We start from the raw sequence: 62,187 nt of genomic DNA on the forward strand, positions 1-62,187 counted from the left end.
TTTTCTCTCTCAGTACCATTTGAGGCTAAGCCACAATACTACTAATGAAAAAGAATGTGTGTAACTTGTGACAGAAAGTACTATACTGTGCTTCGACAACATTTTGTCTGTGCTTTTATAAATTTAAATTTTGAGTAATTTATACTGTTGTTCATGATGGTGAATATATCCTTGAATTTTTCTTAATTAGCATAAATTTAAAACTTCACACATTTTGGAATTTCTCCTTTGATTTTCTCAGGAAGGACTATTTTCAAATTCAACATTGGATTCCTAAAATTCTAGGTTTATAAATGTCTTCTGGATTTCATAATTCTGTGCATGTATGTGCATATGCTCACACACGTCATTAAATAAATGTCATAGTTTCCACTGCTGATGGCTAAGATTCTTGACTTGTATAAGAGTTATTACTAACAGAATACCAATTGTACAGGAAATATTATTTAAAAATCAACAAATGGGATCATATCAATAAGCTTCTTCACAGCAACACAATCAACAGTGAAAAAGAAACCAACAGAATGAGAAGAAAAATGTTTGCCAGCTATACCTCAGATGACTTATATCTAGAATATATAAAGAACCCCCAAATTAGATCATCAATATAAAAGCCCAATAAAAAATGGGCAAGTGAAATGAATAGACACATCACAGAATTAAAATGGCCAATAAATGCATTAAGAAATTTCTGGCCGTGATAGAGACATAGGTTAAAACAACACTGAGATTTCTTCTCACTCTACAAAAAGTGTTCATCATCAAGAAATCAAATATTAAATATGTCAGTGAGGCTGTGGGGGGAAAAGCAACCCTTCTATAATGTTGATGCGAACATAGACTAGTACAACCATTTGGGAAACAGTAACAAGATTCCTCAGAAAATTGAAACTAGAAATTCCATTGATCCACTATTCTCCTTCTGGGTATCTTCCTGAAATCATACTACATGATTGTTAATAAGATCATATTACAGTGATATATACATGAAATGTTTATAGCAGTACAATTTATAATAACTAAATCTTGGAGACAGCCTATATGCCCATCAACAGATGAATAGACAAATAATAAAATGTGATATTTACCCATAACAGAGCATTACTCTGACATAAAAAAAAAAAACAAAAAACAAATTTGGGAGCAGGGATTTAGCTCAGTGGCTCTGCTGCCTGCCTTGCAGTACAAGGACTAGAGTTCAATCCCAGTACCAAAAAAGAAAAAAAAAGAAAGAAAAACAAATTTGAGTCATTTATAAGAAAATGGTGAAATGACGGTATCTGTGGGTGTGTTTTGCAAATTTAAAATATAGTTTGGTAATTTTTTTCCAGTTGATTTTTAAAAAGAACTGCTGTACAGAGCTTGTACTTTGTCCAATTTATAGATGGAAACCATCCTTGAAATTGTTTAACTTAAATAAAGTGAAGATGTTTTATAGATTAAAAAAAGAAAGAAAATAAATGCTCCTCGAGACCATAATGTTGTTTAATAAGTCAGACAAACAAGACTAAACATTGCATAATTTATCTTATATGTGAGAGCCAAATTTAAATAAAGTGCAAAATAAAAGATAGATAGGAAGTAGGGATATAGATCTTTTCCAAATGGGAAAGAGATGAAGGGAGGGGTAAAAGGGGAAGAGAAAGGGGATGAAAAAAAGGAATTGATATGTGTTATGTATATGACCAACTCCACACCAGGAATATAAACATTATGTACTTTAAACATGTACAAAACAGGAAGGTGATTAAGAGATCAACAGAGAAGGAAGGAAGGGAAAGAGAATTAAAAGCAGAAATTAAAATATGTACATGTATCATTTTTCCACAAAGAATGCAAGCATTATTATTACAAACATGTAATAATAAAACACAAAAAATATTTTGCCATAATGCAAAATTTTTATAACACGGTATACACACTCACACATACACACACACAAACAAAACTCACATGAAAGATTTAACATGACTAATGAGACACTATTTTTAAACTAATGAGCATGCATCCCCAAATAGAATGAGAAATGATTTCCCCTTTTTTAAGTGTTACAAAAGACTATGATCCTGATATACAAAGACCATTTTAATAATTCCTTTATGACTGCAACAGGAAAAAATACATAATAATTTGTCTATGTAAGAAATCTATGCAGATTTTTCAGGTTTAAAAATAAGTTAAAATGGAAAACTGGAATACTTGAAATAAAATAGTATTTATTAAATTATTAGACTTGATGGCTGCTTTTCATTTTTGTCCACTGGGATAACATATTCATGTAGAAATTTCCTAGAACCAAAACAAAAATAGCTGCATAGTTTTAGATTTGGATATTAAGCATATGGAAAATATTATAAATGATATATTAGTAGGTCTTTGTATGTAATAAAATATAAAAAATAAGTTTGCTTTTACTCTTTTGAAATAATAGGGTCACATATAAGACATTGAGATGAATTTATAACTTCAATGATTGAGTCATCTGGGGCTTTTATTTCAAATTTACTTAAAACTCAAGAATGGAACCAAAAATTGTTTCTAAAAAATATCTTAGTATTGCAATTCACTGTAATTATGTTCAACATAAAGATTTGAGTGTTGTAGAAGGTGACAAGCTCAAGTAGAAGAATAAGGATGAGAAAGCTCCCAAAGGAAGATTTTTTAAGTTGAAGAAATTTTAATCTTATAAAATTTTGCCACTTTTTATTTGCTGTTTGTACTGTATATTATATGTGTTATATATGTTATACATATATACATATATCTTGATAAAGTATGTAAAATATGTTATCACAGTATTAACCGTATTTTGCACTGAAAAGTGTACTTTAAATGTGGCAATGTTAAATATAGGTGGTACTTGGAAAGAGAACTTGCATATGGAGGTTTTCATATATTTTGAGTGAAGTCATTAAAATATTAGAAAACACGTATTTCACTTCTTAGATTGCAGATTTAATATTAATCTTGTAGCACTTCTCTATTATCTTTTAAATCTATGTATACTTACAACTTGTCATTTGTTATATAGTCTTGCAATTTGTGGAAGGGTTATTTTCCTTGCTGTTCTTTCTGTTAATCGTTCTTGTTCTTCTCAGTAATTTTTTTCCTTCAGCATATGATGAAACACATTCATTCTGGAGGCATGATACATATATATTGTCTTAGTTACTTCTCTTCTGGCTGAGACAAAAAAACCAAACACCCAAAGTTAAAAGAGAAACATTTGCTTCAGCTCACAGTTTGTAGAGGTTTCAATTCAGTCAGCCGATTCCAAAGCAGGGCAGCATGGGAGAGAGACCTCACAGAGGAGAAATAGTCCATGGAACAGCAGGGTAGGCAGAAGGCAACAAGCAGCAGCAGCAGGAAGCCTTCTTTCCTTCTCTTCCTTTTTATTTCTATACAGGCTGTGAGCCTATTGATTGGTGCCACCAACATCTAGGTGGAGCTTTCATTGTCCACACTCTTGATTATAGTATCACACTCTTGGTACACATTCATATGCCCTAATCCAGCCTCCCTCAAGCCTTCTCACCCATGACAGCGCAAGTCTTTAGGGGAACATCTAGATAAAAGCCACAACATATGCTTTACTTTTACATTGCATTGCCAAAACATCAACTGATATAGCTTTTTAAAAAATATTTATTGCTTCATTTTGATTAAACTGGTACTAAGCACAAGTGCTTCATTTTTAATATGAAAATATATCTGAATTTGAGCCCTTGCCTGTTACTTACTCATTTACTTGACCAGAATCAAAAAACACTCAACATTTTAAGAATTTTTCCATAATATCATTTAGAAAAAGTATCATATAAAGAATTACAAAGAGGCGAGGAGACATGTGCCTCCCATCCCTGACACCACAGAATATGCGCCCCCTGTGCCCACCAGGGTGAGTTGGTGAGGGCATCTTGTAACCTCACATGGGGATCTGGATCCATGTGGCAGAGGTACCTGGGGCCAGAGAGGCCATTGCTATGAGCTCAGGAAGATGGCGCAGTGGTGATCAGCAGAGAGGGCTTCCCTGAAGCTTGTTGTTGAAAACTGATGATCTCTGTGAGCCCAAAGACAAGAGCAAACTACAGAAGCTGGTGAGTTGTTGGGAGCTGCACCTCCAACACAACAAAACTGGAACTTGCTACAGAAGAAGGGCAGCTCAAACCTGCACTAGAACTGTGTAGAATTCATACCTGCAGAAGGTCAGGGAGCTCAATTCTGGCCAGAAACCAGAAACCAGCCTGAATCACAATGAATTACAGCTGGCTCTGAAACTAATCAACTCAGTTCTGCAAGCTGCTGCCCACATTGCATACCAGCCATAAAGACGTGCCTCAAAGGGGACTCTTTTTCTTTGTCCTTTTTATTTATTTTATTTTATTTGCCTTTTATTCTTCATTTCTGTCCTTTCTTATTTCTGTTTTTGTCCTATTCAGTGTTTTTTTCTCGATTGTTCTTGTTATAGGAGTGTGAATACAGTTTTTAATTTTTTCTGATGCTGTTAGTTTGTTCCTTGTTTTTGTTCCTTCCTTCTTTATTTGTTCTCCTGTCTTCACCAGTTTCTCAAAGTTTGTGTAACCCTCCTGTATCCTCCAGCCCTATTTATTGTAAACTGAGTGCCTTGGGATGGCTCCTGCCATTCTGATAAGTAACTTCCTTCTTCACCTTAAAGTTTCCATTTCCTACATCACTGGTCATAAATAAAACTGCAGCGCGAACAAGGCTTGTCCAAAGAAGGAATGAATTCCAAGAGTGGCCCCTGAGTGGTTGCCTGTGCAGCCAACACGATCCTCGCCCTGCCTGCACCAGTCACCCACTATATAACCAAGGCCCTTCCCCAGCTCCCTCCTCCTCTCCTTTGTTCCCTCTCTGCAGAGCCTTGCTGCAGCAGCTCTACAGTAAAATCTCTCATAGGAGCTCCGTTGGTATGCAGAGTGATCTTCGGCAGGCACCAGTTTCTTTCATTTCTGATCTCTCCTTCTTCTATCTCTCTACCCCCCAGCTCCTTCTAAATCTTCTTCCCAGAGGGTAAAGCCACTATATTGAAGGGCTTATTTGCAGTAAACATATTTCTGGTTGGTTCTTGATTTTGATATATAGCCACAAGTCTCGGTCATGTAGTTAAAGGTGTCAGAACAATAGCTACCACAATTTGTCATTTTCTAAGCTGTGTTTTTTGCTGTTGTTGATGCTGATTGTATTACTTTGGCCCAGGTAACATGATTATTCTAATCAGCTTTCCTCCTCTGGTATACAAAACTGAGTTTGCTCAAGGACCACTACAGACTCAAAATCCAAAGGCCAAATATACCTGGAAGACAATTCAAGTAGACATTCCCTAGGGGCTCTACATACTAGCAATAACGATACTTACAATAAGCAATTTACAAGCAGCAACACAGGAATTAAACCAAAAACTTCAACAATAAAAACAACAACAACAAAAAAAAACATAGAAATGAGAAGACACCCAAATAAGATGCCAACCCATATTTCCAGATCTCTAAAGGGAAATCCGGGAGGTAAGATGGACCAACCTGAAACTCAACCACTTTCACTCCCTCAGTTGGCAATGAAAGAGGATCTGGAAACAATGAAATCAGAAATAATTTCTCAGATAACATCAGAGGTGGTGACCATAGTACAAGACATATTCATAACACAGATAAAGAATTAAAAAGAATCTATTGGAGACCAATTTCCTCCAACTGCCTTGAAAGGGGGCTGGTGAGGATTAAAGAAAAAAAAAAAGACAATAGAGACTTAATTTCAAAGTATATGGGGGGCCAAGAGGTCAGTGCCTCAGGGTGGATGAAGACAAAGACTCTCTGAGCTAGCCACTATTTATTGGGTACACAGAATGATTGAAGGGATTATCAGGTGATTTAGGCGGTTGTGGTCAAAGTACCTGAGGAGTTGATGACGATTTTAAATCATAAGGTTCTGTTAAGCTGGATATGGAGAACTCTTTTACAATAGTGGGTGAGATAAGTTTGAAAAGGAATTAGTTTCTCCCAGGTGAAACCTTTCTCTTTTGTATTACTACTCAGTTCTCAAAGAACCAGGATGTCTTCAGCTGATGCAATCTTGCCTTGAGTGCCAGTGGCACATGACCCTTGAGAACTCAGCTGTGCTGTGAGGCAAATGGAGTTACATTTCTGCATGCTATAGCCCTCTAGCAGGCAAGGTGACATTGAGCCTTAGACAGCTATAGTTGTACATTAATTATGAAATCATTTTCCCCCAAAATTTATGTAGAATTGCTCTCAAGACTCCATCCAAGAAACAGTTAATGAAGATTTAATTTGCTAATTAGAATTGGACTGGCTCTATCCAGATCACTTCAAATTCATAAGTTTGCTCAAGGGAGAAGCCATCTTCTGAACAAATTTGAGTGTGAAATATGAAAATCTGAGTTTTCTTTGCATTTTCATTGTGTTCTTGTCAGAACATATGCGCTTCTTATGCATAATAAAATAACTACAAATATTGAGGTTTCCCAGAGCATGTGGGATAATAATGCTGCTAGCAGCTAGACTTGCTCTCTTCAGACAAGGCACACTCAGTCTCTGTGAGCATGAAGAAAGTCAAATGATCCTTCTAAAAGAATCCCTGGAATTATAGTTTCAACTATGTTCACATAGGTTATTTTGTTCTGGATTTAATATATCTCCCATAATCTCATGTCTTGAAGCTGTAGTCCACAAGGTAGCAGTGTTCAGAAGCAAGGCCTTTGGGAAGTGATGGGATTGTGAAAGTTCTAGGGTCATCACTGTAGCAAACCACTGATGGTTACATGAAGAGGTTACTGGAGATGAGAGAAAATGAGTAATGGGGGATAGTTGGAAGAAGTCAGTCTTTGGGGGCTTGTCTTTTAAAGGTCTACCCTTGCTCCTTCTTTCGTCTTCTCTCTCTATCTCTCTACTTCTCTCCCTCCCTTTTTCCCATCTTCCTCCCTCCCTCCCTCTTCCCCTTCCCTTCCTGGTTGCTAAGGGGTGAGCAGTTTTCCTCTCTTATGAGCTGCTTCCCAGCTGCACTGTCTTAGCACAAGGCTAAGACTACTGTTTTAAGACAGTGTGGCCTGAGCTTTTTGAAATAATGAACTGAAATAAATTCTTTAAGACAATTTTCTCAGGTATTTTGTCACAGTGATAAAGAGCTAACTAATGTAAGGTTTACTTAAAAACAATTGCAGACTCAGTTTTGAGATCACAATGAACAGTAAATAACACTAATACACGTGCACCTCCTTACACTTTTGTTCTTAGACTCTCTACTTTCTGTCCTCCCAGAAGTCCCCATCCTTCAGCTTCCAGGATTCTGACAGGCATGAATTTACAAAATTAAAACTTTTCTACAAACAATTTTAAGAGGTGCAGTGGTTTACACCTCAAGTATCCCCCCAGATCCTCATGTGTTCACAGGTGGAGCTTTTGGATCATGGGATCCCTATGATCATCAGTGGGTTAAGCCACTGATGAATTCATACATGAATGTGCTGCTAGGAATATGCTAATTAAAGAATTGGGCCCCTGTAAGCAGGACTCAGAAGGGTATCTATGTCTTCCTTCCCAATTCCTTTCTCCTCTCTCTGCTTCCTGGTCACCGTGGCTTGACCACTTTTGCTCTACTATGCACCTCTGCTATGTTTTTTTTTGCCTTGGAGAGATAGCCAACCATGGATTAAAACTCTGAACCAAAATAACTCTCCTTCTTTAAGTTGTGGATGTTGAGTCTTTTGTCCCAGAAAGAAGAAAGTAACTAAGATGAGGTAGGGCTTTTAGAGTAAAAGTAAAGAGAGGGAAACATTTTTGAAGAAATCAGTTTTACAGTTAAATCTATATTCCTTCAAATTTATTTGAAAAGATCATTTAGTTGCCTATATGACATTTCCAAAAATTCAGAAAAATATAAGTTCTGGTCCCTTTGGTTGCAGACCAAAAAGATTTATCACTCTGTAGAAATAACTGAGACTATAAAGAGAAGATTAAATATGAGTATATGATTAGCATGCAAGTTTCAGAGAGATTGCAAAGAGAATTAACATTTCAATATTTTCAAATATTTTGAAATATACTCCTTGGCTACTTTCCCAAGCATCTTAAAGCATGCTTAATATGCTGTATTAGAATAAGTGATTATTTAGGTACAGTTATCATGGAGCTCAATTATATATTTACATATTTATGGAATTCATTTCCAAGAAATCTCTAAGTAGCAATTTTTTCTTAGAATTGTGTAAGATCTTTGATTTTCTGAAAGTTTTAAATCTTAGGTTTTTGTCAAAATTATTTAGTAAATATTGTGGCAGCAAATTATTTTATTAATATTAATAGTAATAGTAACTCTGATGTAAATACTAGCACTGTTAAAGAACTTTGTAGTTTACAAAGCAGTTAACAAATGCCTTGTGCAAAATGTAAAAACCCATATCATTGACATTTAACTTTTAGTTTCACATAATTTATTTCATTTGAAAAATTTTACATAAATGGAAAATAATTATAGAAAAAAAATTTTTTGATGTTTTGAGACAGGATCTCACTATGTAGTTGAGACTGATCTGGAACTCACTATGTAGCCCAGGTTGGTCTCGAACTCACAGCGATCCTCCTGCCTCAGCCTCCCGAGTGCTGGGATTACAGGCGGGCGCCATCATGCCTGGCTATAGAAAATTTAATATAGAGATATTTAAGAAAAAATAAAATGCAATTCTGTTTGTTTCTAGTATTCCTCTAAGACTAGTTGTTTTTACATAATTGCAATCATATGACATATTTTTAATTTTTCCTTTTGATTTATCATTATATAAAAATACTGTTCAAAATTCTACAGCAGACAGAAAGGAAGGGTGTCATGATTAGTAATTATATTAAAATAATTTCAATCAATCAATAGAGAAAAATGATAGATCAATATATGATTTAGAAATATTACTTGCTTATCAATGTAGAAAATAATTTTAATGATAATTCCTTACTGTGGAAAAATTCAGAGAAACAAGCTTTCTAACAAATCAATACATAGAAGAAAAATAAATGGTCACAACAGTATTGGAAAGCACTGTGGAAATATTCTACAATGGTATAAACACTCATATATTTTGGCCAAATATACTGTGATAGCATTTCTGGGATCCAATTTCAACTAAAGATCAAAAGAAAAAACATATTAGAATGTTTTCATAAGTAGTATAAATGCAAATAACAGAAGTAATTAAAAGACTAGATTGTGGGAAGCCAGCCATAGCCCACTGGCTTTTTGAAAGACAATATTTGTTCCTTTTTAAGGACTGCACATGTTAAACTTGTTTTGACCCTGCACGGGAGAAACACGGACAGCCAAAGATCTGTAGGAGTCAGGTGTTGTTAACTCCATTTTGTTATGTTAAAGATCTGATGTTATCTATAGGAGCAGGTATTGAGGTTACTATGGTAATCCTAGCCTATAATAGTTCGGTCTTTTCCTTTAAAAGGCTGATGCCTGCCTGCAATAAACGTCGCCTTGATCAGACTCTTGTCTTGGCGTCCTTCCTTTCTCTCTGCCCCATCTCCACCCCGCTGCTCTTTCAGGTTTGAGGCACTGCGGGACAGTGCTCTGCGTCGCCGTTTCGCGACACTAGATCACAATTGCATCAAATAAATCCTTTAAAGAGATTACCAATAATATTTTCTTCCTCTCATTGAGTTTATTGGTACATTTTAGGTATACAGTAAAGTTACATTCATTATTGGGATCCTGTACCTTTGCATGACAGGTCTTGATTCTCATTTTTTCCCCTTGTCCCTGCCCTCCCTTCACCCTCTCCTCCCCTCCCCATTTACACTTTATTTCCATTTTTTCATTTTCTCATATATTTTTCCCTTGCCTTCCCCCATAGTTTTGTTTTAAATTCATGTTGATTTGGTTCATGTTAACAGTATCAAGAAGTACAGAAACATTCTAATCCTCTAGTTGTTAAATAAAAACTTAGGGCTTTGATTAGAGAACTCAACTTATTTCTCCCTGATCCAGTCTCATGTCAAAGAGGAGTAAGGTAGGAATTCCAGGAGTTCATGCCAGTTCCATATGCCTACATTTCAGGCCCTCTATATAATGAGGACAGAGTGTAATGTATTTTGGAGAGGCAAGAAACTATGATTTTAGATGAAAACTTGTGTAATATAGAAGGTTAATCTTCACTTAAAAGATATGAAACAAAGACAGGAAAAAAATACAATGACACTATTTAAACTTTTAAAACAAATCGATTTCTCATTGTATCAGCAATTTAGCAAAACTTATATTATTACCAACATTGCAAACAGGAATACTGAGGCTTTGGGGCTGAATTAATTTTTTGAAACTGTAGTCATTAGTATTTCAAACCAATTTTAACTATAAATCTTATGCTCATTCTGTGGCTCCTGTTACTTCCTCTCTAGTGGCAGCAAGAAATCGTGATGAGGTGTGATTTTTCTGTGACACATTTCTTGAATAAATTCTCCAGTTTTTAAAATCATGACATTTTTCTCAATTTTAGAAATTTGGGAAGATATACAAAATACATGATTTTAATAAAATCAGAATTTCCATGATAACAAAGGGTCTTGAGATGACTGATGCAGGGGGGTTAAAGACAGGGGAATACATGATGAAATGACTTACAGAGCAGTCATGGGTCCCTGACTGCCTGTGGGAGCCCATCGTGGCCCTCTGGCATTTGACACTTGAAAGGAAACTTCTTCCTTTACAATGAAGTCATTGATAAAGGCTATATAACATTTGTTACCTTTCAAGGACTCTGTTTGTTAAGCTTATCTGTTACCCTGAGGCGGGAGGAACTCAAAGAGATAGCCAAAGGTTTGGTATCTGTAGAAATCAGGAATTCCTGTTTTTGCATAAGAAATGATGGAGATGATCGCTTGATGCTTCTTCTTAATGTGCCTTTAAGAAAAGCTCTTTCTGTAGAAATAAACTAGACTTCTCTTGGTCTCCACTCAGGTGTGAGTGTTCTTTCCTTTCTCAATCCTCACTCCCCAACTCAGGTATATTCGTGTTGTGATGGCTGGGCCACCACAGTTGGTGCCCGAATGTGGGGCCTGTGTATCGAGGGATCCAGTGAAGGACACCAGAGAGAACGAGGCCTCCAAAAAGGCAATCAGTGAGTTTTCTTGTAAATATTAAAAATGGGAGCTAGCATTAGTTACATGTTTTTTTGTACATATTTTAAAAAAATTATTGAGTGTAGAGGAACCTGAATCTTATGATGATTATATAACTGAAAGTGAAACTATTGTTCCCATGGCTCCGCCGGAGCCCCTAGACTCTGAGGAAGAAGCTTCTCAATATTATGAAAATGTAAGGCCACCTTCAATGGCAGCAGCCCATACTAAGGATTCACAAAACATTCAGTTAGAAGACAGGATGGAAAAAATAGAAAAAGCGATGGAAAAAATAGTGTCTCAACAAATGGAAGCTCAGTGGACTAGTCATAAACCTCCAAAAAACATGCCTAGCCCAGTGGCAGATCTTAATCCTTCCCCTTGTGACAATCGGTTAGAAAAGGAACCTTCTTTGATTGCTTTGGCTTCAGGACCTTGTGAAGGCTGGAAGCCTGTGAGAGTAAACTCCCAGCTTCTTAAGTCTCCAGTTCAACAGTGTTTACAACAAGCCCTTAAAGAGGGTGAGGATGTATCTGCATTTTCTCTGGCCTGCCCAGTTTTTGAGGCTCAGGATGCTCAGGGAAATCTTGTTCATCAACATGCTCCAATTCCTTTTAAGCAATTAAAAGAATTAAAAATGGCATGTGCTCAGTATGGCCCTATTGCTTCTTTCACTCGTCTTGCTAGATTCTTTGTCCACTGATGCTCTCCCTCCATTTGACTGGAAACAAATTGCTAAAGCTTGTCTTTCTGGAGGTGATTACTTGTTATGGAAATCGGAATATACAGAACAATGCCAGAGAATAGCAGATCTTAATAGACAGCAAGGAGAACTTAATGCAACTTATGAGATGCTAGCAGAAGAGGGACCTTATGCTGAGGTTACTCAGCAATTAGGTTTTCCCCCAGGTGTGTATGTTCAGATTAATATTGCTGCTAAAAATGCTTGGAAAAAACTTCCTTCATCTGGACAAGTCTCAGAAGATCTTTCTAAAATTAGACAGGGACCTGATGAGCCTTTTCAAGATTTTGTGGATCGCTTGTTACAAACGGCCAGCAGAGTCATAGGAGAATCTGAAGCTGGTATAGTTTTAGTAAAACAATTGGCCTATGAGAATGCTAATTCTGCTTGTCAGGCTGCCCTTCATCCTTTTAGAAAGAAGGCTGATTTATCTGATTATGTTCGCTTGTGTGCAGACATAGGTCCTTCTTACACTCAAGGCCTTGCCATATCTGCAGCTTTACAAGGAAAAACTGTAAAAGAGGTTTTATATCAACAACATAGAAGGGGCCCTCCAAAAAAGAGAAATAATGGAAATTGCTTTGGCTGTGGTCAGGCAGGACATTTAATACGAGACTGCCCACAATGTAAAGAAAATGGATCTTTTTCAAAACCTCCTAAAGAACCTGGTTTATGTCCTAAATGTAAAAGAGGAAATCATTGGGCCAATGAATGCAGATCTAAAAAAGATATTACGGATAATCCTATCCAGTTGGGAAACAGATGGAGGGGCCAGCCTCTGGCCCCGTATCAAATTTTGGGGGCATTTCAGAATCTGAAACCTCAGATCATCCCTCAAAATCAGTCAAAAAACTCCATTCAGGACTTATTCCGAGCCACCTCAGGCAGTGCAGGATTGGACCTCAGTTCCTCCTCCTATGCAGTATTAACCCCTGAAATGGGAATGCAAGCCCTACCCACTGGAGTTTTTGGACCACTACCTAAAGATACTTTGGGTCTCTTGTTGGGTAGGAGTTCCTCTACTATGAAAGGGCTTATGATTTCCCCAGGAGTTATTGATGAGGACTATACTGGAGAAATTAAAATTATGGTTTGTTCACCTTCTCAAATTTCTGTTATTTAGCCTGGACAGCGTATAGCTCAATTGATTGTTTTACCTACCATAGCCACCTCAGGAAAATATAAAAAAGCCATTAGAGGGGATAAAGGTTTTGGGCCCTCAGATGTTTATTGGGTGCAGTCTATTGGAGCCAATAGGCCAGAGATAAAATTGTTAATTCAAGGAAAATCTTTTATTGGGTTATTAGATACTGGTGCTGATGTCTCTGTTATAACTGCTGACCAGTTGCCTTCCACATGGCCTTTACAGGAGACTGTCTCTCAATTACAAGGCATTGGTCAAAGTAAAAATCCTAATCAAAGTACTGATATGTTAAATTGGAATGATTCTGAAGGACATTGTGGGACTTTTCAACCATATGTTATCCCTGGCCTCCCGGTTAATTTATGGGGAAGAGATGTCATGCAACAAATGGGAGTTTATTTATATAGCCCTAATCAAAAAGTTTCTAATCAAATGTTTGATCAAGGATTCTTGCCTAATGTTGATTTAGGAAATGAAGGTCAAGGAATTCAATTTCCTGTGACTCCGACAGCCCATCCTCCTAGACAAGGCCTGGGATATTTTCCCTAGGGGTCATTGACATGCCTGCACCCCATGCAGATCCAATTGTATGGAAAGATGAAAAACCTGTTTGGGTTGATCAATGGCCCTTAACTAGTAAGAAGTTAACAGCCACCCGACAATTAGTGCAGGAACAATTAGATAAAGGCCACATTGAGCCATCTGTCTCTCCTTAGAATTCCCCAATTTTTATTATAAAGAAAAAGTCTGGTAAATGGAGATTATTACAAGATTTAAGAAAGATTAATAAAACTATGGAAATCATGGGAACATTACAACCTGGTCTCCCCCTTGCCTCTGCAATACCTAGAAATACTTTTAAAATAATTATTGATTTAAAGGATTGTTTTTATACTATACCTCTAGCTCCTACAGATTGCAAACAATTTGCTGTTAGTGTTCCTTCTACTAATTTCCAGGAGCCTATGCAAAAATATCAATTGAGAGTTTTGCCTCAAGGTATGGCAAATAGCCCTACCTTGTGTCAAAAGTTTGTAGCACAGGCACTTTCCTGTGTTAGACAAAGTTATCCTTCTGTTTATATGATACATTATATGGATGATATTCTTTTAGCAAATGAAGATGAATCATTATTGCTTACTGTATTTGTTTATTTACAAAAGGTTTTAAATGATTATGGATTAGTTATTGCTCCTGAAAAAATTCAACGGACATCTCCTTTTTCATATTTGGGATATCAACTTTATCCTCGAAAAATACTTACCCAAAAGTTACAAATTCGAAAAGATAATTTGAAAACTTTAAATGATTTTCAAAAATTTTTAGGAGATATTAATTGGATAAGGCCTTATTTAAAATTAACTACTGGAGATTTAAAACCGTTATTTGACATCTTGCAAGGGGATCCTGATCCTTCTTCCCTCAGGACCCTCACATACGAAGGATGATTGGCTCTTCAAAAGGTGAAAATAGCCATTTCTAATCAACAGATATTTTATTTTGACTATCAGAAAACCTTAGAAGCTTTTATTTTTCTAACCAAACATTCCCATACAGCTGTTTTGTGGTATGATGCACCTTTGTTATGGCTTCATTTATCTGTTTCACCTGCTAAAAATTTACAACCTTATTATGAAGCTGTTGCACAACTTGTTCAGTCAACCCGATGTAATGCTCGGAAATATTTTGGTTTGGAACCTTCCAATATTGTAATTCCCTTTACAGGAAAACAACTAGATTGGCTGTTTCAGAATTGTGATTCTTGGGCTATTGCATTTGCACATTTTTCAGGTCAAATTAAATTTCATTATCCACCTAATAAATTGTTACAATTTGCAAATCTTCAATCTTTTATTTTTCCAAAAATTATTTCATTTAAGCCTATACCTGATGCCATTGTTATTTTCACTGATGGGTCTTCTAATGGAAAAGCAGTTTATGTTATTGATGGTCATGAAAAGATTTTTTCCACACTTGCTGCTTCGGCACAAGTAGTTGAATTGCATGCCATTCTTTTTGTTTTTCAGGAATTTGCTCATATTTCTTTTAATCTATATACTTATAGTCAATATCTGGCTAAAGCCCTTCCTTTTTTAGAAACTGTGGCCTATATTAATACCAGTAATTTAGAAGTTCAACAACTTTTCATTCAAGTACAAAACTGTATTCATGCTCATTCTCTTCCTTGTTTTATTGGACATATTTGAGCTCATACTGTTTTACCTGGTCCATTGTCTTTGGGAAATCATCTTGTTGATGTTTCCACAAAATTTATTGCATTTTCAAAAATTGATTTAGCTCTCCAATCTCATCAACTCCATCACCAGAATAGTCGTATTCTTAGATATCAATTTCAGATTCCTCGAGAAGCTGCCCAACAAATTGTTAAACAGTGCTCCACTTGCCCTCAATTTTCTTCTGTTCCTCATTATGGTGTTAATCCTCGAGGTTTGCTTCCTAATCAACTATGGCAAATGGATGTTACTCATGTAATGGAGTTTGGAAAACAAAGGTATGTACATGTTGTTGTTGATACTTTTTCAGGATTTATTCTTGCTTCAGCTCAAACAGGAGAAGCTACTAAACATGCTATTGCTCACTGTATACATTGTTTCTCCATTTTAGGGATACCTCCAAAAATAACAGATAATGGTTCTGGATATATTAGTAAGACCTTCAAACAATTTTGCCAACAAATGCATATTGTGCATATTACAGGCATTCCCTATAATCCTCAAGGACAAGGAATAGTTGAACGTGCTCATGGCACACTGAAACTGCAGCTCCAAAAAATAAAAAAGGGGGAGTTATATCCCTCCTCACCTAGAAATTACTTAAATCATGCTACTTACATTCTAAATTTTTTACAAATTGATAAGAATGGACATTCAGCAGCAGAAAGATTTTGGCATCCACAAGGTTCTCCATATGCCTTGGTAAAATGGAGAGATCCCTTAACTAGCCAATGGTATGGATCTGACCCTGTTTTAATATGGGGCAGAGGGCATGTTTGTGTTTTCTCACAGAAACATGATGGGGCTTGATGGCTACCGGAAAGGCTGATTCATCATGTGGATACTCCTGCTGATGTCAGTTCCTGCAAGATGTGATGCCAATCCTCAAGGACATTGGACTTATATGCCAGATCCTCTCCTTGCACATCCTGTCTCATCTGTTTCAGGTGAAGTGCCAGTACTGAATAATACAAATATACTTGGTCATTTATAAAGTAGTGTTTCTATGTTATAAAGAAAATGAGACTGCTATATTGAGAAGCTTTTCTGGGACAAAAAGGAAATCCCTCAATTGGTCTTTAACCAAGACTACCTCAAAGAAGAGTTAATTTGCTAGTCTTAGTCTTTCTGCTGGACTTTGGTGGACAGATTCACATTTTCCTCAAATCAACATTTGAAAACTTGCTGGTGCACTGGGAGAAATGTGTTTATGGTGAGATGTCAAAGTTACTAGCCTTAGTTTCAATATTGTTGGCATTGCTTCTAATATAATGTCTTGTATTAATGCTCCTTATGTGTTATTAGTAAAAAGTATAGAGATTGTAATTGAAACTGATAATGAATATAACAGCTATTTTAATTATAAGTTAACCAATTGTATATCTTTCAGAAATGATGACTTCCTTTCAGTATGTGATGGTTTTGAGTCAACCTCCCTTCATAACAATGTCTGTAAAAACTTAATGAGTCCTGGTATGAAGATCAAGGTTTACAAATGTTGATAGAAATAGAGAAAGCTACATGTCAAGCCTTCACAACCCATGGTATAACCCCTTCAGAGGCTGGTAGTCAAAGATGGGTAAGAGAATTGTGGAGAAATATCTAACCTAAGACAGAGCATGAGTATTAAACTTCTCATGGCTTGATGACGGGTAAGGGATTTCTCTGGACATTTCTCACCTAAGACAGGCGCAGTCTTTCTGCTGAGCTGGGAAGCTCCCTGCTCTAAAAATAATAAAAAAGGGGGAATTGTGGGAGCCCATCGTGGCCCTCTGGCATTTGACACTTGAAAGGAAACTTCTTCCTTTACAATGAAGGCATTGATAAAGTCTATATAACATTTGTTAGCTTTCAAGGACTCTGTTTGTTAAGCTTATCTGTTACCCTGAGGCGGGAGGAACTCAAAGAGATAGCCAAAGGTAGAAATCAGGAATTCCTGTTTTTGCATAAGAAATGATGGAGATGATCGCTTGATGCTTCCTGTTAATGTGCCTTTAAGAAAAGCTGTTTCTGTAGAAATAAACTAGACTTCTCTTGGTCTCCACTCAGGTGTGAGTGTTCTTTCCTTTCTCAATCGTCACTCCCCAACTCAGGTATATTCGTGTTGTGATGGCTGGGCTGCCACACTGCGCATGTGGCATCTTATTTACAAGTGCATAGAATGTGTGCAGCTGCAAAAAGCTTCCCATCCTCCGGAACATGAACAATCAACAGGAAAAGTTCTCGAAGATATTTCTTGTATAAAAATATTTTAAATTTATATAGAGAAAATCTAGCATTTTAAATACCATATATTACATTTAGAGTTACAGTAAAATATAGTTTATTAAAATAGAAGAAAACAAGCTAAGGCCCGTGTACATACATGTATATGTATCAGTGTATCGCACATGGGTAGTTTAAATCTGCATATTCTTCATTAGACGTCATTAAGCTTAAAACACAAATGTGTGCCCACCCCATGACTTATTCTTTAAAGAACATCTGGCACACTCTTGTCGCCATACTTCTGTCACTGGAGCCTTGACTGGCTCTGTTGCAGGGAGGTTTATGACTTTACCAAGTTGACTTACTTCATTTTTCCTCTGTTGCAGCACAGAGTACCAGACACAGGTTTACAGGACAATGTATAGATTTGATCTGGTTGGGAAGGATGATTGCAAATAAGCCATGCTTCCAGTAGCACACACACACATTTAATTTGAATTGTGTGCTTGTATATACACACGATAATTAACCTAAAATATAGATTATTTTGGTATCTAGAGTGTGCGTATGTTGTCAATGTGTATATATGTGACAGAATATGTATAGTGTCTATATATGATATTATATACTATATATTTTCAGTTTCCAGTTTCTCCATATATATGGATAATGTTTGTATATAGAGTATAATATATGTTTCCAATGTTCATGTATGTATACAAGTGTATTATGTGAATACTAATATTTTTTTCTAATCTCCCTCTCCCTCTTTCTCCTTGAAGTTCTAGAGATTCATTATGGACACATTTACACTTTCATGTTTAAAAGAATTAGCATGACACAGATTTCATTTTCATGCTTTAAGAAGTCCAGAGTGTTCCACATAAAAATGAAAGTTTTACTTCCTAAGTGCCTCCAACCCTGTGTCCTTTTCCTCCCTCTCCTTGTTCCTTCTTCTCTCCACTCCCTGCCTACTGCTAAAGACAGGATGGCCAGGATCGCTGAATGTGCCCAAGCGAGAGAGGAAAGGGAGGAGCTTGAGAAATAACATTAAATTCATAAACTGGAAGCTTTCAGGCCTCAAAAGAATATAGGTAGGTTTTCTTTGATTTCATCATTTTAAAAACATTGTTATTGGGATTTTAATATTTATGGGGTTGAATGATTATGGGGTTGAACAATAAAATGTATATCCAATTTCCTTCCTAAATCAGAAAACTATTACTATCACCAAGCCATGAATTCATGACACCTATGCTGAATATGGTTGTCCCCTCTCTGCTTCATCACCATGGCTTCACTGAGCTTGCTTAGCTTAAACATCTGTCTCTTGTTGGCATTTGGAATTTGAATGACAGCCTACAAGTATGAGGGACTGTAGATTCCTTATTCTGAATTTGAATCAGAGTTCTTATTTATAAAGCTCAGAATCGAATCTGACAAACTGGCACAGGAAAGAAATTTGTGGAAGGTTAATCATTCACCTAATTTCTAGGTGGAGCAGAGAATCTCACTTGGAAGCCATGCAGTTTAGCACACCCAAATCACACTGTGTACCGATCATAACTGCTCTGTCTTCCCACTGCACAGAGTAATCAGTAGAAACAGGTCATGGAGATTTCCAAGGTATAAGTGAGTTCTAGCACTGTTACCTGAAAAATTCTTCATTTCTCTCGAGCATCCCACCACCCTCTCTAGCAATGTTAGGACGGTTCAGTGTCACCACACTCCTACTACTTCCAGTTCATTCTTGGATGACTCAAAGTCTTCTCACCTATGTCGCATTTCTAAGCAAGCCCAGAGATGCAAGTTGAACTTCTATCTTGGTGGTGAAATGAAACTCATAATAAAGAGAAATTAAGATAACTTCCAGTGTGTTCAAAAGATAGTTGACATCATAAGAATGACTGTGTCACCTAGTGAGTTGCCCTACTAAATATGAAATTTGAAGCTACCTGTCTTGTGTCCCAATTTGTTATTTTATGCCTGCCTCTCCATCCATATTTATTCATTTATTACTTTAAAAATAAATTATATTGTGTAGTTCCATTTATATACTTAAATTTTATTTTGCATATTTATTTTGAATGAAGCATGATGTTGAAAGTCACATATATATGGTTATTTTAGGGACCATACATATCATCACACATAGTTTTTTTATTTTGTATATAGGAAAAGCAACTAAAATCTACTCATTTAGTAGAAATCTCAAATATGTTACAATTTTATTAATTGTAGGCCTGACATTCTACATTAGATTTCTAGACTTGTTCATTCAATAATACAATATTTTTGTCTGGTTTATTTCACTTATCATAGCTCTTATTCTGTATTTTAATAAAGAGTTCAAAAACTCCAAAGCTAAGGAAAAATTCTGAAGTGGTAACCCTTTTCATAATTGCAGAAAGCTTTATTCTTTTAATTTTAAAAGTTCATTTTAAAACCAATTTTTAAAAATTATATATTTATTAACCACCCAGTGCTTCCTGCATAATCCTGGATATAACAGGAAAGAATTTGGCATTGATGGAAGGAGAGGTACCGAATGTTCTACTGCTAGTTCAAGGAAGGCATGTAGCATTCACAAGGAATGCAGTTATCTTGTGGTTACATCTAGATGTTGCCAAGGAGCCTCCTGCTCTCATAGGTGGGGCCTTCAGAAGGTAAGGAGATAAAGTGGGTGCTGTAGCTCACGTGCTTGGTGGGGTCTGCTGAGAAGGGGCTGGTCACCAAGGATGTGACCTAGTAGGGTGTATCTCCCTACCATGTTGAGCTCCTCCCTTGCCTTCTGCTTCCTGACCCACATCATGTGAAGATCTTAACTCTACCCTGTGCTTCTGCTAAAGTGTTCTGCCTTCAAGCCACCTGGCCATGGAATGAAAGCTGGAATCACCTCTCTTCCATTTAATTTGTGAGTGTGGGATATTGTATCTCAGTGACAAGAAAGCAAGACATTTGCTCTCTAGAATTGGCATCTTATTAGTATTTAAGCATCATGATATGGCAGAAAGTGTGACTATCAGGTGGATCACTTAATCTCATGTTGAGGGTTGGCTTATCCACTAGAATTGAATTACTTTGAGTAGTAATAATGTATTTTAGCTTTCTTTATATGGATGACCAAGTACAAGGTATGGGATATAAGACTGTTGAAAGAATATATGTTTGTGTATGAGTTTTGAATGAATACTCTTAAAATAGGCTTTCCGATCATCAGAATAGAGCTGAGCTGAGTTTTTGCATCCTCATTCATACTATAATTTTTTCACATTGTAATGAGATAAATAAAATGTTCTTCTTTTGCCAAGATAAGTAGATGTATCAATTATCTGAAATGTAATTTAATTTCTTTTGTGTCAGGCCCATATAAAAGAAAGGACACAGATGGGAAAGCAGCCATAATCAGGAAATCATAACTAATTACATCCAGAAGTCTAGCCTGAGTGTCTTGTCCAGACTTTTGTTTGTCATCCAATTATGTGACTTACAAAAGTGGTGATTAAGTGAATGAATAAATGATCTTCTCATAAACCAGAGAAATGTAGTTTGTTATTTGATCACTGAGCACTGCTCAAACAAATGAAGGAGATAGAGCAATGACTCAGAGCTAGGGTCTCAAAGAAAGTCAGACAGGGCAGAGCACTCAGGAGAGCAAGTAAATGTCAGAGACCATCCACTTCTTTTGCTTTATGTTACTGCAAAATTTGGTAAAGGAGAGGAAAGACTGAAAATGACTAGCCTTCCTTCTGCAATACAAGGCAACTAGCCAGGATTAAAGATGAGACTATGACATGTAATTTAAAAAGTACAATGAATATTAAATTTTAAGAAATGATTGTAGCAAAAGACAGATTGATATTAATTCTTCTCAAAACACATCTCCTCACTTTGAACACAATTATTCCATTTATCTTGCCCCTTTCTGAAGCAGGTATAGAAGTCTTGTTTTGCATCTTGAGTGGTTTTGTCTTGGCTGCTTCAATGTTCTGAACCAGTTCAAACCGGTTCCTTTCATAGCCATTTTTATTTTGTAGAAGAGCCTGAAGTAACACAGTTCCAGAGTGAATAAGGTTGGAGAGGACAGTGTGAATTTTTTTTTTTTTTTACCAGGGATTGAACTCGGGTCCTTGAGCTTGCAAGGCAAGCCACCAAACCACTGAGCTAAATCCCCGGCCCTCCAGTGTAAATTTTATGAGCCTGCATTTCTGTTGGATGTTACTTGGCAGCAGCATTCACCATATTTGATCATACCACATAAATACTTATGAAAACTCCAAAACTGCCTCAGAAAGTGACAAGAACAATAATGTTCCAAAGGAGCGGGTGTATTATGGACTCGTGGTAATGTATCTTTCATTGTAATGTTTTTAAAATTGAAATACACATTATATATTTTGAACACCTTGTGTGTGTGATATCACAGATCTATCGATGTAATCATAAATTAAGACATTTTGAGATAACCATACTGAGATGATGTTAGAGTGTCTAACCTCACCTACCCCTCTGGAACCTGAGCAAATCATCTCAAATCTACTGGGTATAGCCAGCACTGCAAATCACCAGAAACGGACTGAAATTTAGCCCCAAAATAAATAAACAAAAAAAATGAAAGAAAAGAAAAGAAAATGTACACTTACATGCTTAAAAATAGCAGAATATTTTATAATGCATAATTTTGTTCTTTATGAGTTTGATTGCAGTTAAGCATCTCATAAGATTATTTCCTGCAAAAAAAGAAAGAATAATAAAGGTTCCTAAATTTTGCTATCTATTGTGAGGTCAATCTGTCTTTTCTCCTATCCTAAAAATCTCTTTCAATTTAGGAGGTAGCTCTTTGTTATGTGTTCCATTATGTGCTGCCTAAACTTGTGTGGATCTTACACAATATTGGATCTTACCAATAGTGGGGTGAAAAAACCTCACCCTCCTTGGATAGGGAATAGAAGACAATGCTTTTTACATATCTGGAAGGTATCTACATTGAGAGTAAACAAATGCATGAATGTGTTTTCTTTCCTGGTTTCAAATCCACTCTCATAACTTCAAACTTTGTACTGAAGGAATGAAGGCTACAGAAGAAGACAAGGAAATGTGACACCAGAAGACAGCACTTATGCTCAGGAAAGGAAACCCCCCCACTCTGTGGAGGATCTGATCCCTGTGTTCAGGCTTCAGCCCTCAGTGTATCATACTTGTCACCTGGTCATGTTTGAAAGCACTTCTCTTTCTTGAATCAATGCCAGAACAATGAGGCTCTCTCCTTCATATCTACGATTTATCTATCTTACCTTACACTCTTCTTTTTCTTCTGCCCTTTAGGTTACTTTCTTGCTCTCTGTGCACTTTTTTTTCTCATTGAGTTTATTGGTACATTTTAGGTATACAGTACAGTTACATTAATCATTGGGATCTTGTACAATGGATACATATTGAGGATATATTCCTAAGTGAAATAAATAAGTCACACATGTGTAAATACCGAATAGTTTCTCTGGTGTGAACAAACTATAATAGAAATTAAGATCCTAATGAGATAATTGACAATGTGAAATAGGAAGAAAAGGGCTAAAGATGTAGAAAAAGGTCTCTGTGCACCTTTGTTTGATAGCATAGTTGCAACTGCAGTAGTTTAGTTAATAATTCTTTTCAAATTCCTAAATAAACATCTTCATTCAGAGCCTGCCTCTCAAGCTCACAACACACATTTCAAACTCTTTGTGGAATATAGACTATCACTATTCAGTTGCAAAGTGACTCCCTTCACTTCTAAATTTAAAAGTTATTTTTGCTTCTGAAAAATCATGGAATTTGTGGGTAGATTACTCATTCATTCTTCTAACTATTAAGCCTAGTAGTAAATCTAGCTCACCTTCTTTTTCTTTTAATATTTATCCCACATTTACCTCTGTGCTTTGCATCAGTCTTGTGATTCTCATCGTTATGCCTCTAGTTTCACCTTTTCCAACAGCTGTTATTGTTAAGTGGTTCTTTGTGTTCTGTCCATTACATTGATAAATCAAACTTTTGGGAAATTATATCAATCTTTTTACCATCCTAATTGCATATTGAATCATCTTTTATAATTTTTTTTCAATTTTCTGTTTTATAGAAAACATGATCTTACCCCCATTCAAAACTCTTTACAATATGAGCCTTACCTGTCCCAACATCTAAGCTTCCATTTTATATATTCTGTACCAAAATGATAGTATTTAGTTTTCTCTGGGCACCCTTAAAGCATTTTTGTGTCGTGTCTTCCAGTGGACACAGTCTTGATCTTTGTGTATTGAATCAATACAGGCCTTCCTTGCATCTGCTCAAATTCCTTGAAGCTTCTGTTTAACTGGCACAGCAGTTCTTCCTTCAGGCCTGCAATCCTGTACCTTTGCCCCTCTCTCTCCCTCATGGTGTATCATTGTCACTTCTCTTACTGGAGAATAAGCTTCTTTAAAATAATTACTTCATTAAAAAGTCCAGTCCTTCAGTAAGAAGGTTAATATTATATCATCAAAATTATCGAATGAATTACCATGTTAAAATGGGATTGTGCAAAGTGATCTAAAAATTTCACAAGGACACTGTCAATAGAATCAAGAAGCTTAAAGACAATACCTTCAGATATACCAGAATAAATAACAAAGTATATTTTAGTACTTTTTAAGAAACATGTTTATACAGTCTATTATAACTGAAAATAAGGTTGCACAGTAGGATCCAAACAAATCATTCTGTAACGTCTAATAGGTGTCACAAGTCTCCTGGGATGGGAAAAAGTTAACTTCTTGTAGCTGTATTCCATTTTATTTTTAACTGTGCTTCCTGGTAATAGGTGATTGGATAATCTCACTAGGTCCTTCAATTAAAATGATAAGAGAAATCCATCTTAATTTCATTTTGACATTTCCAGTGTTATAAATTCATAAATATTATATTCCTTTGCCTCACCTCAGAGGTTGTTTGTGCTTGCAACTTCCACCTATAACCCTTGTGGAAATGTTTCCTTATTCAGTAAATGTTCTGAGCTCTTAAGCCTAATGCCTAGCTAGTGTGTATTAAGGGTCTTCTGCACAGCGACAAGTGGGTGTGAGGAAATATACAACCAAATAACAAAGCAAGGCTGAAATGAAACTTTCAGGTGCACAGGCTTTTCAGAGTGTACACTGACTAGTATGTGCTACACCAAGGACAAAGCAAAGGATGTTCCTATGTCAGGTGTATTAGTTATTATTGGTGTAACCTTGTACATGCTGCAAAAATGTCACATAACATTTCTAAAATTATTTTCGATGCTGCAGATTAAACTCAAGGACTGACACTGAGTTATACCTCCAGCCCTCAGGATTTTCTTACTTGAAAAATAAACATAATAATGCAAACCTTGTAATATTGTTACAATAATAAATAATAGAATTAATATAAGCTAAGCATACAAAATCATTATGACTAAACTCAACGCATGCAATCATGTAAATTGATGTAGTAAGCATTTCTTTAAAAAGACTTTAAAATATTTGTTTTTTCCTTCTTTTCTCATATTAAAAAATATTTATTTATTTGCTTTTTAAGCAAGTATATTTCTAATAACTACCTCACCCACTGGCCATGCATCTGAAGGTGAAATGAGGGTGAAGAGAGAAATAGAAATGCTAGGTCACAATTATTTCCAATGCTTTTATTAAAACAAAATGAATTAAAGTAGGTATAGCTTTCTTTGTAACTTTGCATGGGCAAGACAAGTTTAGGAATCAATGTAATAGAACTTTCTTTAATAATGAAATTGAGCTTGGTGGTGCCTGCCTCATCCCAAGTTTGATCCCAGTACTGAAAAAAAGGAAGAAAGAAAGAAGGGGGGGAGGAAGGAATCAATAATGAAATTGAATTAAAATATAAGAAGCAAAAGACAAATGCAAAAACAAGTAGATCTAAATAACATTAGAAATGAATTTTGGAAATAATAAGTAAAACATAAACCTTTGGAAATTTTAGAACTGAGTGATGATAAAATATAATAAATGATTAAATTTTAAAATATTTACTATAGTTAAAATCACAGTATCATTAATCCCTCTGAAACCTCTCACTACTTCAAATACACTTATCATATCATTCTTACCAATTTTTTAAGCAGATCCAGAAATCTCTTTTCCTGGATATTTTTAGTTACTTTGTCATGGCTGCCTCAATGTCCTAAAATGATTCTAAACGTTTCCCTTTCATGATCATTTTGTCTTTGAAGAAGAGACAAATGTTACAGGGTGCCAGATCGAGTGAATAAGGTGGATGAGAACACACTTTAATAATTTATTTGGCAGAAATTGTCATGTTTTGAATCGATTCAGAACATTAGTGCAACCATTAAAAGATACTCATGAAAGAGAATTTCCATGAGAAAAGTATGTCAAAGTGAAGGGAGTCTAATAAGGAGGATTAATGACAATTAGTATTTTACTGTAACAGTTTTTTTATTTTTTTAAACATTCACTATGATTTGTGATTGCACTATGCTATGTAGACTTTGCTTACATTAAAATAAATATTCCTGTCTTTTTTAATCAAGACTGGTTTGTATAAATTGAAACTACAGCTATAGTTTTAATTTCTTAAAAATTTCAGTTAAAGGATCAGGATTTAGAAAATGCCTTTTTTTTAATCGAGTTTATTTGTACATTTTAGGTATACAGTACAGTTACATTCATTATTGGGATCTTGTACCTTTACATGACAGGTCTTGGTTCTCATTTTTTCCCCTTGTCCCTGCCCTCCCCGCCCCTTGCCTCCCCATTTATGAACACTTTATTTCAATTTTTTCATTTTCTCATATTTTTTTCTTTTCCCTTATTACCTTTCCCCTACCCTTCCCACTTTCCCTATTGGTGCAACCACTATGGAAATCAATGTGGAGATACCTCAAAGAGCTGGGACTAGAAGTTCCATTTGACCAAGCCATCCCTCTGCTTTATATCTGTCCAAAAGAATTAAAAGAATCATATCGTAGTGATATATGTGCACCTATGTTTCTAGTGGGACAGTTTATAATAGCCAAAATTTGGAAACAGCCAATTTGCCCATCAGTTGGAAACTGGATAAAGAAGATGTGGTTTTTCTATAAAATGGAATATTACTCAGCCATAAAGAATGAGAATTAGATTCATTAATAGGAAAATGGATACATTTTGAGGATATACTTCTGAGTGAAATAAATAAGTCACACATGTGTAAATACCGAATAGTTTCCCTGGTGTTAAAAACTATAATAGTACATAAGATCCTAATGAAAACTCACCTTTTTTTACAATTAAAATAATCTGTAATTTTTTAATCTCTAATTCTGCACTATCCCAGACCGTGAGTCTTCTTCTCCACCTCTTACCTAATTCATTGGTACAATTTCACATCTTGATTTCTATTGATCCTTGACAGTTAACTTACAGTGATGCATTTGTTATGATGCTCTTATGTATAATCTAATATGGACTTCCCTAATTGCAAACATTACATTTTTTAGGCCTCTGAGGGGAAGAAACTTTATGTCTTTGCATCTATTCCATGTCAAACATTTCACACATCATTCAAAGTCTTCACTGCTATTATATTGTAAGAGGACATATAAAAAGATGCAAAATTTTCAAAGTGAATCTGATATTATCTAAATTCTTTAAATATTAAAATTTCTGGCTGGGGATTTTGCTCAGTAGTGCCATAACCTGTCTCACAAGTGCAAGGTCCCAAGTTCGATCCCTGGTACAAAAAAAAATTGAAATTCCCCAAAACAACTTATCTTGACTCTTGTTTTCCAAGATGTTTGTTCTTGAGCAATTAAGAAAAATACAGTTCACCAGGTATTTCATTTAATATTTTTTCATTAGTTAAGTTTATTGGCATAATTTATATATATATAATAATCACATTCATCATTTTTCCCATTCTCTTTCTCTACCTTCTCTCCTTATTCCTCTTCTTATTTACAGAGCTTTGTTTCCATTTTATCTTTCTTTTCTTGTTTATTTTCTTTTTTTTCCTTCCTTTTCCTCTCCCATCCATTTTGCCCCTTCCCATTTGAACAATTTCTTAGTATTTCACAATATCTATTATGCATTTTGGTCTTTATATTTTCAGTTTCTCACACCAGAAAAAAAGAGTAATAATTACACATATGTGTCTTATTTATTTCCTTAAGAGTGTAGGTTCTAGGGGTATCCATTAACTATAAATTTCTCAATTTATCCTTCCTTATGGTAGAGTAATACTCTGTTATAGTAAAAGAAACCCCACTTTTTTTATTCATTCATCCATCAGTTGATGGGCATTTGGGTTAGTTATTTCCAAGTTTAGATATTACAAACTGGGCTGCCATGAACATAGGTGTGCATGTATCACTGTGTTATGGTACTTTTATTTCTTTTGTGTAGATACCAAGAAGTGGGATAGTTGGGTCTAATGGAATCTCTAGTTCTAGGTTTTTGAGAAATGTCCACACTGATTTTCACAGTGTTGCATCACTCTATGCTCATTTAACGATTTTGAGACATTTTTCACAACAGTTAAGAGGCAATCCTTGAATGTCCTTAAAGCAGCAATTCAAGAATTGCTAAAAGTGGATGACTCTGAAAAGCGCAATTCGTAAGAGAGGTGATGTTTTTGGAACAGCATCATGCAGTTTCTGAGTCTGAAAGAGAAAACTCACAATAGCAGAGTCTTTATGAACACAAAGACAGATTTGTATTCAGTATGGAAAAAATTTCAGGACTGATACTTATTTTCAACCATCCAATAAATGGTTATTTTCAACCATTACTTACTCTCACAAATAAGTAATACCAACTGTAGCACCATCTTTCGGAAAAATATATTTTCCCTGTTGTTCATCACCAGCCTAATCATCATCTCCGCATTCCACAACAGATTAAATTTCAGTCCAAAAGATTGGGGAATGTTACAGTAATGCTTTCTATTCTAACTGGAGGAATAGCCAATCTTGTAAATTATTTCTGTTTCATCATTACTTTTAATTGTTTAGTGTTTTTTTGTCTAAATCAATCCCATTGCTATGACGTGTTTATCAAGTTCTATCCCTTTTTATCTACTAATTTTAATGTTCAATATTTTATTTCCATCATAATATTTAAATTCCATAGGTGTTATATAAATGATAACATTCTAAAATATTTTTGGACAATCATTCTCATTTGCATGCTTCATGAAACACATTCTTCTGCCTTTCTGTAGTTTGTTTTGTTGATTTTTACATTTAGAATATGCCTATGTCCAGATAACATTAAAGGCTGTATTCATTTTTATCATTTTTTTTCTGAGATTGGTCTCACCATGCAATTCAGGCTCACCTTAAACTCACTATGTAGCCCAGGCAGGCCTCAAACTCCTAATGATTCCTCTGAATGCTGAGATTACAGGTGTGCAAAACCTCACCCAGCAATATCAGCATACTTAAACTTTAAGGATAACAAAAAAGGACCAAAGGTGTAGGGACAGTGAGAAGGATAGGGAAAAGGGAATAAGGGAAAAGGAAAAAAATATGAGAAAATGTAAAAATGGAATTAAAGTGTTTGAAGGTAGGGAGGGGAGGAGGGGGTGAAGGGAGGGTGGGGACAAGGGGAAAAAAAATGAGAACCAAGACCTGGCATGTAAAGGTACAAGATCCCAGAATGTAACTGTACTGTCTACCTAGAATGTACCAATAAATTCAATTTAAAATTTTTAAAAAGTCTTCATTTTTTGCTAGGATTGAGGTTTAGCCTCAATACAATCATACATAGTCTGACACATCAAACTGACGGCATGTTGGCACTCCACCCTGAACCACGGATGCTGGAAACCATGAAGCTTCTGCTTCTCACATGTACTTCTCAGTCTAGTAGGGAAAAAGTATGAGCTGTAATGAAGCTGGATTAGCATCGATTAAGATATGAAGTAATAACCCAGAATAATGAATGAAGAAAATTACAGTAAATAATAGGATTTCAGAGCCATTGTGCCTTTGGAGATGGAAAGCTGCTGAGGCCCCTCTTGGGAATGCACAGATTCATTTTCTAAAGCTTACAAATAAGAAGTAGGTACATTAATATGTCAAAACTTCTGTGAAAGATAATGATAAGATACTCAATACAGGGAGGAGATAAGTAATACAGTGGAGTAGACAAGGTGGGGATAAATCTGATAAGAAAGGGAGGGTTTTGTCACAGTGAGTCACACTGGATTTTCCTGGGGTCATCCTGTGCTGTTTTCAACTATTATATAATGTAATAGAGGTAAATTCTGAATTTTCAAAGAATTTAAATAGAAAGAGAAAAATTTGTAATTAAATGGAGACGAAATATTTTAAAGATGGCAAGATGAACTCTTAACTATTATTTCACTCTTTATGATTGAATTCAGACAGTTACCCTCCAAGGAATCAGTTCTATTACTGTAAAGAATTTTAGCTCTTCTGACAAGTAGGAGATGCTCACTCCCTTTTGTTTAATTACAGATTTTATATTACAGATTTTGACCATTTCTTGATAATTGGACCCTAAGTGTAACCTATCTAGATAAAATATCAGGAAAGACAATGTGATTGACAAATAGGAAGAAACCTCTAAGAAAATAAGAAGGTTGAGATGCAAAAATTATTGCTTTAAAGAAAAATAATTATTGGTGTATTTTAAATATACATAATGATCACATTCATCATAGGGAATTTGAACCTGTACATGATATGTCTTGCTTCTTTTTTCCCACCCTCCTTCAATCCTCCTTCTCCTTAGTCATAAAAGCTTTGTTTTCATTTTTTATTTCTATTTTTTTCTCTTGTCCTTTCTTTCCTTTCCCCCTTTCCTCTTCCCTTGTTCTACTTCTCAGTTAAATGTTTTCTTCCTATTTCCTAATATCTATTATACATTTTAGTTCTTTTTTCTACTTTTGATTTCTCACATTGGAGAAACAACATAATATTTAAATGTGTGTTCGCTTTATTTCACTTAAGGGTATGGTGTCTAGGTGCATCTATTTAGCTAAAAATCATTTTAGGTGGTAAAAATTTTATCTACTTTATGTGGCCTGAGGACCCTTGTTGTTTCTAAATCATGCAACAGATTACTCTGGATGAGAGCAGGAATAAGACAAGTGTGTGTACTGCACATCTGGGATGGCAGGTGGTGCCAACCCTGTAAGAAAGGGATGGAGCTCAGTGGAATTGGGATTTCTATGTATGCAGAAGAAACCATCTACTTACTCATATCATCAGTTAAAATATTTACTAAGTAACTTAAGGATAAGATCTGACTCAAATATCAGAGAGCTAACAAAGAAAGAACATGCCTGCTCACAAGAAACACACATTTGGTAGGTCAAGAGGAGTAAAAAAATGTACCAGTTTGGTACGTATTAGCTCATAAAGTTATACTACTTAATAGGTATATGATAGAGAATCTTAGTCTCAAGTTTTGTCCTAGGATCTGAAAGCATCAGAGGAATGATTTCATTTGTTTTGAGCATTATGAAAGATCATACAGAGAAATACATGTTGAACTAAAGGTTACAAAGTCCAATACAAATATACCTCAGTGAGTATAAAAGGCAAATCACTTCCTAAGAGGGAGCTGCAAGTTGAGTTCTCTATAAAGCAGATTCTGAAACAGAACCTGATTGGAAAATGTTTCCTAAGGAGTACTCTTGGGACCAATCCTCCTGGAAGCATGAGAAGGGGACAGGATAGGGTAGAGGAGAACTCTAAAGAGCGCTGGCAGTCTAGTTGTCTTGTTTCTCACCTCCACGGGAGGGTCTGGAATGGAATTTCAGGGTCGTGCTGAGTTGAATAAGTCTTCATATTTCCCATTAATCTTTATTAGTATGTGAGCTACCCCAAGAAGCAATGCAGGCGATAGACAGCTCCATCCTGCTGTAGCTGGGACACAGGCATTAGGTGGGTGTTAGTTGGGTGACATCTATTGTCTACTGATCTCACACATGGCAAAAGTTATTCAAAACTGACTTTAATAATGTCTTATATTTGTGAGCTGGCTTATGTAACCCAGATATTAAACTGTATACATAAACAGACAGTGTGGAGAATAGTGCACAACATTTACACTACATGTAGTATGTCTATAAAAATCACTTAGGCATAAAAGTATAGCCCTTCTATAAAATCACAAACATAAACACAATTGTACCAGTTGAATAGAAGATTTTTCACTGAAATTCCAAATACTACTGGAAATGGCATTTAAATAAATCCTTCTAACACCTGTTAATGAAGTAAGAAATTATTTACAAAAAATGAAGTTTAAATGTCAGAGTGCTCAATTCAGACTTAATTCTCATGGACTGCTAAAGGATTCTTGTTAGAGAACAGAATTTCTCCTCTTTTCCCTTCACACTAGCGTCCCTTTTTCCTCTTGTCCTCGAATCTCGTTGTTCCCTTCACCTTCTTTTACTCTTTGTCCTTCTCCCTGTTACTGCTACTATCCTGTGATAGTCAATAAATGTAGCTACTTAGTAAATACAAAAAAATAAAACAAACAAAAGAATTGCTTTCAGAACTCGGGGCAGAACAAACTCCTGAAGTAGATTAAGTATTCTGCAGGCTTTAGTCATGGAGCTAAGTAGATCAACACAGAGCCCACCAATTCACTAATGTCCTATTTTAAGAATCCCAGGATAGATTTCACTTAAAATGTCATCAGAACCTTACCAATTATGTAATAATAAAATTACAAGATGACAATATTTTAGCTAAAAACAGTGACATTAAGATTTATTGGGCAGGGGATTTAGCTCAGTGTTTCCATCGCCTGCCTCGCAATGGTAAAGTTCTGAGTTCGATCTCCAGTACCAAAATAAAATAAAGATGTATAATTAATGTCACTACGTACTTGCGTTATTATAAAATGTATTCTATAGTTTTGGAAGTGAACTCTCTCTCCATCTAAAAAGAATGAATTACAATGGCTAAAAGTGGAATCACCCTAAATAAGTTGGCACTGTAGTTTAGTTAACACAGGGCATGTTTCTCCTCCTGTTCTTATCCCAAGAAATTGAAAAAATATCCAGAGATTTAGTTAACATACATGTTCCTCCTCCTGTTCTTTTCCTAAGTAGTTGAAATATATCCAAATCCCTTTTCAAAAATGGAGGATGCAGTCACCAGTAGTCTCATGTTTAGCGCAGCTTTAGAACAGCAGGAAAAAAAAGGGGGTTCTGATTTCTCCCCTTTTGGGAAATAGATCCTTTTCATTCTATGAAATTTTCAGTGATGCAGAAAATGCAGTATGAAGAAAACAAACCACATCTGCTTATCTTTGCAAATCCAGTGACAGACTAACAAGCGTTTGGGTGAAGGAAGAAAAAAGTATGCAAATCCAGTAACTTTGATGTCTTTGGAATTTTAATGTCGTTGTAGAGGCAAAGCCCATGCTCCTGGAATTTGGCTGTACTCCTTGGAGAAAATGAAAACTTGTTTGTGGTTTGTTTCTTTGAACATAAAGGACCATATTTGTGCACCACAAAGTTGCTTTTACTAGCCAAGAAGATAGAAACAGTGAAACAACAATTCCTGAAATAAAAGAAGTAATTGTGATTCATTAATCAAGTGGATGTATGAATCCATGACCCCAAATATCACTGTGATCCTTACAGCTTACCTTACGGCTGGAAATGTTCATTCCATCTGTGGATTCTCTGACTCTTCACTCCTGCCTAAAGGCACTGGCCAGAAGGTTAAAGTGTTTACTGATAACTGCAGGTCAATATCTTATTCTCAGAATTAGATGTTCAATAATTACCTATGTAGTAAATGATGAAATAAGACAATGAAGGAATGATTGGAAAAACGAATAACCTGTGTTTGGCATAATGAGGGTTGCTAGTTTGCTCTAACAGCCACTCCACTTGACATTTCTCTGTGTTGTCTGTGTTCTGGTTTTTGTGTCCAGCACTAATTAAGCATACACTCCCTTTAAAGGCTGATTTTTAAAAGTATGATTCTTTCTTGGCTTATGCAACAGCCCTCTTAAATTTTCTAAATTGGTTTGCTGCAATGTTTTGACCTTCTTTCCATTAGACATAGCAACATGTTCTATGTTTCTTAAACTAAACTATGGTCACAGCGGAACAGTTAATTGAATAATTATCTGATAGGATTTTAATCTTACTCTAAGTCTTACTTAGATGATTGTTCCAGTGTGAACGCACTCTGACAATATCTTTAGAACTTAGTCTTTACCTTCCCAAATCAAAGTCCACTGTTTATTCTCCTCATTGAACTACCCTCATTAAAGATATAGTAAATGTTAACAATAAAGTAGTTAAAGCAGAAATACGTATTAGAAATAAGTGTTCCACTGATAATGTCCTGCAGAGATAGTATTAAAAGTTTGAAAATCTTTCCAGGATTTCTTCTGTCTCTGTTTATACACATATATAAGTGAATATATGTAAATTATACATATACAAAATATGTACACACACACACACACACACACATATAAAGTCCTGCCCAGTTATCATTTCATCTTAAGTAAGATGGTTGACTTTTCACTTTTGGTACCGGAGATTGAACTCAGTACAGTGCACTTGCGAGGCAGGTGGCAGAGCCACTGAGCTAAATCCCCAGCCCAAGAGAGTTGAGTTTTAACGTATGTATTTAGTTCAAACTAAGTTCCAAGAAAATATCACTGCCATAAAATAAATTTTAAAAATGTAAGAATAGATCTAGTGGTACCTAAAAGTTATTTTAACTTTATTACTAAAATTTCCAGTTATGCAAATTTAAAAGTGTGAAAATATAAAGCTAGAATATATTATCAATGCTATTTTACACAAGAGTGATCCTATGGTTACTATAATTTATTTATTTATTTATTTTTCCTCATTAAGTTTATTGGTACATTTCAGGTATACAGTAGAGTTACATTCATTATTGGGATCTTCTACCTTTGCATAACAGGTCTTGGTTCTCATTTTTTCCTCTTGTCCCTACCCTCCCTTCACCCCCTCACTATAATTTAAATTTATAAAACTAACTAGCAGATCAGTTTTACCAGACATTAGTAAAAGGAAAGATTTGGGATGGATGTGTACTTATTTTCTACATTTAATAAATATTTTTCTTCAGGTTCACCATTTTATAATTATGATTTTTAAATTTTGTTTTTGTTCTTGATTTGGGGGATTTTCTTCATTAGAACTATATACTGGAAAATTATTTTTTTCTTTTATGAGATGTCAAAAGATATTAAACATTTCCAAGTAAGATTTAAAAAAATCATGTCCTAAATTTTTGACTAAATGATAGTTTAAAAACTTATCTTCTAGATTGCATTAAACTAGATATTTGGTACAGTTTGCAACTGTTTAGTAATATTCATATAAACATGAAATATTTCAACAAATGTAGAATTATATGTAATAACTGCTTTTCAAATGTACTCATTTAAATAATTTGAATAGATTTGATAATTTGAAGGAGGTATCATATTCTTTCTAAAGTGATCTGATTTTGTAACATTCATATTAGTAGTCAAATTTTTCCCATTTATTTTAAATAATTTTAATAATTATTTAATGAACCAATGTTTATATTTATTATTAAAATAATAATAAATTTTAATTTTGGTTTTCAAATATTAACTGTACAACTAAAATCAATTGTCTAATTGTCTAAACACAGATAACCTCCAAAATGTCAAGATATGTTGAACACTTATATTTTAAAATAATATTTATTGATGCTTCCCTAAATATTGTGTCCATTTGTATGTGCATATACATAAACATTATACAAATGCATTTGGATGTATGGATAGACATATATCTATTTCGATGTCTTAGTCAAAACATATTTTGTGATTTTTTTACTAACAACTTGTATTCATTTTTAGTGTTATGGATAATTTAATTATGTGGTCACATAGCACTGAAAAAATCTTTATTTCGTCAGCGTATAAGCTGTTTGCAATTTTTACGTACAAAAAACCCCTCAATTCTATGATAGTTTTTAGTAGCAGATATTGCTCTTTGCACAACAAATATCCATCCCCTTAATCGCCTCCCTAAGGTATGGTAATTATGTTCAGACATTCACTCATTTCCTGGAGACCCTTGCTTCTCAGGTAAAGGTATACATATTCATGGCCAAAAAGGGGAATGATAGGCCTAAAAATAATTTTGCCAACAGATTAGGTTCAAAATATGGCATTCTGGAAATTTAGAAAACAACAGAGGCAAGAAGGTCATTCTCCTTTTGCCCCTCTCCCTTTTTCTTGAAAGAGTTCATACAAATTCCTGACTCTCTTCCCTTTTCTTCTAAGGTTTATAGACCTTCATTCAAGAAATGCTTTCTTTATAAGCAGAGAAAAGGAGCATCTTCATGGCTGAAGACAGAAAGACCCAAGAAAAGATCTGAAAAATCAGGCCTTGCTCCCGTTAATTACCAGTAAATCACACCTTCTTTGTTTAATTATACATCTCTATAACTATCTCCTTCTATTACACATGATATAAAACATACATCAGCTTATTTTTTTTTCTTTTTTTCTTTTTTGGTACCGGGGATTGAACTTGGGACCTTGTGCTTACGAGGCAGGTGGCAAAACCACTGAGCTAAATCCCTGGCCCCAGTTTTCTTGTTTCTGAGGGGTCTTCATCTACTCATGAAGGCTCCTGTATCACATAAATTGTACATTAAATTAATTTGTATGCTCTTCTCTTGTTAGTCTGTCTGTTAGGTGGCTCAGCACAACCCTGACTGGAAAAAAAAAAGTTTCTTTTCCTCTACACCATTTTGCTAATAAATTTCTATTAAAAAAAAAAAAAAAGATTACCCAGTTAAGTACGCAAAGATGTGAAAGAATATTCTGAGAGAGTTCTTTGACACTCTTTGGGAATACTTCCTGTCTTGTGCCCTCTCTGTCTCTCTTCTTTTTAATTTTTCTATCAGATTTGAGACCCATAATTGCTACAGAGACACAGGACACAGCCATAAGGCAACTCAAGTTGGAATTATGGGATACATCAAAGGAAAAACTACACTACATCTCCACATGTGTGTGCAAGTCAATTTGCTTTTGGTTTAATCCAACTTGAATGGAATGTTCTGTTGTTAATGTAGAAAACTAATGACATTTTCCTTCAATGTGTGAGATAGCAAATTGAAAAAAACTTGAGAATGAGGTATTCATCTTTCTTCTTCATTGCTAGTACTTATGATGATACCTAGGAAAATTACATAACAAATGAATGTATTAAATCCTACTTCCGAAAGTCTTGCATCAAAGCTCACATAAAATTTTCCTTCTTCCAATATTTTTATTTTTTGAATGGATTTGGATAAATAATTCATTACATGGGCATACTGAGTACACATTAAATATTTATCTAGAATGTTTATATATAATAGCTTTGTCATTTAGTGCAATATAAATATTTTCTTTAATGATAAAATACCATGGTAACAGGATGATTTGGTGATGGAAAGAGCATGTACCAACAGTAAATCTTTTATGGATTCCTATCTTTTTTTGTTTTTTTCAGAAACAAATACATCCAAAGTGGATCTTCAACATTTTTGTCCTTCCTTATTTTATGTGACAATGAATATTATCACACAAAATGTGATAATTTTCTAGAACATAGAGTTTAAATCATTTGTTTATACTTTTAAAAATAAAATATTCTCATTTATATACTCAAAAGATAATTAGATGTAATAATATGCATATTACTTACCTGCCTTATTTCTTTAGGGTCATACAAATCCTATTCACATCTGATAGTCATAAGTATTTTCTCTGGAGCCTCATAGTTGAGAGACAGGTACTTCTACACAATGTTTTTTCACTTTATATTTATATTTTCTCAATTGTAGGGAAAGTGTTATTATTTTTCCCTTACTGCTAAAGTCTAGATCCAACCTTACCATTATCTTTTCTAAGCATCATTATTTTTCATATTTAATCTGTCTGAAATAGAGGTGTATCATACATTTGATGGAGAGTGATAATTTAATTGACAGGGTTTTCCTTTTATAATTCCATGAATAATTAAAAATTTAATAGATAAATTTCACAATAATTGTTTTAAAATATTTTAACTTTTAAGTATTGCAGATTTATTTTCTTACAATAGTCACCCTTAAAAGGACCTTCGATATGTATATATAGTTAATTGTTGATTGATTACTGCATCTAACAGATTTGTCAATCATATTGTAGTAAATCATCTCGAGTTCACACTTTTTTCAGGCCGAGTCATTCTATGCTCACATTATTTGATTTTATCTTTTGTCCCATTTCAAATATGTTTATTTCAAATATATAATAATGGAATATTTAGTATGGAGTTCTCAAATTTTATTGCACAGTAGAATCACCTGCCAAATTTAAGAAAGGATGTGGAAATACTTTTCACCATAAAGAAATGATAAATATTTAAAGAGAGATATTTAACCTGATTTAAACATTACACAATATATACTTGTATTGAAATAACCCATGGCAGTCAATTAATATGTACATTTTTTCATATATTAATTCAATGTATGTTTCATTTAAAAATTTAAAAGGTCCATATTCTCACACCACACACCATAACATCTTATTAGGAATTTCTGGAGTAGACCTTATGCCAGGAATTTTAAAGTTTCCAGAGGGTTCCATTTTGTAGCCATGCTTGAGAACTCGTTTCTTTTGTTGACAACTCATGTTTACCTGCCAATGCCTTCATCTATTGACACATTTTTCCCTTATCTAAATTCATAAATTAGTTTGAATTCATCCAAAAAACATCAGTTCTCAATGAGCTGAGAATTCATAAGCCGTTTATTTTAATCAATGGAAAATATTTTTCTTGTTAAATTAAAAAATTATAATACATTTTAATTAATTGCTTACAAATTGGGCATAATCTGTTTTGCTACTTGAAATTATATAAAATTATATAATTTTGTTTAAAATTTTATCAAAACTTAAAGAATTTAGGATTATAACAAACTTTTGACTTGTAATTTTGTCAGGTTCAAATTAAAATGAAAGATAATCAACCATAGCTGCTTGTCTGGCATCTTGCATTCCTTTTCTCCTGCTGTCATTTTAATTGCTCTTCCTGTCTGAATGTTAGTTTTGATCAGTCCTGACCTATCCTATGTTTCTTAGTTCAGCTCTTTTTCTGAGTTTGCAAGGGCAATTGGCTACATCCTAAGAGACTTGGGGAGATTTCAAATAATTGGTTGTATGCTTTTTAAAAAAAATTTTGTCTCTGGGTGATAAAATAGAGGGCAAAGGCATTTTCTCTGAGTTGTTCTGTCTTAGCAGGAGCCCTAGATAAGCAGGAGTGACAGCAGCTGTGTTACTGCTCTAATGGTGTGGATTCAAGCATAACACTAACAAGAAGCACAGGCAACAGGGTGAAGAGTCACAGGAAAATGTAGAGGTTTAACAGAATTACTCCAATTGTGCTCCGATCCTGTCATTTCAATCTGGGGATTGCTCAGCACAAATGTGTCCAGTAGCATATGCTTAACATGGTTGGGGGACTTAAGTGTCTCATTTGGTGATAGTGGCAAAACTGGAAATTCTCATAATTCCTTGCCTGAATAATAGGACTCATAAGCTAGTGACAATGCAATGTGGACAGATATAAATATATCTTGTCATATATATATATATATATGACATACATTTATATATATGTGAATATATGCACACACACATAGTTATTTTAAATATACTCTCCAAATCTCTTTGGAATTTAATTGCCATGGTAGCATTGTTAAAAGGTGGGAACTTTAAGAAACAATTAGGCCATGAGAATTCCACCATCATAAATGGACTAATGCTGTTATCTTGAGAGAAAATTAGTTATCAAAGGAGTGGGCCTACTGATACAGGGTCAGCTTGGTCCCATACTTTCTCTTCCTTGCACATGCTCACGTATGCTGTGTGATGATGCAAGAAAATGACCTTTACTAAATGCAGGCCTTGATTTTGGACTCCCAAACCTTCAGAATCTGAGCAAATAAACTTGTTTATAATTTCTCCAGTCTACAGTATTCTATCATAGCAGCAAAAGAGTAAGTCATGTCTAAGTAACATAAATTATATACTTGCATCCTGAACACTGGCAGAATGACAAGTCTAACAAGTGTGGAGTAACAGAAGTATTATCATGTCAGGAGTACAACCTCAAAAATGACATTTGTATGATAAATACCACGTAACATGAATTGCATGTAAGCCTACAGTGCAGTTAAAAGCTTTAAATTGCAATTTGTAGTTCTTGACAATTCTTTTTATTCATAACTTCTTTATTATTTATAATTGCAATGAATGCTCTAAATATGTTCAAGAAAATCAAATTAAGTTCAATTTAAAATTCCATCCTGAAACCTCTTTTCTTCAAACAAAGCCACACAGTGTCATTGATGGAATCATATACTAATCAATAGAGTCATTATATTTTTATAGTTTTCATGATAACCTACTTGATAACCTAGTTTTCCTTCCTGTCAGAAAAAGATTTAAAAAGAGGTGGTTTTTCATAAATGGGATTTAATCTGTGGTCATTATATTAGTATTAGTATTTTTTCTCATTAATGTGAGTTATACCTATCTGCTTCTCAATTCATATTTCTCATAGATATTAACACTATCTTATGTGAATGAGAAATTGAGTGAGTAACTGAATCAATGAGTGAACTGCTGGTAGTAAGATGTCCTACTGAGGCTTCTCATGTTTCTTTGAATTTTCATTTAAATAAGTCAAGAGCCTGGAGGAGCCATTTTATGTTCGTTATCAGTTTTCTTTCCACAGTACTAAAAAAGTTGGAAATTTTGGTAACCATCGTAGTTTAACATGAAGTATTGGGCCAGGGATTTAGCCCAGTGGCACCACGCCTGCCTTACAAGTGCAAGGTGCTGAGTTCGATCCCTGGTACCGAAAAAGCAAAAGTATTTTCCTCATCCCTCTGGAGGAGAAGACAATCAGCGATACATAATAATGGGGACAATAGTTGTGCAATTGGTGTACTTGTAGGTATCAGTTTTCTCCTTTTATATGATATGATTGTCCCCTCAAAATCTTACATGAGCAATGTCATTTTATTACTTTTATATAAATTATGCATCAAATGCAAGCTGAAACTGGTTTCATCTACCTGCAAAAAAATCAGCATCCTGGAGCTTTTCTGTTTTGAAACCTGAGCCTGCTATATATTATAATACTAGTCAGTTTCTTAAGTGTTTGATCTGTTCCAGATGTAGATCATCTTAATTCATAGTCACGATGGCCCTATAGAACCACACCGTCACTAATTTTACACTTTACAGAGTAGAAAATTGAATTTTTCATGGACTAAGAAACTCCAAACCACACAGGAAAAAAAAAAAAACGATCAGAATTTGAGCTCAGATGCTTAGTCTTTGTACTGAAATATTGGATCTCTCATGAACAGTCATTGTTTTCAATTGTACATTACAGAGATAGGTAGAAATAAATTAAGCTTCCACTGAAATCACAATATGAAATATTCACTTACACAAACTGTTAGTCATCATGTAACAATATGAATAGTATCTCAAGTAGTTTCACTTCTAAAATATGTTCATAAAACTCTTGTTCAATTTTATTTTTACGTTGTTTTATTTTGGTTTCTTTAGTACTTGGGATCGAACTTGGGACCTTGTGCTTGCAAGTCATGTGACAGCACCACTGAGCTACATCCCTGGCCCTCTTGTTCAATTTTGTTCCTTGGAACTTAGCACAGTACCTGTTATATTGTAGATATAATACAGGTATGTATTACAAAACTGTTGAGTTTAGAATAAATATATTTAATCAATATATTCAGTCTTGTAGTCAATATCTCATTCAGCAAATGTTTTTATCAAGCATTTGATCTGGGCTGGTGGTGAGCATGGGCTTAGTACATTTCGTGGGAGAAAAATCACATTGTTAACTACCAAAGGCTGAAAACATTTTTAGTTTTTTCCTGCATATTTTTGAACTGGCTATATATAATTTAAACCAACTAGACAGGAGAGAGCACAATCCCAGTGAGATCCACTCCAAACTGATACTAACCTCGACTTAACCCTGTCTCTATTTGTTACTATTTTCAGGGCATGTGGAGCGGGAAGGGTAAATGTTCTTCTGAGGGCCATTTACTGTGAAAGTTTAAAGATCAATGTGAGTTTACAGATAATTAGCAGTTCTCTCCTTGGCCAAACAAGCCTTCTAAGGCTTCATTTAAAAGGCCAGTTTAAAGTATTAGAAAATTGGTTAATACGACTTAATAGATTCTTGAAATTATTCAGCTAATAAACTTGAAATATAGGTTGTACTCACCTAATTTTATTTGTCTTTTAAAGATTGTTATATACTAAGATGTACATGTTTATGGATTCTGTTTTATATATAGCCAGCGTTTTTAAGAGATTTGTTCCTTTAATGCCTCTATTTATTGCTTACTCAGTGAGACACATTTCTCTAAGAAAATATCACAAAAGTAAACCATGTATGAATTAAGGAAGTGTAGTAAAATACATATAACCAAATTGTCATACTTGTAAATGTCTATTAATACTATTTTTTAAATTCTCATTCTGCTTAAATTTGAATATCAGCAATGCTCATTGTTCTGCAGGGGTTAGAGTATAATTCTCCTCAGATCCAAATAACCTCAGTGTTGTTTCATGATTCCTGACATCTAGTATTTGACACTTTTTTATTATCTTTCTAATAGAAATATACTTTTTATGTTTAGGAACACACTGATTTCAGAGAAGTTGGGAATATTTAGCATAGACTACCTGATAGTTGTACTCTAACATTTATGATTTAAATTATGATGTCCTCTGGGTCTCTTATTGGCTAAATAATTGGAGCTGGAGCATTATTGATATTTTGTTTATTAGATATGTTTTTACAAAAAGTTACTAAAAAATACAGCTCTGCCTATTCTGTCTAATTGTACCAAGAAATTTTTTTTAAATGAATACTAAATATAAGACTTTCTCCAACTATATTGACCTTTTTATCTTTTTTACCTTTTTAAAAAAATATTTTTAGTGCATGTTTGTAGTACATGATTACACTTGTTGTGACTTGGTACATGTATATAACACAACTCAAATTTAATTTTTTTTACTTCCTCTTCTCCTTTTCCTTCCCCTGTCTCCATCTTAGTCCCCTTCCAATCTGTAAAGTATCTGTTCGCCTGTTTACTATTATGTGTCTTTTAGCTCTTTCTCATATAACAGAAACTATGCGCTATTTAAGATATGTGTCTGATTTATTTCACTTAACATTATGGCCTCAGGTGAATTTTTTATGCTCACTCTTTCTTAAGGTATGAGATGTCCCTAGCCTATTCTTTCTGGTTCTTATGTGTTGCTGTGGATTTTTTCTTTTCTCTTACACTATTCTATAATTTAATGTGAGAATTGCACAAGATTAGACAAAATTAAAATCAGATAAAATCCTATATGTGCTTCCTATACAAAAAGCTTCACTACCAAGAAGGTTAAGTTTCATAGCCTTTGAGTTTACTTCAGTGGCACCCAGTCCCATCTGTATGCTGAATCACTTGGAGACTTTGGACAGCTCTCCGGACTAACAATTCTAATTTAACCGGTCTTGCAAGGGACCATGGCATTGGCAAGTTTAGAAGCTCCAGGAAGGTATCTAACATGCAGGCAGGTTAGAGACATTCTCTGTTTATTCTAACAAACTAGTCTGATTTCATGAAGATTTGAGTGAAGGTAGAGATTGAGAAAAAAATCATCTACAAAGGACTGAGCAATTATGCAAATCCACCCTATTTATTTTAATAGAAATTCTTTTTGAAGCATATGTGATTTGTATTCTGAGTAGGCTATCTGCCCTCTTTCTCAGTTTTCACACCACCAAGCACCATAATCCCACATTTTTCTCAGCCAACTTAGCAGGCAGAGCCTCTCTGGTTACTTAAAATAACTTCCAAGTTGGCATATCACTTGCCGTATGAACTAGCTTTATAAAGTCTAATCCCATGTACGTTCATGAGAATGGACAATTTTTCAGTATCTAATATCAAGTAGAAAAATCAGACAAAAAGCTAACTCCATATAATTTCTCTCATTTGAGAAATGCTAAGTAAAAATCAAGAGCAAAATAAGGGGTAAATAGAATGGAATGAGCGGATAAACCTTTTGCACATGGGAAGAGATCTAGGAGAGTGAGGACAAGGGGAGAATAAAAAGATTTCAGGTATCTCATGTGCATGCACCAAATACCCGCAATCAGTATAAACATTATATGTTGTAAACATGATCTCAAACAACAACCACAACAATAATAATGAAAAAGGAGAAAAGGGCTTTAAAGAAGGAAGGAGGAAGGTAAGTGGGGAGAGGAAGGTCTCTAAAAAAGTAGTAAAAGTAGGAAGATGTGTTATATACTTGTACGCATTTCCTAAGATGAATGTCAACCTTATTTATTGCAAGAATATATTAACAAAATAAAAAATAATTACCACTACATGTAACATATAGATGTATGTTTGATTCTACAAAAACTGGATATATATTGCCTGTCAACAATTGTGCCTAGTAGTATACTGTACTTATGTTTGCATGACCTGGACTTCTCCTACCAGTACATGGATTGGCAGTGTATTTTCAGTTTGGAAACTATGAAAAGCTGTCCTTTAGCAACCATGAACTTTACATCAAATATTCAAAGAAAGATTAGGGAATCTAGAAGTTCAGGTAAGTTATAACAAATACTAAATACAAAATTTACTAAATAACACTTTGAAATATATCTGGCTCAAAACAATAAATTAGCAAACAAATAAACCTACTGCCAAAACTTCAAAAAAATCTCTTTTCCTTAAGTCAGGTCTCTTGATAAGTTTTATAAAAATAAATTTGTCATTTTAAAACTATTCTAGATTTACAGAAAATTTGTGAAGAAAACAGCAAATATACTTCAACTACCCCACACTTAAGTTTTGCCATTATTAATAGTATTAAGGTACATTGGGCAAAATTAAAGAATAATATTGATACATTATCATTAAGGTCTGTGCCCTATTTAAATTTCTTTATATTCTAAGATCTGATCATGCATCCTTAGTCTCACCTTGACTATAACAATTTCTCAGACGTCCTTTTCTTTTATCTCCTTGGTAATTTCGAAGAGTCTTTTTGGGGGTATATCACAGAATCTTTCCCACTGGAATCTGCCTAACGTTCTCAGTCTTTTAGATGCGTTCATATTGGGAATATTAGAACATAGTGTCATTTTCATCACAACTTAGCAAGGGTCTGTCCTGTCAAAAGCACTCCTTGCTGTTGATGTTAGCCCTGGTCCATGACTGAAGGAATGTGTCTTCACTGTGCCGTTGAACTAAAATTAATTTATTTTCTCCTTTCCCCACTGTGCTCTTTGAAAGGGAGTCTCTCTATATACCTCACAAGTAGGATATGGAGGGCCTTGCTATCTTTTGGGGAGCAAAATAGGCACATACCTTACTTGAAATTCAATGAAGATATGTCTCTTCTCTCACATTCATTTGTTTAATAATTTATGTCAGTATGAACTCATGGATAGTTTATATTTGGAGTTATAATCCAACATCAATTTATACATTTTGTTGCTCACCTTATTCCAACTTTAGCCACTGAGAACGCTTTTAGTTGGCATCTGGGTTCCTTTGACATATCTCCTCACAGTGCACATGTGTGTCTGCTCGGATATCTTTTTATTTTCTGGCACTAGAAGATGCTTCAGGTTCATACTGTTCCCTTGCTTCTTCATGTGCTTAGCAACATATTTATACAGATATCTGTACATATTTCTGTAGGTAATGACTTAATGCAATATAAAGCTAAATATGAATCATACTGGTGTTATCTGTTACCACATGGGACGTACAAGATATTCTTTTTGCTTATTTGCATCCTCCTGCTCTAACAGTGAGAAACTTGGCTTCCACTCTCTGCAATTTATATACAATTATAGTACATTCACTTCCATGGTGACAGACTAGCAAATCTTACCCTCAAGAAAAATAAGTTTTCTAAATAGTTTATATTACTTTTTACATTTCCTGTGGGCTTTCTTTTCTTTCCTTTCTTCCTTTCTTTCTTTTTCTTCTTTTCTTTCTTTCTTTCTTTCTTTCTCTCTCTCTTTCTTTCTTTCTTTCTTTCTTGCTTGCTTGCTTTTTCACAGTCAAAACACCATTGTCTACAATTGCTTGGGTTAGTACATCCTCCCTCAGTGCCCTCAGTAAGATTTGGCAAACATACGTATTTCAATAGATTCTTTCATCACAGTCTATAATACACGCTTCAATTTCTCAAACTCCTTAATGCATACACTAAGGTGTAATGTTCTGAGAGTTTTCATCTTGCTTGCTTGCTTTTTCACAGTCAAAACACCATTGTCTACAATTGCTTGGGTTAGTACATCCTCCCTCAGTGCCCTCAGTAAGATTTGGCAAACATACGTATTTCAATAGATTCTTTCATCACAGTCTATAATACACGCTTCAATTTCTCAAACTCCTTAATGCATACACTAAGGTGTAATGTTCTGAGAGTTTTCATCATTGCAGACATAGTGTTTACTTACTATGGTGCAATATAGATTACTTCCATGTTCCTAAAAAACTCCCTGTACTTTCCCTTGTCAAATACTTTCCTCTTCCCTAAGTAATGGCAACTCACCTCTTTCCATTCTTAGTTTTGCCTTTTGTAAATATTTGAACTGAATTATACAGTATGTAGCTTTTGTTGGTCTGATTTTATTGCATTAGAAAAATGCATTGTATATTGATCCATAGTTTTATATGTATTAATACTTTGTGAAATATAGTATTTCATTGTATAGATATATCACTGTTTATCTTCACTATTGAAGCTATCTTGATCATTTGACTATGAATAAAACTGCTATGACCATTGTCATGCATGTCTTCAAATTTCTGGCTAAATACAAGAATACAATTGTGTTATATCATAAGTCTATATTTAAATTTATAAAAGATTTTACAAATATCTTCCAAAGTAGCTACTTTATTTTGCATTTCTGCCTACGAGCATACAGTACTAGTCCTTATAACAGATACAGTCGGGCAAAACTGAATGACAAGCACATATTTAGAGATATATGTTCATAGGCAATTTCATAGCTGTGCAAATATTATGCTATACATGTAGAAATATAAATTGCAAGAAGTTGCTCCTGGCTTAGGAGGACATAATATTTTATAGTAAACTTTCTTATTTAATAAGTATAAGTACTATGAGCTGAGATGGTGATAAAAGGATAGTATAATAAATGCACAAACCTGTAACATACTCATTTACTATCGTTATCAAGTATTATATGTAGTATATAATGATATGTACTAATCTTTTGTATGATTGGCCTCACAGTGAGTATAATTATACCAACATCACCATGAATATGTGAATAAGGTATTACAGTAGCCAGGATGTCAACGATGTCAATAGGTGATAGAAATTTTTCAGTTCTGTTACAGTTTTATGGGACCACCATCATATGTGTGGTCTGCAGTGATTGAAATGTTATTTGGCTCGTGAAACTATTAAAATATGTATTTAGAATTTTATTTCCAAGCATTACAGCACATGAGTTAATATAATAGATTTTTATATATTTCAGTTGGAATCCTTATCATTGCTGTTTTCTAATGTATTATGGGCATATAGAACAGAATTTTACAAATACTAGATTACCAATAAATATTTACAGAATGAAGAAGTGAATTTATCCGAATTTACTCTATAGAATATTTTAATTGCCATTTCATTCTACAGCAACTATTAAAAACTACAGTGTAAGCTAAAATGAATTTTTAATTTAGATAAAACTAGTCACAGAAGCAAGTGACTTTATAATATAATGCTTTATTTCTTTTTTTGTTCATTTAATGTAATTATTCCATATACCCCTTTCTTACACTTTTGAAATTATTGCTATGCACCCAGAATTAGATTTTCAATAGTCCTCTTTTATCCACATTGGTTACTTCCTATGTCCCCATGTGGAGGCCTGAAACAGTAACTAATATGAAAATCTACCTATATGAGTTTTCCTATATGTATATACTTAGGACAATTTCTTTTATAATTTTGACACAGAAACAGATGAACATGCCACTAATGAAATAATACATTATAAAGTAGACTGTGTTGGAATGTTTTCTTGTATTCATCTATTTTCTTTTTATTTGTGGTTAACTGTAGGTAGCTGAGAGAGTAAAAAGCATAATCATAGAAAAAGTGGGGTAGGGTTCTGTATTTACTGTTTTTTGGAGGGCAGAAATGGAAAAATTGCATGTGTGTCAGAGAATTTATTGGTTAGTATTTATATATGAAATGAAAATTGTAAGAGAAAGCAATATTAGAAAAATATTTATAAGAACAAAGGAATAAAAAGAAATAACAATTAATAGAATACATAGGATGAATAAATACATACATAGTTTGAAATGTTGAAAATAATTTTTAACCCCTCAAAAAAATCTCAGATTTAGTGATTTTTACTCAAACATTTATAAAGAAGTGGGATTTATAGTTAAAACAAACTATATATAGGCAGTCTCAGAGTTTTATATACTGTCAGAAATGATAAAAATAATTCATGTAGTCCTAAAGCAAATTGAGCACACTAAATGTCTGCTCCCATGTAAATTATAAAAGTCTTAATGGTTCAGTGAATACTTATCCATCTATAGTAAGTAGATAAACATTTCTTGTGGTTGCAATAAAAAGTATTTCTTAAATAATATGGAATACAATTAACAATGTTTAAAATTGTTATTATTAAGTACAAATTAGTTTAGAATAAAAGGTTTATATGCCTTTTGAAAAAAAAAAGTTTCTTTTTAATCCATAGCCATGGCTTTTATAGTCTTCACTAAACAAAAGCAAACAGAAAACACCTTTTCTTCTTCATCCTCCATTTAAAATTCATCTCAGGCTTACAAAATAATTTCGAGGTCTTCATTTGAACTGTGGTAGGAGTGAGCTCTGCTGCCTCTGGGTACACAGTAGCTCACCTTTTACCACACATCGGGGTCCCCTGGCTGCTGCTTCCGTGACCTGAATGACATGGGCCATCCAACCAACTTCGAGGTCGCCTGTGAGTGTCTCTTGGATACAAGGTCATTACGTGCAGTGGTGTTGAAAGGCCCCTTGGACCACTGAAGAATAGCCCAGTTTAATGCAATTAAATCTTAAAAGTGGCCTTGGTATGATACAACAAACTCTAAGTGGTATCCAGCAAAATGCTCAGCATTAAAAGAATTGTCATATTAATTATGATAAATGCAAGTTTTACGTGAACATCACTCCAGTCAACACTTAATTACTTTATGTCTAGAAAATCATTTTATGTTTCTTTGCAAACTTACAGTTCCTTCTAATTCAGAAAACTATTGGCAAGATTTCTATCACAGATTAATTTTACTTATTATTGAAATTCACGTGAGAATAGTGCATATACAATTTTGTGTTCTTTCTTTTACTCAGATTGATTTGTGTGAGATTCATGCACGCAGCCGCACCTGTCAGTAATTTGTTTCTTTATAGCCATGAGTAATGTTCCCTCCTAAGGTTAGAGTATTACTGACCAGAAATTTTTGGATTTCTGACTAGGAAAAAGGACACAAGGGACATTCTTGGAAAAGATACTTTTTGGAGGTATGCTCTCATTTTTCCTGGAAAAACACAGAACTGCAGCATCTCAGAGCTTGTTTGTGTTTCCAAAGAGTTTTCCAGAATGACTGAAGCACTTATGCTTCTATCAGTAATAATATAAGAAATTTTGTTGAACTACAACCTTGTCAACATTTAATGTTGTCTTCCTGCTAGAGTTTTCGGCATTTTTCTGGACATGTAAATATCTCACTGTGATGTTAATTTACACTAGTTTTGCTTTGTGACTATGCCATAGTTTGGATCCTAAAATTCCTTAAAAGCTCACATGTTGAAAGCTTAGTCCCGAAAGCAGCAATATTTAGACATAAGACCTAATATCTGGCATTTTGTATCAATTTTTTCCTTTAGCTTTCTATAAATTAGTCACACAATACATATTCCTTTATGACTGGCTAGCATAATATTTCTGCGGTTTTGTCATGTATTTAAAAGCAGTTTACTGTTTTCAATGGGAAACAACATGCCATTTTATAAATCTCATTACATGATTATCCATGCACTTCTTTTTTTCTCATTGTGTTTATTGATATATTTTGGGTATACAGCACAGTTACATTCATCATTGGGATCTTGTACCTTTACATGACAGGTCTTGGTTCCCATTTTTCCCCCATATCGCTTCCCTCTCTTCACCCCCTACTCCCTTCTTATTTACAAAAACTTTATTTTCATTTTTTCGTTTTCTCATATTTTTTTCTTTTCCCTTATTTCCCTCCCCCTACCATTCCCACTTCCCCTACACCTTTAGCCCTTTTCTTCCTATTTCACGTTGTCTATTATACCATTAGGATCTTATTTATGATTATATTTTTTCACACTGGAGAAACTATTTGGTATTTACACATGTGTGACTTATTTATTTCACTTAAGAGTATATCCTCAATATGTATCCATTTTCCTATGAATGACTCTAGTTTCTCATTCTTTATGGCTGAGTAATATTCCATTTTATAGAAAAAATATCCATGCACTTCTGGCAGCTCATCTGAAATGTTTCTTGTTTTGGGTGGTTTTCAGTTACTTTGACTAAAATCTAGGACTAAATAACTTGGACTGTATGGTAAGCACATTTTTAATGATAACAAGGGAACTTCCAAACTTCTAAAATGACTATTTGACTTTACATTGTTGCTTAAAATGTATGAATATTATTGCTCCGTACTTTTACCTTAATATTGTCAAGACTTTTCTTATCTTTGTCTTTTAATTAGTTTTTTTCCCTAATGACAGTGAACATCAACTGATTGGCTGATGTCCATTCTATATCTTCTTTTATTGTCTTTTCAGTTTGTTTTTAGCTTTTGGATTGTTCTTTATTATTGTGATGTAAGCCTTTTACATATTCTGTACATAAATCTTTTGTCATATACATATATTATAAATATTTTGTGAATATTTTTCAAATTATAAAATGCAATTATTATACTGTAAACATGTATTATAAGTGATATTCAGACATATGTATTTCCAAATAATGTTTGATTCCCACAGTTATCCAGATCACATGATTTTTAATGTTAGCCAATGTCCTTTAAATAATGCTATCACCTAAGAGGTAAGAAAGATATTTGTGAAGTTTGTAGGTAGTGCTACCTTATCATCTAAAATTTTTCTTCAAATTTCATGTATTTTATTATATTTATTATATTCTGCCTATGAGAATAAATGCAGCAGTTCTGTGGCATTACTTTACCTGTAATCTGATTACATTAGTCATGCACCTCAGAAGGACTAGAAAATCTTCTAATAAAATTTATGCCTACAACTGGCTCCATAATGCAGGCTTACCTAAGCTTCTAATTAAACAATGTGTTAGTTTAAACACAGAATGATATATTTGTATTGGATTGTAATTTCAAAACAATTATTTGGTTAAAAATTATTCAGTCAAAGACGTGGTGAAGATAAGATGATATTTCTGATATATTTTCCTAAAACATCTGCATATTTTTATTTGCTTGCAATGTCAAAATTTTGAACAATAAAAAGATGAAAAAAATAAATTTATTCTCCCTTACTTAAGATACTTTGTAACAGTTTAATATTAAATTACCATTAGTTTCTTTCTGCGAAGGTCATCTTAGCACATGCCCTGTACACCCACCAGTCCTCCTACTTCACAGTTATCTATCTTAAGAAACAACAATAAATATTTTTCTATATACCAGATTGCAAAATCATCAAAGTTGATTGAACTGAACTCAACTCACACTTTATAAACAAATCTGTTTTTCTCGTATTTATTACAATTAAAAATAATGGCTTTGGGCAGTGGATTTAGCTCAGTGGTTCCACCAACTGCCTCGCAAGCTCAAGGAGCTGAGTTCAGTCACCGGTACCAAAACAAAGCCAAACAAACACACACACACACAAACACACACACACACACTGGTTTACATAATACTTTGCTTTTAGATAAATATCAATTTTCAACTCTCCAGATTATGCATTTTTCTTTTTAAACCCATCTCCTTAAATTTATTTATAATCTTACAGTGATTCCTATAATACAGCTAAAGGTTTATTATCTTTCAATTGAATCCAAATGTCCACAGTAGAAAGTATAGATGAAAAATTATCTTCTCCTATGATTCCAGCCTTAGTTGAGATTAATGTTTAGTCTTACTATTGATTACAGTTAAATCTTTTGAGTATATCAGTATTATTTTATGGATATTTTAAAATATTCCCAACACAATTAAATACAGTCTTAATCATTTTATAATGTGTATTGCTAATAGGAATGGTGTATCCTGATTATATTTACTAATTGTTTATTTCCTGTATATAAGTTCTTTTCTGCCTACTTAATGTGTACTGCCTATTTATTGAACTATGATTTTTCATCAGTGTCTTTAGATATGTTTTGATTAACATATTTAAAATAGTATTCAATAACATTGTTTGATTTGACTTTTTGACCCAAAATGTAAGGTTTAAAGTTTTAATAATACTGTTTATTCTACTTTCCTTTTCCCCTTTTTCCTTTCCTTTCCTTTCCTTTATATGTTTGTAATATTATTTTAACTTTTTAATATTTAGGTTATTTTATTAAAGTTGACCAAATGTAGGTTAGTCTTGGATCTCTTTTCCCTTTATTTAAGACAAATTATTTTGCCTTTTGAGGCAGATTGAGGCTAAAATCTTGTATCCTTCATAACTTTCTGGAGCTTGGTGGAAGGCTGAAGCAGGAGACACAGCAGGTGTGAATAGAGCTTAGAAAGTTGCAGTGAAATCTCTAATGAAAAGGATTGCCCTCACTGTCTCTTCTGAGATATTTTGTTAAATGCCTTAGGAACTAGAATTTATTCCACCTTGTTCAAAGAGGCATAGTGATGCTGTGTCCTCTACGCTGTGGAGCAGTTTTTCTTTCTAATATGTAGTCATTCAATTTTACTTCTCTTAAATGTGTTTATTTCACCATTTCACCAGTTTCTAAGAAACATTTCTTGGCTTTTTTTCTAAAGGGAATAAATAAGTTTGCTTCTTTCTAAATTCTGCAGTCATATCCTGCTTATAAATGTAGGTGTATGAAATTCTTATTCCAGAAACCTACAAATGTTACCGTATTTGGGTAAAAGATCTTGAAAATGTAATCAGGTTAAGGATTTTGTAATAGAGAGGCTAGCCTGGCTGATGAGCATGGGCCCTACATGTCAGCCATCACACTAGGATTTACTAGACCAGGCCGGCTGAAGTGTTCACACAGCTAGAAGGATACAAAGTCACGAAATACAGGAAGAAGTTGAAGTGATAATGGCCATTAGCGGAAGAATTCCAGCAACCACTAAAGCTGAGAAGATCAAGAAATGAATTTTCCCTAGAGCTTCCAGCAAGACCATGACTCTTTTGATACTTTGATTTTAGACAAGAGGATCTTAATTCAGACTTTTGGCCTTCAGAGCTGAGGCGATCAATTTTTGTTAGCTTAAATGATCAAAGTTGCTGTATTTTGTTATAGCAACTATATGAAAATTATATGGTAGCAGTAAAGTTATCAAAATTTTGTCCCTTTGTGAAAATGGCCTTGGGAATTTGAGGCTGATTTGTGAAGCTACTAATTTTATCTCTATCACAAAATTCTAGTTTTTGTCTTATTTTATTGAACTTTGAGATCTGTTATGTGTATAATGTTCCTTTTTGTTTGGTTAGTTTATATTATTTTTTATAGATTACAAATATTTTTCTAATCTCTTAAAATATTCCAGCAGTAAGGCTTTATAAAGTCATTTAAGTATGAAATATCAACCCTGGCATATGATCTTAATATTCTAATTATTGTATTGTCAGGTTCCTGAAGTTTTAGATATTTCTTTTACAAAGATTTCATCCAACAGGTAAAATAATTGATAGACACAACTGAAATAGATTTAGTATTTTCCAAAAGCAAGTACAGTTCTGGGGGAGGGAAGCTGATGGGTGGATTATCATACTGGTAGATTCATACTGGTAGAGAATCATAACTGTCATGCAATAATAACAATAATGCTTTAGAAACTATTTTTAAGACATTTTTCAGCATTGTACAATCATTTAATTTTGTCAAAGGTAGAAAACAGGGAATTAGTGAAGTAACTTAAGCAGGGTCGAACCTCATGTCTGCAAAAATTCTCTAAAAGTAATTACAAAGCAACATACATTTTTGCATATCTAATAGTTCTGATGAGCAGTTAATATATTTATAAATTATATTTCATTTCTCCTTCTTAAATATTAAATTAAATTACTGACGATTTTCCCATATATGAACCATAAAAATATTTTCAGGATTTTCATAATTCAAACTAAGAACTATAGGGTTCTAGAGATATACAGTAAATACATAATATCAGATTATTCAGTTATGACTATGTCTTTTAGATTAATAAATTTTATAAATGGTGCTTTAGTGGCCTAGAGGAGATATAACATGCTATCAAATGACAATTTATTATACTATCTGGACCTTAGCTAGTTGAAGGATTATTGCTATAAAGTACATTTTCCTACTTTATCTTGAAAATCCTTTGGATTAATCATAGACACTTTATTTAGCAATTTGATATATTACTACCTTTATATGTTCTTCCTTAAGATATATTTTTAAATTATCCTGTTAAGCTGATATATTAACTCCTTTCAGGAAATGTGATTAAATTAGCTCTGATAAAACTAGAAAATAGTCTTATACATATACAGAGAGAACTGTTGGATCCAATATAACTTGTATTCTAATGTTTCTATCACTGTAGTATAACACTAATCACTGATATACCAGTACTGTCATATGACATATTCATTCAAAATTATATCCAGTTGCAATATATTTGTATACATGTTGCACATATTCAGTAAAAGAAAGGGAAGTCAAAGCCCTTATGGATTTGAACAAAGACATAAATAAAAGAAAAGATCTGATATTTCTTGAACTGTATCTCAATTGTTAAAAATAGGTTTCTGGGGCTCATTGGTTCTGCCGATTGCCTGGCAAGCACAAGACCCCAAGTTTGATCCCTGGTACCAAAAAACAAACTCAAACACAAAAAATAAGCTTCTGTTAGTTAACTTAAAGATTTACTTTCAGTTTTAGACAAATTAGTATTTCAAATGTATTTAAATGACATTATTTTCTAGGTAGCAAGCTTCTTTACAAAATAACAGAAATATCTCAGTAGAGATATTTTAATAGCTTTTAAATGTATTTAAGTTTTATTTTTTATTAGTACATGTTTATGTATATAATGTTTACCTTCCTAGTGTGGAGCTGGTACATATATGTAATACAACTTCATTCATTCTTTTCATCCCTTTTTCCTCTCCTCCCTCCTTCCTTCATCTCTTGATCCTCTTCCCACTTGAGAAAGATCTATCTCCCGACGTTTTATTATCTTTTATTTTGCTCTTTATTTATTATTTGGATTTCATATGTAAGAAAAGCCATGTGACATTTAAAGCTATGTGTCCAATTTATTTAACTTAACATTATGGCCCCAAGTAGTATCCATTTTCCTCCTAATGATTCAAGTTTATCTTTAGTAGAACAGTACTCCCTTGTGTGTAAACACTATGTTTAATTTATTCATTCATCCAGTGATGAACATAAAGACTACTTCCAAGATTTAGCTATTATGAATTGTGCTGCTATAAACCTGGGTATGCATGTGTTAGTTACTTTTTATCCAACACCCAAAGTTGAAGGAGGAAACGGTTATTTAGTTCACGGTTTTTAGAGGTTTTAGTTTATAATCGGTTGACTCTGTGGCAGGGTGGCTTGCCAGAGGGACATTGCAGAGAACAATTCATGACAAGTAGGAGACCGCAAAAGCAAGCAATTAAGGTACAAGACAAGCCTGTTTCTGTCCTTATATAGTATTCAGGTGACTGAGGTAGGACAGTGCCAGACGAATCAGAGAAGTGATCTGGTAATCACCCAACCCTAATCCTAACAAGCTTAATCTTAAGCATTGCACCATGAATCAATCACACACTCTAGATTCAGCCACCTCTGAAAAAGCCCCACCTATGACTGCATGAGGCTTTCGGGGGTGTCTAGACACAAGCTATGACCTTCCACCCCTCCTCCACCAGAGACTCATGCAAATTCCTATATGCAAAAATGATTTAGTCTTATCTCTAAGATTTGCCAAAGTTCTGTTTCAGCATTACTGAAAAGTCCAAGTCCAAAGTCTCCTTTTGAGATTTTAAGGCAAACTCTTAGCTCCAAGCCTCTGTACAAATGAAGAGAAAGTTAGATAGTTTCTATGTTCAATGGTATAAGGTAGATATTTTCATTTAAAAAGTTATAAACAGAGGGATAGCAAGGAAGGGTCACAAAGCAAGACCAAAATCTAGCAGGGTTGTGCTTTTAGCATCCCCAGAAAACTGTGGCAAGTTGTGAAGTCTAAAGGGCTTAGGTAGCTCCAGCCCTCTGACACTTTTGGTCGTATCTCTCATGGCTTTTTTCTTTAGCTGGCTTCCATCACTCCTTGCAGCTTTCCTTGGATGAACTATGTTCCTGGCTTCTTTAACCTTCTTGGGTATCCATTCTACCTTTGGTTTAATCCTCACAGCTTCACACATTGCACTCTCAGGGAGCTGATGCCTGGCCTCCCAAGCCTGCTTTTGAAATGTGAGTGGAAGCCTTTCTGACCTTATAACATTTGCATTTTGTATGTGCCTAAAACCGGCACCACACTGATGATGCTAAGGTCTGCTGCCTGTTGGAGCCAGTAGTTTCGCGGTCTCTCTCTCTCTCTCTCTCACTCTTTTTTTCTCTCTCTCTCTCTCTCTCTCTCTCTCTCTCTCTCTCTCTCTCTCTCTCTGCTGTAGGACTCTAGTGCCTTTGAATTAAATCTAGAGGAACATTTTTTAGGGTGCTGCCATTTTAGAACATGGTGCTCTGGGCTTTTTATGTTTTAAGAAAGATATTTACTTTCAGAATTCTGAGGCTGCAAAGAGTAGAGCTCAGCTGTTTTTTGTGATGCCCAGGGACTATCATTTTTATTTTCTAACACTCCCCCACCCCAACAAACAAGACCTCTTCTTTTCTATTTGCAATCTATATCCATTGCTTTACTAAACCATTTTTTCTGGCCAAACAAAATGTTTTACATCATTTTGTTGAGTTTTTGCTCTTGATTATCAACATAAATCTGGCTAAAAGCCCCCAACAATAGCCATGTCACCACCTTAACACTACACTGCCTTGTAAATTCTTTTGCCAAATTAATTAATCAGCCACCCTTGATCTCAATCTTAGTCTCTGGGTATGAGAAAAATGTAGACAAACTTTCTGCCAAAGCCTGACACTCATTGACCAGAGTCTAACAACAAATGTAGTCTTCCTTCCAGCAGAAATCTCTTGAGCCTGGTCTTTATTGACAGAATTTTTATCAGCATTTTGGAGCTCTGACCACAATCACCCATCAAGTCCAACCTAGGTGTTCTAGCTTTATTTTTTAAACTGGCATCTCTGCACCTTTCCTAACTTCTATCCTCCCCACAAGCCAGTTTTAAAGGCTGTTGAGCCACATGGCCAGGTAATTTCACAGCAATGACCCTACACCTGGTGCTAAATTCTGTCTTGTTACTTTCTTCGTTGCTGAAGCAAACACACAAAGAACAAAAAAGCATATTTAGCTCATAGTTTATAGAGTTTTACTCTATAATCTGCTGGTTCTAAGGCAGTGTAGTTTGGCAGAGGGGTATCACAGATGAAAATACTTTATGGCAAGCAAAAGACAGAAAAAGCTGTCTTTCATACCTTATCTAGGATATTTATGAGTGTAGCACTCATACCCTTAGTCTTAGAGCCCTTGAGACCAGCATTGCACCATAAATCAGTGTGAGTGTCACACACTATACATCTAGTCACCTCTCAAAAACTGTATGAGACTTTTGGGGGGATATCTAGACACAAGCCATAACAGCATGTATCACTAGTAATACATCGATAACTCTTTCAGAAAGATACCAAGAAAAATTTCTGGGCCAAATGGAATTTATAGGTTTATTTATTTATTTATTTATGTTTGAGGACTCTCCATACTGCTTTCTACATTGGTTATATTAGCTTACTTTACCACCAACAATATAAAAGGAGTGCCTTTTTCCCCACATCCTCACCAGCATTTTGTATTTATTTATTTATTTATTTATTTTATTTTTTGAGACAGACTCACACTATATAGTTGAGACTGACCTGGAACTCACTGTGTAGCCCAGGTTGGTCTCAAACTCACAGCGATCCTTCTGCTTCAGCTTCCTGAGTGCTAGGCTTACAGGCGTGACCACCATGCCTGGCTGCATTTTGTATTTTTTATTTCTAATGACCTCCATTCTTTCTAGAGTAAGATGGACTCTCAGTGTTGTTTTAATTTTCACTATATAGTTGAGACTGACCTGGAACTCACTGTGTAGCCCAGGTTGGTCTCAAACTCACAGCGATCCTTCTGCTTCAGCTTCCTGAGTGCTAGGCTTACAGGCGTGACCACCATGCCTGGCTGCATTTTGTATTTTTTATTTCTAATGACCTCCATTCTTTCTAGAGTAAGATGGACTCTCAGTGTTGTTTTAATTTTCATTTCTCCAATGGGCAGTGATGTCAAGAATTTCTTCATGTATTTATTGTCCATTTTTATTTCTGGGAAGTATATTCATTTTAATTGCCTATTTTTTGATTAAGTTTTTTATTTGGAGCATACAATTTTTTGAGTTCTTTGTATATTCTAGATATGAATCCTCTGAGGAATAGCTGGTAAATATTTTCTCTATTCTGTAGATTCTTCTTTCACTCTTTTGTATGTTTCTTTTGCTGCGCAGAAACTCTTTAATTTCATATGATCCCATTTGTTGATTCTCAGAGCTATTTTCTCTGCAAATGTGATTCTGTTCAGAAATTTCTTGCCTAGACCTATGACTTCAATTTTTTCCTATTTTATTGTCTACCAAATTAGTGTTCTTTTTTTAGCAGTTCTTTGATTAGTTTTGCTTTTAAATTAATACATGGGTCTACATTCATCTTTTGGTACTGTATAGACAGTTTTCCCAAAGTCATTTATTGAGAAGCTCTCTTTCCTTCAGTGTATATTTTTGGCCCCTTTGCCAATGATTAAATAGCTGAATGGATATGGGATTATTTTTGTATCATCCATTCTGTTCCATTCATCCTCGTGTCTGTTTTTGTACTAGTGCTGTGCTGCTGTTACCTGCTTAGCTTTGTAATATAACTTCATGTTCAGGATTGTAATGCTTTCCATTTTACTCTTGTTACCCAGGGTTGCTTTTGCTATGCTGGGTCTCTTCTGGTTCCATATGTATTTTAGTTTTGTTTTCTCTAGGTCTATAAAGAATGCTGTATTTTGATTAGAATTGCAAAATCTCTATAACAATTTTTGAAATATGTCCATTTTGACTATTGGATCTGCCTATTCAGGAACAGTGGTAGCTTTACATTTTCTGATAGCTTCTTTGATTTCATTTTTTTCAGCACACAGTATTTTTCATTGTAGATGTCATTCACTTCCTTAGTTAATTACTAAGTATTTAACTTTTCTTGATGCTACTGTGAAAGGTATTGTTTTTCTCAGTGGGTTCATTTTTCATATGCATGAATGCTATTGATTTTTGTGTGTTGAATTTGTATCCTGCTACATTATTGAATTTGGTTATTAATTATGATTAATTATTAGTTTTTATGGAAATTGGGGTATTCTACATAGGCTATCATATCATCTATATATGACAATTTGAGTTCTTTTTATCCTATATAAATCCCTTTTATTTCTTTTTCTTGCCTTGCTAATGTTTCAAGTGTTATGTTGAAAGGGAGTGGTGGTAGAGGACATCCTTGTCTTGTTCTTGAATTTAAAAAAGGTTCTCCCTATTTAATATATTAAGAAATGTTTAAACTATGCAAAAGTGGAATGGCATTGTTCAGGAGTAGACTATTGCCAGTTCATGGGCTGCTCTTTCCAGGCTGCATTAATTTGAAAAAAGTAAAATTTCTAGCAAAGTTGGAGCATGACTATATTCACAATTTTAAACTTCTGCAAACATCATTTAAACAAATGAACTTTAATAAGGTAATTTCAGTGGAGAAGCTAGTGAAAGGACATTTCCAGGACAACCTGGATTTTATTCAGTGGTTTAAGAAATTGTATGATACAAACTACAATGAGAAGAAGTAAGATCCATTTGAGGCCTGACATGACCAGGATGCAATTCCTCCCCCTGGCCCTGGTAAGCAGTCTTGCAGCTGACCAAGAAGTCACACCATGCAAACTCTCCCACAGCAGGTGCAGCTAAATCCAGTCCAGCATCTAAACCAGGTCCAGAGGCTCAGCATCGAAGTCTAATAAAGATTTAGATACAAAGGTCATACAGCTTAATTAGCAGGCACGTTCATTAAAACTTGCACTTGAAGGTGTGGGAAGGAAAGGGATTTCTACTTCGGGAAGCTGAGAGATTGAGCTGCTCTGCCAAGAGCATGGGCAGGAAAATGATAACCTTGTAGAGCGACTAAGGGAAGTGTTGTATGCTTCAGAAGAACATGAGGGCCACACAGAAGCAGAGGACCAAGGCCATGACCAGCAGCTGCAACAGCAGGAAGAGTACTGAACCGCCTTGGCAGCTTGTGACAGTTCCATTGTGCATGGGAACTTTTCTTCTGGAGAATTGGAATGTGTGGCCTCAAGCTCAAGAGAAACCGGTTGTTCCCAATCTGCTGTTACCACCAACGCACTGTTGCATTTGCCAACCACTGCACTTGGTTCCCATTTCCTTTGCCAAGATGCATTAGCAGACGGCCATTCTGGCCACCGACCTGAGAGATCATAGGGTCACATCCCTTCAACTTCACTTGGCTGCTTGAGATTGGTTCTGCTCTTTTTCTCATTTCTTTCCAAAGCGACTCTTCCATGCCCTAAAACTACCATCCCCATCACCACCCCTTTTTACCCTGGCGTGAAACAATGGTAATTTGATATATGGTATTTATATTGTCATTTCTCAACCCATTGTCACTAGATGTCACATGCATTTGTGGTGCTTTGATGTTTGCAAGTCTGACTTCTGAACATAAATTTGGTCAAATAATTGGAACAAAGGGAAACAGATATTTGATGTGAAAGCCATAATGACAGTGACTTGTGTTGGGGTGAGGACACATAGGGTGGGTTTTTCTCTCTACTCACAACAATAAAGGAAAAAATTCAAAACTAGGATGTGAAGGCCAGGCCAGCACTGTTCATAGAGTTAGACAAGCATGCAGTACATTGGTAGTTTTGAAAGACATTCACTCAAGGCAAGCGCTATCTCAGCTCTGCCCTCTCTCTGCTCCTGCCCTCTGGCCTCCCTCCCCAATTCCTGGGTTCTTATGTTATTTTCTTTCTTGGGTCCTCTTTGGTGGGAAGCCACTCTCCCCAAAATGTCATAGTCACCTGCAATCTGAGGGGGATCTTGGTGGGGACAGATCCTGTTCCTCAGCCCTCTTCCTCCTCACCTGTATGCAGCCCAGATCCTGTTGCTCACTCTAGGGAATTCCTCCTCCTCCTAGGGCAGCTTCCCATGTGTGGCCTGGGCTGCATTGGGCTCTGCTCCAGTTGCTTGCTGGCTGCAAGGCCGAACCACGCCAAGACCACTGAGGAGCATTAGTTTTAAGGGAGAATCATAGTTCTGCAGTCTGTTGTTGACCCTGGAATAACAGCACAGAAAAACCTATGACTCCCAGGATCTTCTGGACTGAGGAATTTTCCCTCTAACACAAGGGCTCTCCTTGTCATTGACATTTGCTAAACCATGGCAATTCATAAACAGAGGAAATACGAAGGAATTAAAAACATTCCTAACTTTTTAACTAATATTTGCACATTTTCTTAGTCTCTTTCCAAAATCTTTTTTGCTCCCACCCCCTTTTAACAGATGGTCTCCCTTTCTGGATCATTCATTTCACCTGGTTTCTAACTTTAGCTTTGCTTTCTTATTAGCAGGTGCATCAAAATTAAAAAAAAAGTGCCCCCCCACTCTCTGCTTAATTGAAAGACTTAAAAGAAGTTTCTGAATAATGTTTCATAAAACTTTGAAATTTCTTTATTAATTGATGAAATAATTCTAAATTATAGCATTGAAACTTTGCACCAACAGAAGTCATTCTAAAATAAATCTTTTGCAGTAAAGTGGTATTTATTAAGTTATAGGTAGAAAAGACGGCTTGTATTTTCGAGGTTATTACAACACACTGTGCAGAGTTAGATGGATGTTCCATGGAGTTTGGTTTCCCTTTCTTCTCTCTCCTGCTCACTCTGCACTGTAGCAGCAGCTCATTTCTCAACCTAGAAAGCCTGGCAAACAGCAGTGACATCCTCCCACACCTGGTCATAGGTAGTGGTTGTGCTATGTATGATGTCATGCTTAACAGTGTATTGCTCCCTCACCCACTGTACTCACTAACTATAAAAATAGCTCCTGTCAAGAGGTGCAATAAATAATTCCTTGAAGATAC

At 34.7% G+C, this 62,187-nt stretch overlaps 1 pseudogene; it reads left to right on the forward strand.

Moving 5' to 3' along the window:
* Positions 1-29,277: 29,277 nt before the first annotated feature.
* LOC104868645 lies at positions 29,278-60,305 on the forward strand (annotated as a pseudogene).
* Positions 60,306-62,187: the final 1,882 nt, after the last annotated feature.

This window comes from Fukomys damarensis, unplaced genomic scaffold (assembly GCF_012274545.1).
Source record: "Fukomys damarensis isolate Sample0158 unplaced genomic scaffold, DMR_v1.0_HiC HiC_scaffold_4, whole genome shotgun sequence".
NCBI lineage: Eukaryota > Metazoa > Chordata > Mammalia > Rodentia > Bathyergidae > Fukomys > Fukomys damarensis.